A 60,948-nucleotide genomic window follows, 5' to 3' on the forward strand; every position below is an offset into this window, starting at 1 on the left:
CTTTCTTTACCCGCCTGCTGTGGGCCGTGTGCATGAGTCTGTGGCTGGGGCTAGGAGCTCTCTCTGGCTGGCTCCTCCATAGGGTGCCCGGACCCACAGGGCCCCAATCGCTCCCTGGAGCCCGGAGAGGCCAGTGCTATAGACACCAGTGCATTCTACTCACTACCAATTATTGCCATTGCCATGAACATCAGCATGGACACGTAGTGGGCACAAAGTTCCCCCACTGAATCTGCAAAGATAAATCCCAAAGAGGAATCTGCAGGACTGGGACTCTCCCTGTGGCTCAGGAGAGGCGGGTGGGGACGAGGCTGGGCACAGGCTGGCTAGCCCTTTCAAGGGAGGAGATCTGAGCAGGGTCCCTGTCGGGACCCTGCTCAGATCTCCTCCCTTGAAAGGGCTAGCCAGCCTGTGCCCAGCCTCGTCCCCACCCGCCTCTCCTGAGCCACAGGGAGAGTCCCAGTCCTGCAGATTCCTCTTTGGGATTTATCTTTGCAGATTCAGTGGGGGAACTTTGTGCCCACTACGTGTCCATGCTGGCAGCAGGTGTTTCAATGGGTAGTGCGCAGTGACACATGCCTTGGCGCACAGAACAAAATTTATTCCACGCCCAGATGGACTATTTTAGACGAAACATTGGTTGTCAGCCCGCCTGAGACATAGTCTATTCTCCTCCCCAGGAAGGGACAATGAAGGGCAGGATGAGGGGCCCTGGGATCCAACCTGGCCTGGGGTAGGCCCAGGGAAAGCCAGAGGGAGGAGGCCCCTGGCGCAGGCAGAGGAGACCCTGGATCTTGCTCAGGATGATAAGACCAAACTCCAGACTCAAAGTCCTGAGAGTCCCGGCTGGGAGAGCAGGGCTGTTACTGGCCACACAAAATGCCATTGTGGGTCTTTTTTGGGAAACTGAGGCAGGGCTACCCCATGCCACGAGGGGCACTCAGGCGGCAATGACCCTGCTGCGGTGCCCTATCACCCTATCCCTGCTTCCTGCAGTCCCACCCCTGATCCTATTGGCTAGATTCCCAGGGCGGGAGCTGCTCCCCAGTGCTCCCCTCAGTCCCACGAGGGCAGGGATCGCAGTCGGCATTTCCCTACCTGGAATTCTTCGGCAGCTTCCTCGGCGGGAATCAGGTTGTGACCTTGGCTCCCCTTGGATCTGTCATACACCACACACATGGGGATTTCATCCTCTCTGCTGAAGAGTTTGAGAGGCTCCTGGTGTTTCTCACACAGTCTCTCTGGGGCTGGTTCCTTCCCTGCCTGCAACTGGAGTTCTCTGGCCATGTCCACGAAACTCCTCAGCTTCCTGTCCGGCCTGAGGTTCCCCTGGGCAAAGGTCCGTCTGCACTGGGGGCAGGAGACGTCTGTGGTGACTCCCCCCCAGCACTGGGTGATGCAGGTTCGGCAGAAGCTGTGATCACAGTCGAGAGACACCGGATCATTGAAATACTCCAGGCAAATGGGACAGGTCACTTCATCCTGGAACTTCTTTGCTGTATTCGCAGCAGCCATGGCTTCTGGTGCAGGGGAGACCAGAGGGTTTAGTTTCTCTTTCGTCTGCCAGGGAAATGGGCGGGTTGCACTTTGTATCAGTCAGTGCCACCTGTCTGGGCGTGTTCTCCTGCTCTTTCCCTTTACAGACTCTTCCACGCCTTTACATGAAGTGTGATGAGTCCAGACTGACAGTCACTTCTCCGAAACATCTGCCAGGCACCAAACTTGGGCCTAGGCGCTCAGGGTGCATCTACACTGCACCGTTATTTCGGACTAAGCTGTTCTGGAAGATACATTCCGAAATAAGAGCATCTACACTACAGGGAAGCCTCAAAATGAGTCCGAGACAGGCTCCCCTAAAGCATTGGAAGCTCGCCTGTGCTGGGGGGGGGGGGGTGTTCTGGTTCCGTCCTGGGGCTGCCGGCCCAGAGACCAGCTGTCACCCTTGTGCTTTGCCACAGTGGCAACTGCATCTTTTCAGTGTAGTCTCCCCAGCTCTCGTGGCAGTGGGCGGTGGGGGGGGGGGGGGGGGGATGCAGGCACTGGTCTCCAATGCTGGGGGGGGGGGGGGGAGCAGGGGATAACCAGAGACTCCAGGCCCAGGGCTCTCAGGCCACTCACCCAGCCTCGCTGCAGGAGGATCTGGGGCCAGTCAGAGGGACCCTGGGAGCCCCCTTGGACCAGCCTTGGAATCCAGCTGTGGGGAGAAAAAGCAGCAAAGAGGCAGCTGGACCCTCTTCCCGCTGGGTTCTCACTGCCCCTCCTCTTCCCGCACCGCGCAGCCGCAGCCCCTGTCAGCCACCAGCACAGCCCGGGCAGGGAGGCAGGAAAGGGGCCAAGTAGCGAGTCAGACTGAGGGGGGCAGGCCAAGCTCCTCTTGCCTTGCAGGGGCCCTGCCAACAGCTTCTCTCTCGTCCGCGGCTGCTGAGGAAACCGCCCTCGAAGAGACGCGCAGGCCCTGGGGCCAGGGGGCAGCCGCTGAGGTAGCGGAGTTGGGAGAGTGCAAGGCTGCAGGTCGAAAGGTCCCTGGTTCAGTCCTGGGCTTGGGCAGATGCCTCTGTCCCTGGGGCTGAGCCCTTGGGTGGCTCCTCTATGGAGAGCACAGTTGGGCTTCCTGGAAGGGCCTTGTCTGCCCTGCTGCCTGCCTAGGAGCCAGCCAGCCCAGCCCTGCCTCCCTGCCCCTGTCTGCTTAGTCCTGGCCCTGCCTCTCTGCCCCTGTCTGCTTAGTCCCGGCCCTGCCTCTCTGCCCCCATCTGCCTAGGTCCCGGCCCTGCCTCTCTGCCCCCATCTGCCTAGGTCCCGGCCCTGCCTCTCTGCCCCCATCTGCCTAGGTGCCAGCCCTGCCTCTCTACCTCTGCTCTGCCTCAGTCAGGGCAGGAAAGAGAAGCTCCCCTTAGAGCCGCAGACAAACCAGCCCCCTGTGCATAGGGGGTGTACTGGGTGTGCCCAGACACACCCTAACGTCTCAAAAAAAAAGCGGCTTTGCATTTTAATTTAACGCATGAGATGCTCTTTTAGTTTGAAAGTACGGATTGGTGTGTGATGCAATAAGCACCAAATTGCGCACTATAGATGCTGTAGAAATGGATGGAAAGCCCGTGTTTGCTCACAGCCTGTCCTTTAGGATTGAGTATGCAATAAATGTTCGCCTTTCAAAAAAATAAAAATAAAATTCCCTGGGTGCACAGCCTAGTGCAATGTGCTGCGCACGCCTATGTCCCTAGGGAACCACTTGGCAGTGTACTGGGCCCAGCCCTCCCCTCTGCCTGCTGAGCTATCAAAAGGCTGCAGCTTTGTCCAGCGTGGCCCATCTGCAAGTGACACCCAAGTGGGTGGCATCCCAGGGGAGGAACTCACCAGCGTAGCGAGTTCTCCTCTGTGCTTCACATGCAAAGGGCCCTGGGGGAACTAGGGTTGCCAGGTGTCCGGTATTCAACCAGACAGGCCGGTTTGGGGCCTACTGCCTGGTAACAAAATCCAGAAAGTACCGGACATGTGCAATGTCCCATATTTTCTGGTTTTCCGGCTGGGCACCCGATGGAAGCCTTGCAGGGGTGGGGGTGTGGCTGGGAGGGAGGCGCGATTGGTGCTGGGAGCCTCTGGTTGTGTGTGACGCCTTGGGGCAGAGGGGAAGCCCCGTCTGTGTCCCTGAGCGCTGGTCAAGTGCATTGTGGAGCCGCAGCCAGACTTGCTCGCACTTCGCCGGGACTGTGCGTGGGACAGGCAGCGCCCTTGAATCTGCATGTGCCCCGGTCAGTCCTGCTCCCTGCCGGCCGATTCGCTCTCCCTCCCCCACTCCCCCTGACATCCTCCTGGCTGGCCAGTTCCCACCCACTTCTTGTCCCAGTTCCCACCCACTTCTTGTCCCAATTTTCCCTATTTTCCCTGGCAGGTTCCCCCGCCCGATCTCCCCCGTCCAGCCCTGCTGCACCCAACACCCGCCCCCGCCAGCCCTGTTTCCCACCAGCGGGTTCCCCTGCCCAATCTCCCCCGGCCAGTCCCGCTGCCCCCGATGACTCCCTAACTCCTCCAGCCAGCCCCGCTGTCCCCTCCCTGCCCCCCTGCCAGCCCTGCTTCCCACCGGCTGCCCCCCCTTCTCCCAGCCAGCCCTGCCTGCCTCCCGGCCGATCCCCTCACCCCCATCTGAGATCAAGTGTGTCCAGTATTTTTTTTTAACTCACCTGGTAACCCTAGGTGGAACCAGGCAGAAACATGGTGTCTCCTTCTTGGTGGCCCCCGTTTTGCCCTGGCAGGCGCTGCCCCGTCAACCACTGGCCTGTGCCTGGCCTCCCTCCGCCTCCCGGCACCACAGAAAGCCTCTTGGCGTGAGCCTGGGCATGTGAGAAGCCTCAGGCCTGTCCCCTCTCACAGGCAGGTGCCTCCGTCTTCTCTGCCCCGGGAGGCCGGCTCCTCCGGCTCCTCCTGTGCGCTGCTCGCCAGAGAGGCAGCAGTAAGTGGGGAAGAAGCCAGTCCGGCTGAAGCTCACAGGGGAGGGGGACGCCCTGTTGCCTCGGGCCCAGGGACAAGGCCTCATCTCCCACATCCCTACACTTTGTTTCCCCTCCCCTGGGGCAGGATGGGCCTTGGGACCACGTCCCTCTCAGCCCACAGGGGAAGGGGGGAGCTGAGAGAGGGCAGGGAAGCAGGGGGCCAGAGCCCCCTCCCCGCAGGCTGGCCCAGCGCAGTCTCTGCCTGCTGGAGCCTCCTCTCACCAGCGCTGGGGCCTGTTCCCTGCCGGCGGATCAGCCTGTTTCCTTTCCCAGCTGCTCTGCCCCGAATTGCTGGCTAGAGACAGGCTCCCCCGCCCAGACTGCCTAGCGGGGGCTTGAACCCCCAACCTGCATCATTAGCACCAGCTCTAGCCAGGCTCTGCAGGCAGCCTCACGGGCCTCCCTGTGGGAAAGGAGCCGGGGGCGGCCGCAGGGACAGTGTGTGGGGCACGGCCCTAAGGGCCCAGGGATCAAGGAAAGATTTAAAATATCAACTTCCAGAAAGAAAAGCACAGACAGAGCCCTGCTCTGCCAGCCCCTCCCCACATCCCAAACTGCCAATCTGAGCCCCATAGAGCCCCCTTCTGACAGCCTCTGCCCCACGTCCGACTAACTGCCAATCTGAGCCCCACAGACAGAGCCCCCCTCTGCCAGCCCCTCCCCCACGTCCCTGACTAACTGCCAGTCTGAGCCCCACAGACAGAGCCCCCCTCTGCCAACTCCTCCCCCACGTCCCTCACTAACTGCCAGTCTGAGCCCCACAGACAGAGCCCCCCTCTGCCAACTCCTCCCCCCACATTTCTGACTAACTGCCAGTCTGAGCCCCACAGACAGAGCCAGCCTCTGCCCCACGTCCCTAACTGCCAATCTGAGCCCCATAGAGCCCCCTTCTGACAGCCTCTGCCCCACGTCCGACTAACTGCCAATCTGAGCCCCATAGACAGAGCCCCCCTCTGCCAGCCCCTCCCCCACGTCCCTGACTAACTGCCAGTCTGAGCCCCACAGACAGAGCCCCCTGTCATGGCTCCTTTCCCACTCTGGCATGATAAATGCAGAAGTGGGGGCCAGCAAGTGTACCCCAAAGCCTTATCTACCAGGCTTTGGTATAAAACTTCCCCCAAAATCTTAAAAACCTAGATTTTGGAAATAGAACTTCCGCTGCCACCACCCAAATATTGATAAAAAAATCAGGGGAAAGATCATTTGGGAAATCTCACCCCTAGAATAAAAATCAGGGCACACAATTAACCACTGCCAGGTTAATAAAAAAGAAAAGAAAGATATTTTATTATTACAACAATATTCCTGTTGCCAGCATAATGACTAGATGGGAAGGTAACAAAATATACTCATGGAGAAACCCCATGGGCCTAGACCTTAGTTACAAAGAAAAGCCAAAACATCTTTTAAGCCAGTGGTCCCCAACCTGTGGAGGTTGCCAGGCGCCAGGGGGCGTGGCCGTTCGCCCGCCAGGCGCCAGGGGGCGGGGACGGGGGCGGGGCCCCCCCATAGCTGCACGCCCCCCCCATAGCTGTGCCCGGGGCCAGCGCCCCCCCTCCTCCAAGCGCTGGGGGCCGGGGCCAACGTCCCCCCCCTCCTCCAAGCGCCCGGGGCCGGCGCTCCCCCGCAAGCGCCGTGCGCCCGGGGCCGGCGCCCCCTCCCCCCCTAAGCGCCGGGGGCCGGGGTCAGCCCCCCCCTCCTCCAAGCGCCCAGGGCCGGGGCTGGCGCCCCCTCCCCCCCAAGCTCCGTGCGCCCGAGGCCGGTGCCCCCCCCCTTCTCCAAGCGGCCGGGGCCGAGGCCGGCGCCCCCCGCCCCAAGCACCGCGCGCCTGGGGCCAGGCCAGCCCCGAGCACGTGGCGGGCGCACACGAATGCCCCCGTGGGCACCATGGCGCCCGCGGGCACCGTGTTGGGGACCACGGTTTTAAGCAGTGCCAGATCTCAGATCCCGTACCCAACCCTTAAAACAATAAAGCCTAACGAAACTACCTAAACTTTACCCTACTTACAGAAAATGGACAATGGTGTCATGGAGAGAGAGAGAGACATGCTTGTCCCCCTCTGTAGCTGCAGAGGACTCACCCGGAGAGACAAAAGGAGAAAAGAAAAAACCCAAATTCCTTTGTCCCAGTTTGAAAGTCCCCTATACATCCCTACTGGTCACTCCACCTGGCTAGGTGTAGTTAACCCCTTAATCCCCAGGCTGCTGGCTAACCCTCATAATCATGACAGGGAGCACGGCCACGGTGTGTCACCTCCCGAGGGCCTGCCTGAATCCCAGGACCCCCCGGGCACAAGTGTGAGTCCAGGCACACGACCTGCCTGTTCTCTGCTCCGACATCTCACCGTGGGGCCCCTGGAGCTCAGAGCCAACCTCACGTGCTCCCCTGGGTGAACTGTTCGGCAGAGCTCAGACCAGGGGAGCCTGTGACCCTCTGCCAGTTGGCACCAAGGACGCCCTGGCTCCTAGACACGATGCACCATCTGCTGCCCCTGGCTCCCCCGTCCCTGGGCAAGGCAGAAGTGGGAATGGGGACCCTGGGTCCCTCCTGGTTGGTTTGGGAGGGCAGCAGTTTCTGGCCCCACCCAGGACAGGTGCAGGGTTCGCTGCTCCCCGTTTCATTCTTGCGTTTTCCACGTGGGCTGCCCCAGGCCCCCGGCTCAGGAGAGGGAGAGTAAAACACTTTCCCACTCAGAAAGTGACCTTGCAGGGAACCTGTTGACTCCTAATCAGAAAATCGCATTCTCCTTCCCCTCCTGCCTTCCCCCACCCCTGCCCTTGGCCCCGGCTAACCCTGATTTATTCAGCACCTCATCCTGTTCCCCTGTTCTAGAGGTTTTAGCATCGTCATAATGGAGGCAATACAAGGGGCCCCTCTGTGAGCGCAGAGAAGTGTAAAAGTGAGACCAGGGATGCGTGTGGACGAGGTGCTGATGGGTCGTTACCCAGGGTACCCTAGGGGGGAGGCGCCTGATCTTTCTGTGCGGAAGGCGATGGCCCCGTTCCTCTGGGCCAGGGTTTGGCACCTGTGACTCACTCGGGTGTTTTATTGCCCCCTCCCCTCCCTGGCTAAAGAGCAGGCGAGATATGAAGGGAACCCAGAGGAAGAGCCTTGGGGAAGGATCCAGAATCAGGGGATGTGGGGCAGAGGCTGGGGAGTCCCTAGATGTTATGGGGGGAGAGGAGAGATCTGTGGGGGTGGTTCGGGGCAGACAGCAGTGACCGGCGCCCCCCCCCCCCCGTCTCATTCAGCCCCCTGGGCGGGTCCCCTGAGGGGAGCGGAACTCTCGCCAAGGCGGGAAAATCCGGTTGGAACCGGTTCCCAACGGTCGCTCGGCTCCCTCGCTGCAGGGCCCCGGAGCCATTCCCCCTCCCCCGCCCAGTGCGGGTGCAAGTGCCCAGCCGCAGTGACAGTGTCCCCCCGGCCCGGCTCCACCCGGCTCCGCCCGGCTCCCAGCCCACTGCCCTCTGCCGCCCAGCCCCCGGGTGCGCGCTTACTGCTGCCATGGTGGAGCAGAGCGCAGTGGGGCTGGGACATGGGTGGGGGCACTGCCATGATGGGTGTGGGGGGCTGACCCTTGGTGCCGCCCTCTCCCCAGCCCCACAGCCTGGGCGGACCCAACCCAGAACAGACACAAATCTGACCCCTTCCCCCCCAGCAACAGCAGCAGGGAGGGACATTTAAAAAGGGACAAATCCGACTTGTCTTTTCTGCCCCCCTTTTTAATACTGTAAAAGCCCCTCAGAGTGGAAATGAGCGGAGCAGCAGCTTTAATACCCAGGCCAATGGCAAAGAGGCCCACGGATTTGGGGAGCAGTTTATGTTTTAATGGCACTGACACGGCAACCAGGTCAAGGTAGAAACCTGAAATGAGTGAGCAGCGTCTCCCCTTCCCTCAGGACTGGGACATTTCTCTGCCCCTTTGAGCTGCCTTCGCTTCAGCCTCGACTTCCACACGTTTCATTTCCAGGCGCCCTGTTCCGTCCCTGTCCATTTCTGGGTGTCTCTTCCACTCTCCCCCGATCCCTCTCACAGACCCACCCCCTCACGTACTCCCTTCTTTCCCCTGTGTTTATACCCTCCCCTCCCAGCCGCTGGCAGTTTTCTACCCAGGAACTTGTCCTTTTGTTTTCTTTGTTACCTCAGGTTTAGCTCCTCCTGCATCATCCCCCCATATTGTAGCCTGTCCCCAGCCCAGCATAAGTTGTCCCCTGCCCAGCTCCTCATTGGCTCCTCCTGCAGCCCCAGGCATTCTCCCCCCTTCCTGTCTCATCCCTGGGGCTACAGGAAAAGAAAGGGGGGAGTTCGGGATTATAGAGATGAGGAGCAGGGAGTTTTCCAGGGTCATAGAGACTGGACAGGCTGATTTAAAGGTCCCCACTGGGACGTCCCTCTCCACCCCCATGTCTCAGGGACTCAGGCTGAGCTGGGATCCTGACCCCACCCAGAGCCAGAGTCGGATTCCAGGGAGGGAGCCCGGTGAGAAAGTGAAACTCAAGGCCTCAGTACCAGCATCGATAAATGTCACCTGCCCCCTATCACAGTCCAGGCAAACCCAGATCCTGCTGGGGACCTGGCTCAGGGTCAGGGGGGTCACAGGGTCAGTGAGAGCCTGGAACTGATCCCCCCACTGCCCCACAGCCCAGATCCCCCCTTCAGGGCTGATGGCTCCTTTCCTCCTCCCAGACTTCCTGGCCACCCCCACAGCCTAGTGCCCCCCAGCTCCCACCACCACCTCCCCGAGGTGAAGCCCTCCCGGCCCAGCATGCAGTGACCACTGTTGAATTTCTCAGGGGTGTCGGGCAGCAGCTGCTGTGTCTCTGCCCGGCTCACGCGTTTCCCATCCTCCGACAGGATGAGGTCGCGCTGAGCCGTGGCTGGATCCAGAGTCACGTTGGCTGGGGAGAGAGAATCAGAGCGTGAGAGGCAGAGCTCGGCCCTGGGGATGGTTTGATGGCGTCAGGGACAGAATCTGCCCCAGCTGGGCAATGACTCAGGGACTCTCTTATCTCCAGGGGGCACTGGCTCTGAATGGGGAGCCGCTCTGAGGTCTCAGCCCAATGGTGGACGGAGTCACTCACCAGCAGACAGGGACGTGGCAGAGCAAAAAGTGGAGCCGGAGACACAGAATGTCTCCCTCTGAAGGGGATTAAAGACTTTGAAATGTCAGGAAGCCCCCGGCGACTCCCACTCACATTATTCACAATTATCTTTACCCTGATGCACCCTCCCTCCATTTTAAAATCTTGGTGCTTGGACACCCGTTGTCTGGTGTGGGGGCCAGCACCTTGGCCCATGACAGAATTAAACAAATCCCCAGGTAAAGTTCCGTTGCTCCTCATCTGGGCCAGCCAAAGAGAATTATCGCCCCTGATTTAAGAGTCTGAAGTTGGGATGTTGGTTTACAAAGAAAGAGCTCTCAGAGCTGAAGGAGGAGTGTGGAGGAGGGAGGAGAAAGAGAGGTAAGAAGTGAGTCCATGAAGGAGAAAGTGGAAAATATGGATTAAAACAGCAGGAAGTTGGTGTTGGAGAGAGAGAGGGAAAAGGGAGGAGAAAAGCAGAACTTGACCGATCACAGGGGGGCCTTGGTTTGAACATTTGGCTGGTCACTCTTGCGCCTCGACCTGACAATAGGACTGGGATCAAACGGGACAATAACAGCTCAGTCACTCGAGTTGGGAACTTTTCCATAATTAGCAGAGCTAGGTGTCAGGAGGGTGTGTTGTTGTGTTGATCCCTTCCTCTTCCTCCTCTGAACCACAGGGCCCCCTCTGTTGTTTGGCCCAGGAAATTACATTCCCCTTTCCACCTTGTGTTTTGCACGGTGAGAGGGAGCAGGGTCTCCTGTCGATGAAACACGTGTTGGAATTACCTGCATCACTGAGGGATCTTTTCTGCTCTGAAAGCAAAGACACAGGTGGGGATGAGAAGAAAGCCTGACCAATTCAGTACCAATAGGGTGAGTTACCACAGAAAGGGGAGCAGCAGAGAGAAGCCAAACAGAACATGCCCTTACCTAGCTCTGTGTGAAGTTTTCCTGAATGAAAAACAAAGAAAAAGTTTCCTGTAAAAGCTTCTCCTGGGTGAATTAACCTCCACTTGGCCCCCAGTCATTGATGGCCAGAAGGGGGGTGTTGTTCCAAAAAAAGCAAACATGACTCTGGGCTGCATGAACAGGTGTGTTGTGAGCAAGACACAAGGCAGTTCTTAAATATAGGAGGGTATGTCTACACTACAAAGTTAATTCGAACTAGCAGACCTCGAATTAACTTTGATAGGCGCTACACATACAAACCGCTAGAAGAGTGCTTAATTCGAACTAGGTAAACCTCATTCTACGAGGACCAACGCCTAGTTCAAATTAAGTAGTTTGAATTAAGGGCTGTGTAGCCACTTAATTCGAACTAGTGGGAGGCTAGCCCTCCCCAGCTTGCCCTGGTGGCCACTCTGGGCACCACCAGAGAAACTTTTCTGCCCCCCTCCCGGCCCCGGAGACCTTAAAGGGGCACGGGCTGGCTATGGTGCCCGTGCCAGGTGCAAGCCTGCCAGCACCCAGCCAGCAGATGCTGCACCTGGCATGGCATGAGCCAGCCACCCGCTGCCACCCAGCCCTCCACCTCTTCCCGGGACCAGGCTGGCGGCTCCCAGGAGCCTGCCCGGGGCCGCAAGAGGCGAGCGCCCGCCTGGTCTAGTGCGGAGATCGTGGACCTCATCCAGGTTTGGGGGGAAGCCTCCAACGTCCACGACCTCCGCACTAGGCACAGGAAAATGGCCATCTAGGGCAGGATAGCTGCCAGCCTGGCCACCCAGGAGCAGGTTTGCATGAAAATCAAGGTGGTCCAGTGAGACCCCCGACCCTGAGCCCTGAGCTTAGAACATAAAAACGTAACAATGGCCATACTGAGTCAGGACCAAAGGTCCATCTAGCCCCGTAGCCTGTCTGCCGACAGCGGCCAACACTAGGTACCCCGGAGGGGATGGACTGAAGACAATGACCAAGCCATTTGTCTCGTGCCATCCACCTCCAGCCTTCCACAAACAGAGGCCAGGGAAACCATTTCTACCCCCTGGCTAATACCACTCCATGGACCCAACCTCCATGACTTTATCTCACTTCTCCTTAAACTGTGTTATAGTTCTAGCCTTCACAGCCTCCTGCAGCAAGGAGTTCCACAGGTTGACTATTTGCTTTGTGAAGAAGAACTTTCTGTTATTAGTTTGAAGCCTGCTACCCATTCATTTCATTTGGTGTCCTCTAGTCCTTCTATTATGGGAACTAATGAAGAACTTTTCTTTATGCACCCTCTCCACATCACTCATGCTTTTATAGGCCTCTATCATATCCCCCCTCAGTCTCCTCTTTTCTAAGCTGAAAAGTCCCAGTCTCTTTAGCCTCTCTTCATATGGGACCTGTTCCAAACCCCTGATCATTTTAGTTGCCCTTCCCTCTCCCACCCTCTCTCTTCCCCTCTCCCACCTCCTTTTCCCAGTCTCCCCGAGTTTTGTTCAATAAAGAAAATTTCTATTTTTGAACACACGTGTCGTTTATTTTGTACATCAGGAAGGGGGGCTAGGGAGGGGTAAGTGGAAGGAGGTGAGGGAGGAATGGGGTACGAGCCCCAGATGGGGAGGACTGGGGTGGCTCCGCGGGCTCCTTGGGGTGGAAGCTCTCCTGCAGCCCCCCGATTGACACCCCCCCCAGATAGCAGCCTGCGGCAAGTGCAGCCGGGCTGATGGCCGAGTACTGTGATGTGCCGAGTGTGGGCATTCAGGGCACTCCAAGCCAGGACTGCTTTGCTGTCCCTCATCAAGTTAGACAAGTGAGCGGGGAACCCTGAGAACTTTCTGTCCGGGTTGGGGGTCGAGTCCCTTTAAGCACAGCCCTCGGCTAGCCTGAGACAGCAGCTCCACGCTCTAAGTCCTAAGCTGATGCCCTGCCGGCACTGCTTCCAGCCATCCTTAACCTCGGTTCAGAGTCCATTCAATGTGGACATGCTAGTTTAAATTAGCAAAATGCTAATTCGAACTCATTTTTAGGTCTAGATGCACTAGTTTGAATTAGCTTAATTTGAATTAACTAATTCTAATTAAGTTAGTTCGAATTAGTGCTGTAGTGTAGACATACCCGGACTGTCCCCTTCCAGGAACATGGCACTGCCTCCCCCCGCCACACACACACAAATGAACACCTTGCTTAGGGGGTTGTCAAGGGTGTCAGCTCCCCTGACTGGGGTTCAAAACCTTGGATCCTTCACAGCCGGATACTTGACTGTATGTTTTCACCACAAGGGGGGGGGACTTTTTTACACTTTGCTCCCAATATCCCATAAGGGCCTGTGTCCTAGTCTCCTGGGAATCAACCCTTGTGTTTTGGGAGAAGTTGTTTATGAACATCACAGTGAATAGGAGTTCATTCATTCATTAAAATGCAGCTTCCATTTTTTCAAGGGAGAGAATATTTGCGACACGCACACACTATCCCATGAGAACAGAGAAACACACATAAATCCACATTCACCAAGGCCACAGAGAAATCTAACAATAAACAATCCTAAGTCTCAACTACGTCTCCCAGCCGGTGAAAAACAACAGACACCTACCAGATACTGCTGGCTTCTCTGCTCACTGGTCTCCTTTAAGCTCAGCAGCTTTGCTCTCCTTTCCCTGGGTATGTCTACACTACCACCCTAGTTCGAACTAGGGTGGTAATGTAGGCAACCGGAGTTGCAAATGAAGCCAGGGATTTGAATTTCCCGGGCTTCATTTGCATGTTGCCGGGCGCCGCCATTTTTAAATGTCCGCTAGTTCAGAACGAGGAGTACAGGTAGTTCGGAATAGGAAGCCTAGTTCGAACTAGGGTGGTAGTGTAGACATACCCTCTCAGAGTCGCCACATGGGCCTGGAGTTTTTTCCTGTACAACAGAAATGAGTTAGTGGGTTTATTTTGGAGCGGTGACTGTGTTTGTAGGGGGCGTTTTCCCACCCAAGCTGCAAGACAATTCTCGGTCTCCCTGGACAGACTCGGTGGGGGAGGCGATATCTTCTACCTGTCGGTGAGAGAGCCGAGCTTTGGGGCTTTCACAGGGCTCAGCTCTGGGGAACAGACTCTTTCCTGCACCTGAACACGTGGTGGCCATGAGACTCCCTGCCCTGTCTCCATGCCACTCTGGGCCCCTTTGCACACATAGGCCCTTGCCTAGCTATGGGAGCTTCAACCACCGTGTTTTCAAAGCAGAGTTAGTAGAGCGAGCCCCAAACTGTTCCCTACCATGCCTACCACCAAATCAAGTCCAGCAGCTCCCTTAAGACCTCTGTGCTGTATCTGCTGCATGGAGCCTGCTTAAAGGATGCCTTTTGCCTTGTAACTAACACGCCTATTGCGTTGGACAAATGTTCTTTTATGCTCAGAGATTAGCTCCTGCATTCTGCAATGTGTCTTCTCTACCGTCCGCCCTTCGCTTGTTTTCTTGGAGAGAATGGAACAGTGAGCTTGAGGCCCACTCCCCTGGCTCATCCAACTATTCAGCTAGAACAGATCTGAAGGCGAAAACATAACGGAATGACATTCCATGAGCAAATGCAACCCACCCGCATGGGCAGGGTGTGTTTAAATGGGCAGAGGAGAACGATGCTGCAGAAGATGCGCAGAGCATGAGGAGAGGATAACGTGCATGGAATGTGAAACCAAGACCCAGGAGCAGATCTTGAGGCAGCAAACAGAGCGGCTGACATGCCTGGACAGGCATGGGAGGGGCCAGATTTCTCAGCAACAGTATGGTTATTGCTTGTGGTGCATGGCAGATCGGGGACAGGGTTGTGTAAAATATACAGGTCAGCACATTTAATATGCTCCTACCCTGACATAAAATTTTAGGGAGCTCACGGGAGGCTGCCACAACAATGGGAATGCTGCTTATACTGAGGTCTAACCCAGTCAATAGAGTGCAAAACCTTCCCTTTAAACGTCCAAAAGCTCTTTCTCCCACCATTCTGCATTTGCTCTGCCTATAGCTGAGCTGCTTCCTACTGATGTCCAGGCTGCCTGCGTACTGCTTCAGGGGCCACAGCAAGAAGGGGAGGCTGGGCGTCTAAGAATCACAATTGGCATTTCAATGCCTCCGATGCAAGATTTCCAGGTGGGAAGAAAATTCCACCTTGCACTTTTCTGACGAAACCAAAGTTCCTATAGATGCGCATGTCATGCTCCTTTCCTGACCATCCCATATTGATGCCGGTGAAACGGCCTTTGTGATCCAACAAAGCCCATGGCACCAGCAAGAACTACCACTTCCCAGTTATGAGCTCTTTGGGATAGTGGCCAGGTACCAAGATAGGAATGTATGTTTCATCTGCCACCCCACCACCATTAGGGAACTGCATTGCAGCAAAGCCATCCACTATGGCCTACATGTTTCCCAGAGTTACTGTCCTTCGTTGCTACTTGGATCACTGGCTGCTTGGATCACAGCAGCCTCCCACCATCTTATTCCCCCACTCTGAATTAATTTCCAGCTGACCGGTAGCTGCCTGGCCTTGCTAACTTCCACATGGCTATTACCACTCGCTTCTCAACTATCAAAGCCAGTCTCATTCTGGCACTGCTGCACTTCAGGGAAGGAAACCTCCATGAAAGTCACCTTATGCATGCACAAGTTTTGCAGCCACCGGTCGTTGTCCCATATCTGCAGTCCTGCCAGTCTCTGCTTGTCGCCTGGGTCCAGAACTGGCATTTCTCTCTATCAGAAGAATCGATTGCCGCTAGCATCTCCACTCAGGTGTTTCACTCACCTCTGTGTTCATGGCCTCCACACGTTCTTCTTGCTCTAGCGGCTCCTGGTTAGGCCCTGGACATAAGTTGTGAAGTGTTTGCAGTGATGACCATCGCTCTGTACTGCTGAACGGGATCCATGTTTGCCTTGCAATAATGTCTACCCAGATAACCCAGGGGGAAAGAGTGTGAAAAGGTTGTTTGCCGTAACAACATAAGAATGGCTTTACTAGGTCAGACCAAAGGTCCATCTAGCCCAGTAGCCTGTTTGCTGATAGTGACCAGCACCAGGTGCCCCAAAGAGGGTGGACCGAAGACAATGATCAAGCGATTTGTCTCCTGCCATCCCTCTCTAGGCATGGCCGTCGACGGAGGCATGTAGATTAGACAGATTGGCATAGGGAAATGAAGCCGTGATTAAAATAATCACGGCTTCATTTAAATTTAAATGGCTGCCTCGCTCTGCCGATCAGCTGTTTGTCGGCAGATCGGGGCAGTCTGGATGTGCCGCGGTCGACAAGGAAGCCTTTGTCGATCGGCGCAGGTATGCCTTGTGAAACCAGGTTTACCTGCACCGATCGACAAAGGCTTTCTTGTTGACCGCAGCGCGTCCAGACTGCCCCGATCTGCCAACAAAGAGCTGATCAGCGCAGTAGCCACTTAAATTTAAATGAAGCCACGATTATTTTAATCGCGGCTTCATTTCCCTTTTTTGAATAAACTAATCTACATGCCTCCGTCGACGGAGGCATGTAGTTTAGACGTACCCTAATAGATTAGTAATACATGATTTCCCTTTGCAGAACCCATGTTGACTTTTGTCCAACAAATTATGTTCTTCTACATGCCTCACAAATTTATTCTTTACTATTGTTTCGACTAATTTGCCCAGTACTGAAGTTAGACTTACCGGTCTCTTGCTATGTTTTATAATTTGGGGTATACATTTAAGTCCAAGAATTTAACTATTAGAACACATATCAACAGAAGAGCATTACACTGACTACTTCTTTGTTTCGGCTCCCACTCGCTGGCCATGTGTTGATCGCCACATGAAGCCAAACTGCACTGCAGGGCACAAACAAACTGGCCGTGGGCAGCATCCCAAGTTATTAATAAATATTTTATAAACCTTTCCCTTTTCTCTCTGCTGCCATGTCTCCTCTCCTTGCTCCATCATCTCCCCTGGTGCCTGTTGCCCCCAACTCCTCACCCTCCTCTGCTGTCCTGACTCCTGCCCTTCTCACTGCCCTGAGCCCTCCTGAGACCTGCCCCCCTCGACCAGCCCTTCTCTCCCTCCAGTGCCCACTACTGGGGGCGGGGGGAGCAGCACAGCTCTCCCCTCTGCAACCCCCTGAGAGGAGCTGCCATTGGAGCAGCTTCACCTTCTCTGCTGTGGGCAGCCCCATTAACTCCCTACAACCTCCCAGCTCCCTGCCCTGAGTCCCCCATTTCCTGCTCTGATGGCTGCATCCTTCCCCCCATTGCTTAGACCCAAAGATCTCCCAGAGCTCTTCCTTGAAACCTCCATCCCTCACCCCCTGCCCTGATCTCCCAGCACCTGCCCTGACTCCTCACTCCACTCCCTGCCCTGTATCTTGCACCCCTCCCAACCTGCCCTGAGCTCCGAACACACCCAGCTCTCTGCACTGAGCCCTCCCACACACACCTCTAACCCCCTGCCTGACTCCTGTGTCCCCCCACTAAAAGAATTAAGGACTCTGGGAACTCCGGGTACAGCTGCAGTGTTGCTATAGATGGGGCTGGGCCTACCATGCGGCAACTAAATAAATAATTATATCTGTTTGCAAAGAATTCCTGCTTGTCAGGCTCGTCTTCTTTGGAGTCTCCCCGTCTGCCGCAAGGGAATGGAGGGTTGGAGTCTGATGGGAGCTGCACGGTGCCCCACTCACTTTGGTACCGCGTTGCAGCTCATGCACGTCTCCAGCAAGTACCAGACCTCCCCCCTCCCCAACGAACTGACAGAGTCGCTGTGTCTTGCTTACTGGAGATTGGCCAGAAAGGGCTCAGGCCCCGCAATGGGATTCACTGCCCATGCAAGCGCCACCTGCTGGTTGCCTCAAGAATTGGGCACCCCCATTCACAGGGAGGGGCAGGTATCTCACAGTATTGCACGACCCAGGACCCCCACCATTCTGTGTCCCAACACCATGCTGCCTCTTCCCAACTCCCTCCACCATGATTAAGGGCAAAGCAGCAGACGCCAGACCCACAGCTGCCCTTCGATAGCTCAGCTGGCAGAGCGGAGGGCTGTCGTCGGCCTCACCACGTTATCCTTAGGTGGCTGGTTCAGCATGAAGGAAAGTGTCTTTTTCCCTCCTCCAGCTGAGGCAGAGCAAGAGAAGAAAGGCAGGGTAAGCCAGGACCTAAGGGAAGGAGCCGGGCAGGCAAGGTGCTTCCAGGGATCAGCTGAAGGAGAGGAAATGTGTGTGCCCCTGGGGAATGCCCTCTAGGAAAAGAGAGTCTGTCTAGATGGCTGGGTGGGAAGGCCTCATTCAAGTCAATGGACTATCAGGAAAAGCCCCGGTCCTGGCTGCTGTGACCAGCTCACCTGGGACTGGACCCCACCTGGGAATACCAGTGTTTGCCCATTGACAGGCCTGGAAACTAAGAGCGGAGACAAAAGTTTCTCACCCTCTGCACAAGCATTTTGAGGCAGGGGTGTGACACCATCATGGCTCCTCATTGACTCCCCGCCCAGAAGAGCCTCTTGGAATCAGTTGAGGAACAAGGCCTGGGCTGGGGGAAGAGCTGGCGCCAGGCTAGACGGGTTTCTAGCGTGCGACAGGAAGACCTGGGGGTTTCCACACGTAGCCTCATTTGCATACTTCTGGCACAACAACCCGCCAGTGTAGACACAGCCTAGGAAGGGGTCTTCTCTAGACGTCTGTGGGGAAAGGGTGGTTCAGCTCTGTCAGTGACCTGACCCAGGGGCTGGCCGAGAGGGGCTGCAGACATGGCTGTGAGGTGCAGAAACGGGACTTGTCTTCCAGCGGCTGTGAGGAACGTGCATTTGGAAGAGGATTTACATTCCATGGGTCACTGGCTCTGCAGTCATGGGGGCCTAATGAACAAGGACTCAAAACTTGTGGGTTTAAATCCAATGTGAAGTGAAAACCTGCTTTTGTTCCCCTGCCTGGTGCACAGTAAGGTGAGGACTGAAGTGTGGTGGGAGCTGCAAAGTGCTCCAGGGACTTTGTGGTCAGGCTGCCTGCTGTCTCTAGCACCTGCCAGCTCCCCCATTGGGCTGAGAGAGCTGCTGAGCCTTGTTCAGAGGAGATGGCTAGACAGCGCTCAGGCCCTGCAATGGGGTTCGCTCCCCAGGGCAGCGCCACCTGCAGGTTGCTTCAGGCTTGCTCAGCTGATGCACCCTCTACTGATGGTCTGTAGCCTGTCAGGAGACGGGCCCCAGCCCACCAAATGCAGCAGAGTTTTCTTCATGACTTGGCCGTGCCACGATCTGGGCAGCCCCCTTTCGAGGGGAGGGGCAGGTATCTCTAGCCCCAGAACCCAGCACTCTGTGTCCCAGCACAGGGCTCTCAGGTACTGCTGCCTCTTCCTAACTCCCGCCTCCGTTCTTAAGGGCAAAGCAGTGGAGACAGAGCCAACACTTGACCTTCGATAGCTCAGCTGGCAGAGCGGAGGACTGTAGCGGGGGCTCAGCAAGTTATCCTTAGGTAGCTGGTTTAATTCCGGCAGGGCAGGGGGAGGCAGGCAGGGCATGCTGGGCCCTAGGGGGAGCAGCAGGGCAGGCGAGGAGCGTCCAAGGAGCTGCTGAAGTTCTCCGCAGACCAGGGGCACAGCTGTGATGCTGTAGAGAGCCCAGCTCTAGAGGGTCAGGGGACACAGAGCCCAGCCAAGCCCTGGGACTGAAGCAGGGACCGTTAGATCTTCAGTCTAACATGGGCCCGACTGAGCTACCTCAGGCCTCCCAATACGGCTACGGGGAAAGGCCTTCTCATGGCAGAGGGAAGCCGAGTGTCACACTGAGTCCCCCAGCTGGGTTTCTAGTAGGAATCTATTCTCACTATTTCCCACTAAATACAAGGCCCTGAAGATACTGAATTTACTATTTCCCTAAACGCAGTGAAAGAGTGAAAATCGCTAGACAATAGCTATGAATTACACCGTCTGCGTGGGCGATCGAAACCCTCACACGGTCACCTCTGCTCGGTCTCACCAGTAAAGACGCAGAGACACCTCTACCTAACTTGTGTCTTTGGGTCTGGCTAGCTGAGGAGAGAGACCCCCTGTCACATTATTGGATTTTGAGGGGAGCAGCCAGATCACTGATGCACCCATAGGTGAAGGTGTTGGCCCTAAAAATGGTATAAAAGGGGGCCATGTGGGATGTTGAATAGAAGCTCACTGTCTGCTAATCCTATGGACACTAGTCATGTGATTGGATAATGTCTGTATGTGTAGTTAGGAGTCTGTAATCTGTGTAGATACTGAATATTTCTCTGCATAAGGTTGAGCAGTGGGCAGAGCCCGGCCTATGGACATGCGAATCAGCGAGACTCTGTGGGACAATGGGACTCAATGGGCCAAGGACACACCTAAAGAAGGAGTGGTGACTCATACCTAAGGGCTACCAGCAGGGAACACAGGAAGAAGCCGTGGGCCAGGTGACCTGCTGTAGCCAAGAAGAGACCAGGAAGGAGGGATAAATAGGCCATGTGGCGGACTCCATCTTGGTCTTCAGCTCAGCACTTCATCCCAGAGGCAGCAATGCAGAGATCGAAGAGCCAGAAAGACCTGTGGACCCATCCTGATCCTAGGATGCGCAACAAGGACTTTTAAACCAGCAGCTGTAACATCTCTGCTAGAGCCTGCATCAAGAACTGGGAGATTCGATGCATGTAATGTACTATCCTTTAATAACCTTACTCTCATGCTTTTCTTTATTGTAATAATAAACCTTTAGATGTTAGATGCTAAAGGATTGGCCCAGTGTGATTTGTGGGTAAGGTCCAAAGGGTAAATTGACCAGGGATCTGTGGCTGGTTTCTTGGGACCAGACAGAACTTGTTCGGGGTAGGTGGGATTGGGTGCTAGGACCCCCCACCTGTGTATGAGGCCCGGGGCCATCTGGGGCATGGATATTGCTGGAGTGTCAGAGGGGTTTTGCTCGTGAAACTTCAGGCAGGCAGCTGAAGTGCTCTGTGGGACTGGTTTGTGGCCTGTTTGGAGAGGTCACCAGTCTGGGGGCTGTAAGGAGCCCTGAATTTGAGCAATTCGCCCTGAGCAGACGCCCTCAGCTGTGCCCAGACACGGCCTGGTCTGTCACACCCCCATGTTTCTACATTCCCATGTTTAAGTCCACGTGAGACTTGCCAAAACCTCAATTTCCACCAAAATCACAAATTTCTATTGAACGCGCCAAGAACGACCCAGGGACGACAGCAGAGATCGATTTATTGATTTATTTGGACAGGCGAGCAGATGACTCATTTACAGGGACAGTTTTTACATTCAGTCTGAGTACAAAATGGCTTTGTTAACGAACACACTCGAGGGAGAAGCTCTGTGAGCCACACGCTGTGTATGCACTAGGGACGGGAACATGCATGTACTTAAGTTACACGGTTACATGCAGGGGGCAGGCAGCTCATGGTTTCCACTCCATGACTGGAGGCAGCAGCACAGGGTGGGGGGCAGGCAACTCCACTATAGCTGGTACATGCGGGGCATTGCTTAAAAACCAGCACCCCGGGTCTACTAGCTTCTACCTGCCCCCTGCTCTGAGCTGCTGCCTGTGAAAGAGGCATCCTTGCGTGGGGGAAAATGGTCCCACTACCCCGCTAGTTCGAACTAGCCGGCACGGGGTTCCCACTAGCCGGCTTTTAAAAATGGCAGAGCTGGCTTTATGCTAATGAAGCCCGGGAAATTCAAATCCCGGGCTTCATTAGCAAGTTCGGTATGCATACATTACCCCGCTAGTTCGAACTAGCGGGGTAGTGTAGACATACCCTCCGGCAGGAGCTGGTGCGTACGGGGAGCTGGCTTGAAAGCTGGCTCTCTGCATGCACCGGCCCCCACCTGCCCCCATGTGCCTCTAATGCAGAGGGAGTGCTGGGGGAGGCTGCCTGAGACCGTGCACGTTGACCGATGAGCCGAGGCTCAGGAGGTAACCGCCTCTACGTTGGCACTTTCACATCCCTAGTGCACGCACACTCTGCCCATTGTAACAGACTGGACTGGAAACGTCTCCTGTCAAGCCCCATGTGCTGCCTGTGAATCCCCGCGCAGGGCTCACAGCTGCAGAGCAGAGATTTCCCTTCCCAGCCCCAAGGCTGCCGACATGGGGTAGAGGCTCTCGGGAGGTGAGAAGGGTATGTCTACACTACCCCGCTAGTTCGAACTAGCGGGGTAATGTATGCATACCGCACTTGCTAATGAAGCCCGGGATTTGAATTTCCCGGGCTTCATTAGCATAAGCGGGGAGCCGCCATTTTTAAATCCCCGCTGCTTCGAACCCCGTGTAGCGCGGCTACACGGGGCTCGAACTAGGTAGTTCGGACTAGGGTCCTATTCCGAACTACCGGTACTCCTCGTTTCACGAGGAGTACCGGTAGTTCGGAATAGGACCCTAGTCCGAACTACCTAGTTCGAGCCCCGTGTAGCCGCGCTACACGGGGTTCGAAGCAGCGGGGATTTAAAAATGGCGGCTCCCCGCTTATGCTAATGAAGCCCGGGAAATTCAAATCCCGGGCTTCATTAGCAAGTGCGGTATGCATACATTACCCTCCTAGTTCGAACTAGGAGGGTAGTGTAGACATACCCGAAGTGAACCGGGATGTGCGGGGGCTGCTCACTGGTTCTGGGTAACCAGTGGAGCCCGGAGGAGCCCCCCGCCGCCGTGGGCAGGGGTCTGCTCAGCCCCGCGGGGCCCGACACAGGCAGGTGCTGCTCCGGCGGGGCTGGAGTAACCCTGCCTGTGTGGGAGGGGGAAGATGCTCCAGCCCGGCCTCAGGGGCTGGGGGAGCCGGTCCCGCCCGGAAGGGCTGCAGCATCCTCTGGCTGCCCATTTCATCGGTTAACCCAGCGGTTCTCAAACTTACACAGGGGTTGTGAGCAACTTAGAGGGGGGCTGCGCTATCACAACATTTGAGAACAGCTGGATTAACCCATGAAATGGGATATTCATCCCTAAAAAGCACCTCTCCCTGGCAGCCCCAAAGTGGAGCTGCCTGGCTGGGGCAATAGCGCCTCTCCCTGCTGCCCCAGTGCAGAGCTGGCACAGCCAGGGAGAGACACCTCTGCTACCCCCTCCCGCAGCCTAGATCTGCCCCCGCTGGGGGGAATAGGCCCCCACCAGCAACTCTCACGGCAGGTGCTGCCGCCATGGAGAGGTGACTCTCACCTGCCCTGAGCTTCTGCAATGAGCCAGGGCTGGGGGGAATCCTCTCTGCTCGTCAGCCTGCACCCCATACGCTCCATCCCCAGCCGCGCCCCTGAGCCTGCCGCCATCCAGAACATGTACCGCAGCCCACTGCCCATGCCCTATGCCCCCTGCCGCACCTGGACGTAAAAACTGAGAGGGAACATGTCCCCGTAGAGCCGCCCCGAGACTGGGTTTCACCAATGGACCGATGGGCCAGCAACATGAACTCACGAGCGTGCCGTGACTGTGGGTCTGTCCCCAGCGACTAGACAAACTCTCAGCTGTTACCCAGTTAGGCTGGCGAGTTGTCAGTCCGATGGGGGGCAGATGTCCCCGGCAGAGTGTCCATCTGGAAATGGGTCATAGGACCTCTCTGAGGACACCTCTGCCCGCCCTCCACCAGTCATGGTGGCCCCTGCCCTTAGGACCATCGAGGGAGGGGACTGCACCAAATGGGGGAAGTGCCGTGTTGCGGGGTCCAGCCCACAAGAGGGTCCTGTGACCCCTCCCAGGAATCTCCCCACCAGCCCCTCCAAACCAGTGAGGGTCACCCCCCTCAGGCCAGCTCAGAAGGGAAACGTGCACCAGTCAGAGCAGGTGCAGCCCGACGGGCCAGGCGCTGAGTTCTGGAAACGAGACGGGCTCCTTCCCGCAGTGGTGCGCTGGGACGTCCAGGGCGATGGTGCCGGCCGGCCGCTCAGCTCCAGAGATGGGGGCTTCTGGCCTAGGCCTTCGGGCACTAGCTGCTCTGACTGGTGCATGTTTCCCCTCTGAGCTGGCCTTGGCGGGGGGTGACCCTCCCTGGTTGGGAGAGGACGGAGGGGAGACTCCTTGGAGGGGTCCCAGGCCCCTCTTGAGGGAAGATCCTCACACCATGGCACTTCCCCTATTTGGTGCGGCCCCCCCTGCCCTCGTTGGTCCTGAGGGCAGGGGCCACCGTGACTGGTGGGGGGCGGGCAGAGGAGTCCTCAGAGGGGTCCCGTTACCCAATTCCACATGCGTCCTGGCCTGCAACTGTCTCTAATGGGTGAAATCCATTCCCGAGGCAGATCCACGGGGAGAAAACCCGCAAGAGGGTCCCAGGACCCCTTCAAGAAGTCCCCACACGGCCTCTGCCAATTGCCTCGGGTTTCACCCCTTCGCTCATCGCAGAAGGGACTCGGGCACCAATCCTGAAAAACATCTTCTTGGAGCGAGACCACCTCTTCCTCGCAGCGTCGCCGTGGGATCGCCGGGACGATGCTGCCAGCCGGCCAGTTGTTCGGCTCCAGAGATCGAGGGCTTCTGGCCTAGGTCTCCGGGCCTGGCCTGCTCTGATTGGTGCCCGTGTCTATTCTGAGATGGCCCAAAGGGGGAGTGAAACCCGCCCCTGTGGGCAGAGGGCTCTGTGGGGGTTTCTTGCAGGGGTCACAGGAGTCAGAGCACCTGAGCACAGCACTTCTGGTGCTTGGGCAAGTCCCCTCTCTCCAGGGCCACTACCCCGACTGGTAGAGCAGTGGGAGCCATGGGCAGTGAGCGAACGGCTCACATGGGACGGCAGAAACCAGCCCTGCCCCTTCTTCCCGAGGCTCCGCCCCCCCATGCCCACCAGGCTGCTGGCCCTGCCCTGCCCTCTCCTCCCCAAACTGGTGGCTGCCCAGCCCCAGATTTCTACCCTCCCACCCCAGCCCCCAGGCTGCCTGGCTCCCTGGCATCCCCACAAGCCCCAGAGCAGCCAGGCAGCCTCAGCTCCCCACCCCAGTCCCAGAGCGCTGGGCAGCCCCAGCCCCTCCCCCCACCGCGGACCCCAGAGCGCGCGCAGCCCCTGTCCCTCCCCCCACCGCGGACCCCAGAGCGCGCGCAGTCCCAGTCCCCGCAAGAGCGTGGTCCCACACTGGTGTTTGTGGGAAGGCCGATGGGCGACGAGAAGAACCCACCCAGATGGGCAGAGGCCGGGGGGAAGGCCCCGGAGATGGGTGGGTCTGATGGTGACTCGTGAGCTGTGTCCTGGGGTGACGGGCCAGACAAACGTTGGAGACCAGACCGCAGGGCTGGGGAGGGGCTCGGCTTCCTCTGGCCTGGGGGCGGAACGGCTCCTGGCCCCTGCGCGGCTGGTTCCCTGTCACGTGCAGCTCTGCCTCTTCCGCATCCTCCTGGTGTCCCAGCTGCTTGGTCTCCTGGGCAGGCCGGGCTCGTGGTGGGCTCAGCCGGTGTCTGCCAGAGGAGAAAGGGCAGGAGCACAGATGAGAAGAGCACAATTGTCAAGGGGGAGACTCTGGAGCAGGGCAGGTTCCCCCCCACCCCCTCGCTCCCCTCGTGGCTAATGCTGTGGAGTGCGCTTGGCCCCGTGCAGGGAAGGCCCCAGGCTCTATTAGGGCCTTGTCAAGCCGCCACAGCAGGGCCTGGTTTCCTCAGAGGGGAGGGTGAATCTGTCGCCCGGCTCCGAGGGGCCGACTCCTCCCTGAACTGAAGCCTGAGGAAGCCCCACGCTGGGCTGAGTTGTCCTGAGTCAGGTTCCAGCCCATGCAGGAGGCAGGAGCTGGGCTGGTGAGTCTCAGAAGAGGCATCGGCACCTCCGAGGAGAACCAGCAACTCAGTCTGCTCAGGGTCGCTTCATGGCTTGGCTCTCTCCTCTGCCTGAGAGTGGTGCCAGGCCGCCCAGGCCTCAGCCTGCTCCAGCCCTGCTCCTGCTCCAGCCTCGTCCCTAGTCCAAGCGCAGCCCGGCTCGCAGTCCAGCTAAGCTCCCAGCCCTGCTCCTAGACGGTTCCAGGCCCGCACTTGACTCCTGGCTCTGGCTCCTGCTCTTAGCTCCTCTAGGCTCGACCGCCACCACTCCAACTACTAGGCCCCACTGCCACTGCTCCAACAACTAAGCCTCCCCCCCGCCCACCCTCATCTCAGACAGACAGGAATAATTCACATTTCTGCTTTCCATGTGTCTTACCCTGCATTGGTCAGCACCGGCTTCCCTCTCCCATTGTGCTGCCCAGGACCCCGGCTTTGCGAGAGCCTCGGAACGTCTTCCCAGGTGTCTCTGGGCTGGACTGTGCTACGGGAGCTGATGTCCCTTGTGAATACCCAGCCCATGGCCCAGCCCCTGCTCCAAAGAGCTGCTCCCATCTGTTGTACGTACCGTGGCAGGATGAAGAGTCCTTCTGTGTCGGTGCCGCTCCCTAATCAAAACGCACCCCACACGAGGTTTGCCAGCTTCTGCAGCCATTTAAAATGTTCATTCAGGACGATCGCTGTGGTCCTGTCTGATCTTAAAGGCACTTCCTGGAAAGCTGAAAGAAAGAGGAAATGGGTTGGAAACCTCACAGAGCTGCTGTCACAGGTGGCTGGGAAACCTTTGCTTCCAAATGGCCTTTGCCACGGGAACACGACAGCAACCGTAACTCTGGCATTTAGGTGCAGAGCCACAAAGGGGCTTCGGCTCCTAACTTCTACCGAATCCTTTGTGCATTTGTGCCGCCTTCAGTGCTCCAGAGGTGGCAGGGAAAGGTGTTTCCTGGGGGCCGCATGGGATGGCCTAGGAGCCGAGAACCCAATTCTGGGTGAAAGTCTCTGGCCTACAACCTCTCTAGTGGAGGGGAGCAGGTGGTGGAACTTTTTGTGACAGAGGGTAAGAATCCTTCTCCTCCTGCTAATGACTAGTCATCTTCAGTTCTGGCCGGCCTCCCTTGAGAGCCTTTGTGTTCTTATCCCCATTTTACAGGTGGAGAAGGTGAGGCACAGAGTTGCTCCTGGGGGCTCAAATCTCCTGACTCCCATTCTTACATTGACCAGCAAGACCATTCTTCCCTCTTAAGTACTGTCCTCAGACAGAGACAGACACTGGGACAGCTGTGTTCAGGCATCATATTGCCCACAGATGCACAAACGCCCAGAGCTGTTTCCTTACCTTCACACAGGCGGTAGATGTCATCTGCACTCACTGTCTCCGCCAACAGGTAGACGAAATGGTGGATGGTCTCTCCTAAACAGACAAGGAATACCCCGGAGCTCAGGACTTTTCAACATCATCCCTGAAAATTGCTAAAGATTCAGCCATTCCCACAAGACAGCCCTTGGGAAATTCAATACCCGGCCCTTCGATGTAGCACGAAGCACATGGGAGAAAGCATCCGGCCCCAGAAGTCACTGAAAGGCCGATTGCAAAGGAGACTGAAATCGCATCTTGATGGTTTCGTGAAGATGTGGCCAAAAAGTTGTGGGCAGGAGAAGTTGGAAGAGACCAAATGGCAAAGTGGTTCCCTCCAGCTTGCAGTAAATGTGAATTCTGGCCCATGCAGATCCCCGCTGTCAGATTCTGGTGCTTGTCAGGCTGGGTGCATTGATTTAAATCAAGTTTCCCATTGGTATTACTTCTCTAATTGCCTCAAACACTACTGCAAATCTCCTCAGTGAAACATAGTAATTTATAGCTGGGAGTAGCATTTTACACCAGCTAAGAGAGCACCTTGTGTGTCATTCTGGTAGATAACCTGACTTCTGTTAATTTAGGAAATAGCACATGATCACCAGTGTTAAGCTGCAGACCTTGAAGCAGTATATTAGGGATGGGAAGGACTAAAGCATACACAAAAACACAATAGGGCTGATATTTTATTCAACGAACTCTTCCATGTTATATCCATGTTTCACATTTGCAGTTGCAGGAGGCTCCTGAGTTGCTGGCTGATGCTTGTCCTGAAACCCCTTTCGGTTCATGTTCATTTTTTATTAATTCAAACAGATGTGTCCCCAGAACACTAAATGTGCGGTGTCCTTACGACTTCTGCAGGGAGCTCTCCTCTTCCCCCCTCCCACTGGCATTGTGATGCAGCTCTTAAACTAAGTTTCCCAAAAAGCTAAGTTGTGCTTGGGAGACACTTAATTTTGCTGTAAGCCCACTGAAAGACGTATCGCAGGGGGGACCTTTGGGAAAGCTGAGTTCTGCCTGGCCCAGGCTCACCACCAGACAAGCAGAGAACAAAACGTATCGGATCCGGGCTATGTCTGTCTGTGCCCATGTGTCTCAGCGGGATGACAGACAATGAAAGCCCAGAACTGACAAGGAGGAAGAGATGCTGGTTAGGCTGGAGAGACTAGAGCCATTAATGCGATTGGATGAGACTGTCGGGATGGGCAGCGCATGTTTGTGATAACATCGTAACCTATTGAACTGATTGTTCAATGAAACTAGTGAAAATTCCCCCTGGTCCCAGAGAACGGAGTGGGAAGTGGAAAAAGAGCTTTGAAGGAAGAACAGGAAAAGCTCACGTGGGTTTGCTCTGCTTACCGATGAACAGGGCTGCAGAATGTCGGATGGACAGCTGGGAGCTTTCCAGATAGGCTAAGGCCTGGAACAGGAGCCTTGGGACGTTCCTCTCGTTATTCTCCATCTAGGAACAGAGCAGGGAGAAATGCTCAGTGCAGACAACGTGATCTGCCCACAGCGGGCAGGCCAGGGCTGCTGAAGCTCAGAGGGAGGGCAGGGCAAGAGCCAGTAGGAGCCCAGACGATGGAGCTGCCCCTCTCTGAAGGGCCGGATGCAGAGGGTGCCCAGCAGTCCCAGTGTCCTAACCCCACAGGGCCTGCAGGGCAGCAGGGGAGTGGAGGGCAGGAGCAGGGTGCACAGCCACTGTGCCCACCCCACAAGCAAAAGGGGCAGGACCCCACAGGAGCCCTTCTAGGAGGGGCTGCCTCTGATGTCCCTGCGTGACGAGCGGGGTGGAGAACCCCCTGGGTGCTCGGGGGTGGGGCTAGAAAGGTCTCCCTGAGCTCCCCACTCACTGCTCTGCGGGCCCAAAGAACACACCTACCAGGCACTGCCCGACGCACGGCAAGAGCTGCGAGGAGCCGTCCCAGGCCAGGCTGCAGAAGAGACTCTTCCGATTGGCCCAGCCGAGGAACATGGCGCAGCGGAAGAGGGTCACTTTGCAGCTCTGCAGCACAAGGGGAGAGAGAGGGGCTTCGCTGAGAGAGGGAGCGTCTGGGGCACGTCCCCTCCTCCCTGCTCCTTGGGCTCCTGCTCTCCCTGCCAGGGGAGGTTCCTGCCCCTTGTTCCCAAAGGGAGGCTGCTCAGAGGAGGGGCTGAGAACTGGCTGGCGAGAGCCGGACGGGATCTCCACAGCTCAGCCCTTCTGCGCAGAGACGGCAACGGCAGCGCCAGGCCGCTCTGGGACCCCAAAGGGTCTGAGCCCAGGGGCCCTCCCCTGTGGCCCCTGCACGTCCCCAGTGGCCCTGGCTGGGCAGGGGCTCTGGAGACGGGTGGGGCCCAGGGGACTCTGGCGCTTTGCTCTCTGGAAATACCGAGCTTACCAGGATCACGCTCTGCTCTTCGTCTGCCAGGTGGAGCAGGAGCGGGAGCAGGCAGCTGGTGAGTTCCTGCTGCACGGCCGGTTTGTCTGGGTCCTTCACCCCGCTCAGCATGGTGCCCAGCAGGGAAATGGCGGCTGAGCGGACACTGCCCCTCTCCTGGGAAGGACACGCGGGGGCGGGGAAGCCGGTGAGAGCCGGGCCGTGTCCCTGGCCACAGAGACTGCTCTGGGCTCCCCTCCCGGGGCCCTGGGGCCTGGCGCTCACCCCTGCCCCCTTGGGGAGCAGCAGCAGGCGGGGGAGGATCTGGGGACAGGAGGTTCGGGGGGGAGGCTGCAGCAGGGCTGGGAGCTCGGTGCTGAGGTTGGCCCAGAAGGGCTCTGCCAGGGAGGAGGCTGCGTCGGAGACTCCCCACCCATGGCAGGGGCCCCCTTGGGTGCTGCATGGCCGGCCTGAGGGGGGAAGGGGCTGGGCAGGGACATACCAGGGCGGCAGGGAGAGGAGGGAGGGGGAATGTGCTTCTCCGGGGTTCCCAGCCTTACGTGGTCAATGAGCGGGCGCAGGCTGGATGCCATGTCCTGGGAGATGGAGCCAAGCCCCTCCCCGGCGAGCAGGTAGGTGGCGTCTGCCGCCTCCGTCATGGCCTCCAGGACAGTCCTTGCGTCCGTGGCGCAGAACATGGCGATGGTCCCGGGCAGCTGGGCCCGTAACAACTGCCCCTGTGGGAATGCAGAAGGCAGCTCGCCACTGTCCTGGGACGCAGCCTGGGGCAGGGGCTGGACCCTCCCTCCCCATTGGCCAGACCCCAGGGACGGCCCAGCCCCCCAGCAGGGGAGAAAGTCCTTCTCCTGTCGCTCCGCCAGGTGCTTTGCACCCCTGGCCCTTGAGCAGAGCCTGCCCTGTCGCCTGCCGAGAGCCGCTCCAGGCCCCGCCCACTGAGCTTTGACCCCGCCCCCCGACTCCTCTGCCGTTGCCAAGTTTGGGCTTTGTTGCCCGACTCCCAACCCCCCACTTCCCTGAGTGACGACTTGAGTCTCCTTCCCCGCCCCACAGCAGCGGATTTAGGGCAGGGCGAGCGGGACGGCTGTCCCGGGCCCCGCGCTTCCCAAGGCCCCGCAAGTCAAAGGAGGGGCCCCGTGAAATTTCGCTGCCCGGGGCCCCGCAGTGCTGCCCTGGGCCCTGCAGCAGTCTCACCCACCCCTGCCTCCCCACCACCTACACTGACCATGCTCTGCCTGGGAGCAGGGACACCCCCTCGCGCCTGGTTTGCTCATTATCGCACCCCCAGGAACTGGGCACTGGGAGCACCACAGGCTTCCTCGGTCCCCTGGTGTCAGATCAGGGCTCCCCAGGGCACCACTGAGAGGCAAGTCAAAGGCAAACTCCTCAGAGACAGGGCGACTTACAGCCCACGACTGGGGCCCTCCCTCTGAGGCACCAAACCAGCCACACAGAGCACTGCTGTTCCCCACACTGGCTAGCCAGCAGTCACCCCAGCAAGCCCTGAGATGTGCCCTCACCTTCCCCGGCCAGAAGAGAACACTGGCCAGGCCTCGCAGACAGAGCCTCCGTATCGCAGGGTTGTTGTCGTGGGTCCATTCCATCAGGTGTTCCTGGAGGTCTGATTTGGTGACAGTGCTGAGGATGGAAGGACTCTGGAGAAACTGGAAAGAGAAAATCAGCGTCAGGCAAAGGAGCAGAAATCTACCTTTGGTCTGTGCCTGCCCCATCATCTTTGCCAACTGGCCACTTTCTGCTGCACAAAATCTCTGGAGTGAAGGAGCCAGTGGCTGGTGTTTGAAATGGTCCATTCCTAGAAGGGCAACTAATCCACAAGCGCCTGATGAACTCCAGGGACAGAGGACTCTCTGGGGACCGCTAAGCGTCCTGGGCAGAGCGCTGTAGCAGAGGAAAAAGAAACCCCCGGGGAAGGCGAGGAGAGAGGCACGGGCTTGGGGTGCTGGAGAAACATCTCCTCTTGTCACATGTCCCAGGGAGGTGCATCCAGCCAGGAGCAATCTCACCCTGCCCCCTCCACTCTGCCCAGTCCCGCTAGTATCTGCGTGGGCAGAGGAGCTGGCTGGCTGTGAGATTGCTGAACCGCTGGCCATGGGTCCCAGCACCTATTGGCCTAGGAGGGGTCTGAGCTGCTCTGCACAAGCCCATGTGTGCCAGGCCGCTCCGGACTCTCACCTCGGTGCAGAAAGTCAGGGCGATTTCTCTCAGCGCCTCCTCCTCCTCCCGACTCTGCACGATGGCGATGGCCTCTCTGAGAACCACAGGGACCTGTGGGTTCCGGTGCTCGACCATGGTTCTGGAAGAGCAAAGGGAAAGTCCCCGGGATTACCAAAGGGAGAGACAGTCCCTCCCCCATTGCGGGGCTGAGAGGGCCGGCTGGGGCAGAGGAGGATCTCCCGCCCAACTCCCATTGCCCAGACAGGCCGCAGGAAGAGGAAACTTGAGACTCCTACCTTGCGATCAAGCCCACCCCTCGGGAGAAGTGATGGCGGGAGGCGATCATTTCCCAGCCCTGCTGTAACTGGATAGTGGCAAATTCCTTCCAGTATCTGGGCATGGAAAAGAGGGTCTTCACGGCCTCCAGGGACGTGCTAAACTCAAAAAAAAAAAATCCTGGTGTCAGAAATCTACTGCAGCCCAACCCGCTCAAGGCCTGGGGCACAAGGCATGGTCAGCAGTAGCCAGTTTCCCCCGGGATGGACCCAGCACCCTGTCGGGGCTCACTGAGGTTTTGGCAGGTGGCGACACTGCAGCTTCTGCAGATGCTCGGTGCCCTCGCTCCCAATGGTCCAACACCTGACTCTTCGCTGGGGCCGGCACCAGGTCACTGGGCACATGGGCCAGATCCTTAGTTGGTGCGAGGGAGCAAAACTCTGCCCGTTTGCAGCAGCTGAGGTGCCTTCGGGCTCCCCGGCTCCCCCCAGGGGAGTCCACGTGGAATCAGCTTCATGGTCCTTCTTGCTCCTGCCTGCCTGTGACACAGCCCCCCTGCTGGGCCGGGCCCCAGTGCTGCCGGCCTTGCTCTCTCTGCGTGTGCTCTGGCGACCCTGCCCTGGGCTGGGGCCTTGTGGGGCCGAGACCCTAACACTTCGGCAGGTGGCGCATGGGGAGGTACCGACGTGGTCCCTGCCTGTGCTGGGAAGGAGCCGGCCTGTGGGCGGGGTCAGAGGAGCAAGCGTGACTCACAAGCACACGGGTGCCCAGCACCGCTCCCCCCAGACAGACCTGCCCAGAACTGCGCCTGGGCTCCGCAGGGGCCGTGTGTGACCTGCGGGTGCAGCAGATCAAATCTGTTCTTCCCCTTCCTTTCTGCCGTTACCTCAAGGGGCTGAGGCGGCTGGATCCCTCAGGGCTGGATTTCTGGCTGGCCGTCCAGGTCCCTGGCAGGCGCAGGTCCAGCACATGCTGCACCTGCCTGACGCAGAGGAGGAGCAAGTGGGGAAACATTTGCAAGATGGCTTCTCGGTATCCCCACAGGAAAAAGATCTCATAGAGCGTGTCCATAGCCTGGAGTCAGAACGAGACAGAAAAGTCACTGATCTGTCCCCACCTCCCATCCACTCCCATGGCATTTTGCTGTCATGCTGGTGCCGTTTCTCACATCCTTGTGGCTTATGAGGAAGGAGGGTTAGTTCCTCAGGGGGAGGGGAGATGTGATGGCCCCTGACCCGTCTTCCATTGCTAGAATGGGCGCAGAAGGGAACCTCTTGGAAAGATTAGAAGAGTCCGGCTGACATTATTCCCCATTATCTCTCTCCATGGCCTAGACCTCGCCCTTCGCCTTCCCAGGCCTGACCGGAGGGGGCGACACCATCATGAGGAGACCCAAACTTCTAGGCGCATGTACAGGGCATCCCACGATCCCTCTGCTGCCTGAGTAACTCCAGTGCCACAAGCAGCAGGGAGCCGGGGCGATGCCGGGAGGTCGATGCAGTTTCAGTCCAGAACCCACGTTGCTCCCGGCGACTGACTTTCCAGCAGCTCATGGTTTGCAGGTCCTCGTTTTCACTCCCCCATCGTGCAGGGCTGCTTGTGTGTTCTGGGCCTGTAGTAAAAACCAGGACCCCTGGGGCCAGCACTGAGGTTGACCATCTCCCTGGCTTGTGTCTGCCCCTTGTTGCCAGGCCTTGGAGGGTTGGGTCACTCCTTTGCTCTTGGAGGAAATCCCCCCAAGATCCCAAACTACTTCACCAGGGTCAATGGGAACTTCTGCCAGGTCGGGTTCGAATCCTCCTGCCCCAGTTAGAGGGACCCCGACCGTGCTGCTTCTTTGACTCTCTCAGATGCCCCGGCTTGGGGCCTGGCTTCCCTGGCTCCTCTGAGGCCACGTAGTCCTCAAGCAGGGAGACAGTTTCAGCGAGGGGCACCGGGCGGTGTCACTGCGCCCATTCCTGCCTGCCCCCGGCAGGATCCGTTTCACGGGCGCGATCACAGAAGACTCCTTGGGGGCGTTTCCCAGAGCGCTGGTAAAGCCGCTGACACTCGCTTCTTTACTTTCGGCTGGTTTGAATTGTTCTGTGTGAATCTTTTTTTTTAAGTTTTCTTTCAGGTCCCCACGTTCTGTGCTCAGAGTGGAGATCAGCCCTGGCACGTGGTGTCCCGACCCTGCACTGGGGCTGCAGAGGTGAAGCCTGGCTGCCTAGCAGAGAAGGTCGCACCCCCACAGGCGTGCTGGGCGGGCTCCAGCTGGAGGTAGCTAGAAAGGCCGGTGGAGCAGCTCAGACAGGGCTGAGGCCTACGGGAGAAGAGGTGCCGCTGGGGCTCCCAAGGAGAAGCGCAGCTGCACCCGGACGCCGTCACCAGTCATCAGGGAACCGCAGCAGAAGCCCCGGTTTGGAGGAAAGAGACGGCGCTCAGGATGGGAGAGAAGCTGGCAGGAAGCAGCCCAGGGCGGGTAGTTGAACCCCGGGTGCTTGGCGTCTTTCGGCTGGATTCCCCACCCAGCTAGTGGTGCCCCACTCCAACGCTGACAGGGTGCACTGGGACCCGGTGGAGAGGGTGGCTTGGGTCCCCCTGCCCCTCCACACCAATCCCACCAGGAGTTCTAACACACCTCTGGCTGCTAGGCCTGTGTGAAGGGAGCTGCCCTGTTGATTTGGAGCACAGGGAGTTAAGCCCTGTGTGCAGGGAGCTGCAGGGTTGATTTGGAGCATTGGGACGCACACGGGGTTGAGCTCCAAGTGAGGGGCCTCCGTGTTCGGTGGCGAGTTCGCTACGTGACAGCTCCAGTCTCACTTACGGCCAGAGACACGCTGCGGCTCCTCTCCTCCCGGTGGCTCTTCCGGAGCTTGTCCAGCAGCTGGTGCAGCACGTGCCGGGAGAGCTGTGCTTCTTCCCCCAAGGCCTTCCACAGCTCCCTGGCACCTCTGCAAGGTCACACACCGAAATCAGAGCGTCCCTGCTTGCCCCCCCTTGTGTCCCCAGGGAGAGGCTGGGAAGGCCGGCGGGAAAGGGGGCCCTTAGAGGAGACGCCCGGGGGCTGGGAGGCTGAGGCAGGTGAGTCCCTTCCATGAGCTCTTCATTTATTCCCTTCCCCAGAGGCCTCATTGCTCCTGCAGCCTGTGCCGCTGCTTCCAGTAACTGCCCTGGGGCTGCGCACAGCGTGACACCACCCAGCCCAGCCTGCACCAAAGGCTGCTCGGTGACATTTACGCTGGAGTCATGGCCCAGGGATGCTCCCCATAGCCTGGTCCTGCCCCTCTGGTGGAGCTGGCGGGAAGGGGGGTGACCCACAGAAATCAGGAGCCTGCTGCAACTCTCCAGGACCTGTCACGTCTGCACTCTGGGCAGGGAAGGGGGAGGGGCCGGTTCCCAAGGGGCTGGGCCTGGGCATCTCCTCTCAGGAGGCAGGGACAGCCCCGTGCCCAGCAGGGAGCTGGCTCCATCCCTGTGGCCTTTCCCGCGCTCTGCCATGGAGGAGGAGGGGAGGGGCAATCAGGGGCTGAGGTGATAACAGCCTCTCCCTACCTGTCCCATGGCGGCGCGTGGGCCACACAGGCTGGAACCACGTCCCGGGGGTGGGCGCGAGCCAGCAGGGCGATGGTTCCCAGCGCGGCTCTTCTGGCTCTGGGGTCCTCGACGTCGTCCAGCCAGGTGAAAATCTCTCCCACGACGTCTCCCACCTGGAGGCAGCCAGAAAGCTGAGGGGGGGATTGCTCAAGAGCGGCCTCCTGCCAGGTCACCCCTCCTGGCAGACGGCGCTTGGAGAAGGGCAGGAACGTCCCCAAGTCAATGAGCCGCTCTTGGTCCCAGGTCCCCGTGTGTCATGCGGGTAGAATTCCTGCCTCCCCACAGGGCGATGGAGCTCAACTGATCAGGGCAGTGACTGATGCTCACACCTCCTAGGAAGGGGCTGTAGAAATGGACTCGGGCAGAGCCCTCCCTGGGCCAGTCTAATTCCCGGGGGGGCACCGGAGCCGGTGGGGCCGGGCAGCAGGATCACACGTCAGAGGCACCGGGGCAAAGGGCAAAGCCAAATGGTTCCTGCTGCACCGGTGGGTCACACAAGGGCCCTGCAGGGCACGTGAGGAAACCCCGTCCGCTCCGGGAGCCCAGCGTGGCGGCCCCTCGGCAGACTCTGTCAGTGCCGCGCTCCAGGGCTGGGCGGTGACCCACCTGCCGTGGGGCTGGGCTGGCCCCAGGGACGTGTCCGAGCTCCAGCGCTCAGAGCTCTGGAAACACCTGCCCACCCCAGCACCGAATGGAAAGGGGCTGAGCCGACCTGCCAGACCGGGACCCTGTGCCCCAGGGCCGGTTTCCTCAGAGCCAGTTCTCCCAGCCCCTCTCCCCACACGCCCCTGCCCCTCGCCGGGCGTCTCTTACTCGCTCCATGCGGGCGCTGTGCTGGGACACGGTGGCTCTCAGCGCCTCCTCCGCCGCCTGAAAGCTCTCCAGGGCGGGGGCCGTCAGAGCCTTCATGGCTGCCAGCAGCAGGGCTGTGGGCTGGGCTGAGGCAGGGGGCTCCCCGAGGGTCTGCAATGAACAGGGGCAGAGCCTGTAGGGACTGAGCATTTCCACTGGGCAGCTGCCCTGGGACACTCGCTCCCTGGGGGCTGGCAGGGCCTAGAGAGCATGGAGGAGCCTGCTGAGACCTTTGATTGAGCAGCCTCGCCCGGTGCCAGGCGAGGGTTTGGAGTGCTCTTGCAGAGCCCTACTTCCACCCTCGGCGTGATGCTCCCACAAAGCCCCCATATTACAAGGCTTTGCTCCAGGGAGCTGGTCACACGTAGGAGTGTTTCCTTTTGGTCCCTGAGCCGGAGGGGGGGGGTGGGCGTTCTCCTCTGAGAGACACCGGCTCCGGCACATAGACACTCGCCCCGCAGGGGATGCTTCCCATTGGCTCAGTCACAAGCCTCATTACCATAGTCATGTGGGAGCTGCTCTGTGCTAATGGGATGGGCCGGCGGTCTGGTTCCTCCTCCTCTTCGCTCTCTTCTGCCCCGTTGGGCGTCTTCTGGGAGAGCTCGTTCTCCACCCCTGGAGCAGAGGAGACGCGCTGGTTTGAATGTGTTACCCCTGGGCGACAGCAGGACACGGGGCCCAGAGCCCTGACGTGACTCGCCCAGGGTCACACAGCAAGGTGCTTGCAGGGCCGAGCAGAGAGCGCCGCTCCCATGACTCTCAGCTGGGGGCTCTCCCCACTGGGCTTCCTCTCCCCTAGGGGCAGAGTCTCTCCCACGGTGCGTTCTCCTCTCCCCGGCCCTCACCCCCTTCCTGCAGTGATGGGAACAGGCCTCATTTCCCGCGTGACGCCCCAGGAAGTGATGGCCCAGCCCAGCCCAGTTCCCAGTTGAGAGCTGTTGCGATCTTTGGACGGGGTGACCCCTGGTCCCTTTTTAACGGTTCTGTTCCCTCCTCTCCAGCAGCTGCTGCTGGCGCAGGGGGTTGGAGCTGCCCCTCGGCTCCCATCCAAGGTTCCCTGGAAGCTGCGTGCGAATCCCTTTCCTGATTGGCTGGGGAAGGACATGGGGCACTCGCTGTCTTGTGGTGGAGGAGGGTGTCCTGCCTCCAGCCTCCACCCCGGTCCCCCCACCCCTCCCAGCCCCCTGCAGGGTCTGTACTGGCTGGGGGAGCAAATCAGGGAGCCAGGACGTACTTGAGGGATCATGTGACCCAGACCATGCTGAAGGGGAGGAGGGATCAATTGTGCTGCATTGGCTGCCACCGCCCACATGGGAAAAGCTGGGGAGGTTACAGGCGCCTTCAGATCAGGCCAACTTCTCTACTTTGCTCCAAGTCTTCCCCCGCCCGGTGAACTGCTAACAGGGCAGCAGCCTCCCTCGCACCCTCCTCCTCCCCTGCCTCCCGTTGGGGAATTGACCCAGCAGGGATCCTGTTTTCTCCCGTTACACTCCCCTGATGATCATTCAGTTCTGTTTATTCTCTGCCTGCTCCTTTGCCCCTGCTCTCCCCAATTCTCACCCAATATATTTTCTTCCACACCCACGGCCTATTGAAAATACATATTTATACCCACGGGTTTGGGTCCACACACCACACACCACCGCGATATTGGTGTTGCACATGAGAAAATTCAGTCGGCCCAAGGTTGGAAAATCTTAGCGGGAACACTGCTCCTACCCCCTTGTCTGACAGCCGGTGAGAGGGGACCTGGCTCCGTGGCCACCAGAGCCCTCCGGGAACAGGGGCTGCAGGGGAGCCCTCATGGCACAGCACGTAGTTACCCCCTGTTCACACACAGCCCCTCGCTGCTCCTCTTTCTACACCCTGAGCTACCCCCTCCCTGCCCGAGCTCCTGTTTCAAACTTTTGGAGCTGAGCAGCCCCCTCCCCTGCTTGAGTCAAAATTTGTACTGTGGCTCCCCAAGCCATTTCCAGGAGAGGCTGGGTGGCCTGCTGGGGAGATTGAAGGGGGGTGGGGACTGGCTTGAGCCTTCTGGGCCCAACTCCCAAAATAGAGGATCCAGGCAGAAAAAAAGGTGACTGGAGCTATAACACGGGGCTGGGAGGTGTATAACTGGTAAGAAAGGAAACATTATTAATCAAAATCAAAATAATTAAGCAAAAGGGCCGGGGGGGGGGGGGGGCGTTGGGGTTAGGATTCACCCCTCTGCTGCTCCAGCCCGATTGGGAGCGGAGGGAGACAAGAAAGGACCAGAGTTCAAGGATTCCTATGGGCCAGTTTACCTCTTTTCCGTACCCGCGATAAGAGATTTGTATGACCTGCCCTAGCTTTTGGGGTGAGGCCAAGATGAGGGGCTTGGTGTGCGGGAGGTGACTGCCAGGGCATGGGATAAGGATAGTGGCGCAGGAGGGAGTAAGGGTGGAAGTGTGGGTGGGGGGTAGGGTGCTGGAGCGGCCTGGGAGTTTGGGTGCTGGAGGCACTGAGGTCTGAACAGGAGGGAAGGTGCAGGAGCCGGCTGGGGTAGGGTATCTGGAAGGGAGGGAGGTGCTGGACTAGGCTGGGGATGCCAGACCCCCAGAGAGCTGTGCCCTGCCATTGTCTGTTCTTCCCACTTCAGGGAGGGACTTGCCCCCCTCTGCCAGAGCGTCTGGCACTCGATGGATTCCAGCCTCTGAGGAGCCCATCGCTGTCCCATGAGACGGCCCTAACGCTCAAGGCTTGTACAGTGACTGGGGTCAGTGTCCCTCACATGCTCCCCTCTCACCGGGTGGGTTGTATCCTCACCTGTGAGATCCAGCTGGTTTTTGTCTGGGCTCTCCGGTGGTTTCTCCTCCTCTGGCTCCTCCTGCTTCTCCGCTGAGTTCTTCTTCCTCTTCTTCCTCTTCTTCAGGGAGAAGTGTGTCCACCGCCTGGGAGAGGAAGCTCTTCTCTCCTCCTCAGCCTCTGCCAGGGAGCTGCCACACTGGCTACAGGCACAGAGTCTTCTTATGCCTGACAGGATCTTCCAGGAGCCTCTGGTTCTCTTGGGCTCCTCTGGCAAGGCCTGATCCTGCGGGCTGAGGCCGACGCATGCCTCGGCTGCTGCAGGTTGGACCACCACCCGGAGCACTCGGCTGTGTCTGTGCTCCCTTGAGGTGAGTCTTCCAAAGAAGGAACACAGCCTGGAAGAAAAAGAAGGAGCCAATGGGTTTTTCAGTCCTGGAAAGGCAAGACATTAATCTGCCAGGATTCAGATACAAGAGCACTCTATTGAAACCATCCGCTTCTCTAAGAGCCAGAACTGGTCCATAGAACCCAGTCAAAGGTGAAGACACATGGGGCTGTGGGTGACAGGAATTCTTGTGGGGAATTTCTAGGGCCTGTGTGGTGCAGGAGCTCAGACTCGGGGAGCAGGGCTGTGCCTTCTGGCCTTACAGCCTGGGACTCTAGGGGCTGATGACCCTCAAGCTATAGAAGTGGCTGAAGTTCATCCTCCATTTGCTCTTAACGGGCTTTGGGCCTGCAGTCGCCGTCCTACTGGTGGAAGGGAAGCTGTTGCTAGTGGTGGGTTCAGTGGGGGTAGGAGACTGAGCCTGGCATCTCTCTGCTGTCCCCAGGGCTGGTTGTGGGGCCCGGGTGGCATGGTGGCTTCTGAGCTGCTCCCAGGGAGGGGCCATGTGGGTTAACTAAGTTAACATTACTGCTACTCTAAACTGTACAGGATTTGGATTTGTTATTTTGGGAAGTTGACAAAGAGGCAGAAGAAACTGGCCTATCTAACTGGAATTATTTTGGATTCTAGCTGTGATTCACTGGGTAGTGCCTTTCTGGGCTTCAGCAGATGAAATCCAGATAGTTACTATCTTTTAGAAGCTACCACAGCAAATAGTAATTGTTCAGTGAAATCAGATGTATTATAGATTGTTCTTAAGCACTTCTGAATCTCACTGGGCCTCAGAAACTGATCCTTTTGGAGTCAGTTTTGCTTTGTACAGACTTGCAACATGCTTTTGTGAAATCCTCCTGAGTGTTTTCTACTTGATTTGCCTTTGGTGGCAAAACTCAATGAGCTATTTCCTTCTTTTCAGTCTGGTGTTTTGTATCATGTGCTACTGACCCTTCCACTATCGCTCCAGAGAACTGTTATGTTGTTTTGAATAAGGGAAAGAAGGAATCACCCCTGAGGCACCCATCTGTTGCCCTGACATGTCATCTGGGGAGGTATGCCGCCTGCCAGGGGCCCATATCCCAGACATTACGGAGGCATTGCTGAGGAATATCCAACCTCCTGACTATTACCCCCTGCTTCTCATCTATGTGGGCCCTAATGACACTGCAAGGTGTGACCTTGAGAGGAGCAAGGGTGACTACGGGGCTGTGGGAGCACAAGTGAAGGAGTCTGGTGCACAGGTGGTGTTCTCCTTAGTCCTTCCTGTCAATTTTCGGGGCCCAGGCAGAGACAGGTACATCATGGAGGTGAGTGCCTGGCAGTAAAGATGGTGCCACCAAGAGGGCTTTGGCCTCCTTGACCACAGGACGCTGTCCCAAGAAGAAGGACTGCTGAGCAGATATGGGGTTCACATTTCGAGGAAGGGGAAGAGAGTATTTGGTCACAGAGTGGCAAACCTAGTGAGAAGGGCTTTAAACTAGTTTTGATGGGGACAGGTGGCCAAAGCCCACAGGCAAATGAAAAACATGGAGACCTGGGAGATGGGTTGGAAATGGGTGAGAGCATGGGCTATAATAGCAGGGAGAAAGGAGGGACAAGGCAGAAGTGAGGGGGCAAAATCCAATCGGTATCTTAGATGCCGGTGTACAAAGGCAAGGAGGACGGGGAATAGGCAGGAAGAACTTGAAGTGCTAATAAAGAAACACAAGGATGACACAGTTGGTATCACAGAGACTTGGTGGGATAATACACACAATTGGAATATTGATACCGAAGGGTACAGCTTGCCCAGGACTGACAGGCAGGGATAAAAGGGAGGAGGTGTTGCCTTATCCATTAAGAATGTACACGGGGCTGAGGTGGAGATAGGCATAGGAGACAGACTTGTTAAGAGTGTCTGGGTTAGGTAAAAAGAGGTAAAAAGAGGGGTGATGTCATGCTAGGGGTCCACTCCAGCCCACCAACCCAGGCAGAAGAGGGGACTGGACTTCAGAAAAGCAGACTTGGCTCCCTCAGGGAAGTGATGGGCAGGATTCCCTGAGGTGCTAACTTGAAGCAGAAAGGAGTCCAGGAGAGCTGGCAGGATTTTAAAGAAGCCTTATTGAAGGCACAAGACCAAAGCATCCCGATGCACAGTAACAAAAGCAAATATGGTGGACAACCAGATGGGCTTAGCAGGGAAATCCTTCGTGATCTTAAACACAAACAGGAAGTTTATAAGAAGTGGAAACTTGGGGAGATGACTTGGGAGGAGTCTAAATATACTTGAGAATGCCAGGGAGTCGTCCTGAAGGAAAAAGCACAATTGGATTTGTAGCTAGCAAGGGATGTGACGGGTAACTAGAAAGGTTTCTACAGGCATGTGTCACGTTCCTGGATTTTGAGGGGAGCAGCCAGATCACTGCTGCACCCATGGGGATGTGTTTGCCCCAAAAGTGGTATAAAGGGGGCCATGTGAGGTGTTGAATAGAAGTTTACTGTCTGCTAATCTTATGTACGCTAGTCATGTGATTATACAATGTCTGTGTGTGAAATTATAAGCATGTACAGTAAACTTCTGATAATCCGATACCTTTAGGACCCAGGGGATGCCGGATTATCAGCTATACCGGACTATTGGAAGGGGGGGCTATGAGAGGTCGGATGGGGGGAGATGCCACCCCACACCCATCTTAGCCCCCCCCTTCCAATGGTCCGGCTCTGCTCCAGGCATCCCCGATTCAGCTGCTGCTCGTCAGTTTCAGCAGCAGCTGAATTGGGACCCCTGCAGCAGAGCAGCCTGGGTGCTGCCGGGTTGGTCGGGTAGCGCCGCCCCTTGGCGCTGCGAGACCAACCCGGCAGCACCCCAGCTGCTCTGGGGGATGCCTGGGGCAGAGCAGCTGGGGTGCTGCCGGTTGGTCCCGCAGCCCCAAGGGGCAGCGCTATGGGACCTACCGGGCAGCACTCCAACTGCTCTGCCCCCAGCTTCCCCGATTCAGCCGCTGGTCAGTTTCAGCAGCATCTGAATCAGGAAAGCCGGGGGCAGACCAGTTCCAATGGTCCAGCTGCCCGGAGCACTTCCGGGTTCCTGATGGTGCTGGACCATCAGGAGTGCCGGACCATCAGATGCCGGACCAATGGAGTTTTACTGTACTTTGTATGGATACTGAATATTTCTCTGAATGTGCTTGAGCATTGGGCAGAGCCTGGCCTATGGACATGCTAATTAGCGAGGCTGTGTGGAACAATGGCACTCAATAGGCCAAGAATACACCTCAAGAATGAGGCCTGACACCTAAGGGCTGCCAGCAGGGAACACAGGGATATTGTGCCAGGTGAGCTGCTGCAGCCAAGAAGAGCCCAGGAAGGAGGTATATAAATATGCCATGTGGTCCACTCCATCTTGGTACTCAGCTCAGCACTTCATCCCAGAGGCAGCAGTGCAGGGATTGAAGAGCCAGAAAGAACTGTGGACCCGTCCTGGTCCTAGGATGTGCAACAAGGACTTCTAATCTCTGCTAGAGCCTGCATCGAAAACTGGGAGATTCGATGCACGGAACGTATGATACTTTAGCAACCTCACTCTCATGCTTTTCTTTCTGGTAGCAATAAACCTTTAGAAGTTAGATGCTAAAGGATTGGCCCAGCGTGATTTGTGGGTAAGGTCCAGAGGGTAAATTGACCAGGGATCTGTGGCTGGTTTATTGGAACCGGACAGAACTTGCTCAGGGTAGGTGGGATTGGGTTCTAAGACCCCTCACCTGTGTATGAGGCCCGGGGCCATGTGGGGCACGGATATCGCTGGGGTGTCGGAGGAGTTTTGCTCGTGAGGCTTCAGGCAGGCTGCTGAAGTGCTCTGTGGGACTGGTTTGTGGCCTGTTTGGGAAGGTCTCCAGTCTGGGGGCTGTAAGGAGCACCGAATTTGAGCAATTCACCCTGAGCAGATGCCTTCAGCTGTGCCCAGACATGGCCCGGTCCGTCACAGCATGTTAGCAATTAGAAGGTGCTCAGAGATGGCGTGGGGCACTTACTGCATGAGGGAGGTAACCTAATGACAGGTGATGTGGGAAAAGCTGAAGTACTCAATGCTTTCTTTGCCTCTGTCTTCCCAAAGAAAGTCAGCTCATAGATTATTGCACTAGGCAAGACAGTATGGGAAGGAGCTGGGCAGCCCTCCGTGGAAAATGAACAGGTTAAGAAATATTTAGAAAAGCTAAAAATACACAAATCTATGGATCTGGATTTAACACATCCGAGGATACTGAGGGAGTTGGCAAATGTCATTGCAGAACTGGCCATTATTTTTGAAAACTCAGAGATTTGAAGCGATCCTGGATGACTGGAAAAAAGGAAATGCAGTGTCTATCTTTTAAAAGGGGAAAAGGACAATCCAGTGAACTACAGACCAGTCTGCCTTATCTCAGTCCCCAGAAAAAGCATGGCGGGCATCCTCAAAGAATCCATTTTGAAGTACTTAAAAAAGAGGAAAGTGATCAGGAATAGTCAACATGAATTCCCAAAGGGCAAGTCGTGCGTCACCAATCTGATTAGCTTCTATGATGAGGTAACTGGCTCCGTGGACATGGGGAAGTCAGTGGATGTGATATACCTTGACTTACCAAAACTTTTCATTTGATCTCCCACAATATTCTTGCCAGCAGTTAAGGAAGTATGGATTGAACATATGGACTGTAATGTGGATATAAAGTGAGCTAGATTGTCGGGCCCAATAGCTAGTGATAAATTGCTTGATGTCTGGATGGCGATCAATTTCAAGAGGAAAGCCCCAAGCATTGGTTCTAGGGCCGGATTTTTTCAACATCTTTATTAATGACTTGGATGTGGGGATGGATTGCAAGTTTGCAGATGACACTAAGCTAGGAGGAGAGATAGATACACTAGAGGACAGGGATAGGGTCCAGATTGACCTACACAAATTGGAAGATTGGGCCAAAACAAATCTAATGAGGTTCAACAAGGATGACTGTAGAGTCCTTCACTTGGGACAGAAGAATCCAGAGCACTGTTACAGGCTGGGGACCGACTGGCTAAGTAGCAGTTTGGCAGAAAAGGACCTGGGCATTACAGTGGATGAGAAGCTGCGTATGAGTTAACAATTTGCTCTTGGAGCCAAGAGGCTAATGGCCTCTTAGGGAGCATTAGGAGGAGCATTGCCAGCAGATCTAGAAAAGCGATTACAGGCAGTCCCCGGGTTACGTACAAGATAGGGACTGTAGGTTTGTTCTTAAGTTGAATCTGTATGTAAGTCGGAACTGGCGTCCAGATTCAGCCGCCAGTTCTGACTTACATACAGATTCAACTAAAGAACCCCAAGCGTCCCCAAGTCAGCTGCTGCTGAAACTGATCAGCAGCTGAATCAGGAAGCCCGAGGCAGAGCAGCTGCGGTGCTACCGGGTTGGTCCAGTAGTGCCCAGAGCGGCGCTGCGGGATCAACCGGCAGCACCCCAGCTGCTCTGCCCCAGGGTCCACAAGCCTCAGAAGCGCGGTACCCCGCCATGGCTGCGGCTTTGCTCCCGGTGCCCCTGGTCTGCTGGAGACGGTCCCCAGCAGACCAGGGGCACCCGGAGCAGCTTTTCTCTCCCCGGAGGTCGAGGTGGCGGGACCGCTGAGCTCTGGGTGGTCCCGCCGCCTGCGAGCTCCGAGGCGAGAAAGCCCCATTCGTAAGTGCGGATCCGACGTAAGTCAGATCCGCGTAACTCGGGGACTGCCTGTATTCCTCTTTATTCGACCCTGGTGAGGCCACATCTGGAGTATTGCATCCAGTTCTGTGTCACCCACTACAGAAAGGATGTGGACACATTGGAGAGGATCCAGCCAAGGGCAACCAAAATGATGAGGGGGCTGGAGCACATGGCCTATGAGGAGAGACTGAGGGATTTGGGCTTATTTAGTCTACAGAAGAGAAGAGTGAGGGGGGATTTGGTAGCAGCCTGCAACTTCCTGTAGAGAGATTCCAAAGTGGATGGAGAGAGGCTGTTCTCGGTAGTGATGGAAGACTGAACAAGGAGCAATGGTCTCAAGTTACAGCGGGGCCGGTCTACGTTGGCTATTAGGAAAAACTATTTTACTAGGAGAGTTGTGAAGCACTGGAATCCGTTACCTCGGGAGGGGGTGGAATCTCCATCCCTAGAGCTTTGTAAGCCCTGGTTTGACAAAGCCCTGGCTGGGATGATTGAGTTGGGGTTGCTCCTGTATTGGGCAGTGGGCTGGACTCAATAACCTCCTAAAGTCTCTTCCAGCCCTAGGATTCGATGATTCTAGGTGGATGAGGCTGTTTTAAAAGAATTCACGAAAACATCCCAAAGCACAGGATTTGGTGGTGATGGGGGACTTCAACGATCCATACACATGTTGGGAGATTAACACAGCAAGGCACAGATTAGCCAATACATTCCTGGACTGCATTGGAGACAATTTTTTATTTCAGAAGGCTGAGAAAGCTGCTCTAGATTTGATTTCAACAAATAGAGAGGAACTGGTTGAAATTTGAAAGTGGAAGGCAGCTTGGGTGATAGAGATCATGAAATCATAGAGGTCCCGATTCTAAGGTAGAAGAGAGAAAAGCAAAATAGAGACAATGGATTTCAGGAAGGCAGATTTTAGTAATCTCGGAGAGGTGGTATGTAAGTTTCACATGGGAAGCAAGATGAAGAGGAAAAAGAGCGGAAGACAACTGGCAGTTTGTCCAAGGGACATTATTAGGGCCCAAAAGCAAACTATTCCACTGAGCAGGAAAGATGGAAAGTACAGGAAGAAACCACCTTGGCTTCACCAGGAGCTCTTACACGATCCAGAAATTAAAAAGGAGTTGTATAAAAGGTAGAAACTAGGTCAAATAAAAAAGGATGAATACAAGAAAACAACACATCTAGGCAGGGCCACATGAGAAAGGCGAATGCACAAAACTAATTCAGTCTAGCTAGAGACAGAAAGGGTAACAAAAAGAGATTTTACAAATATGTGAGAAGCAAGAGGAAGACAAAGGTCAGGGTAGGCCCATTGCTCAGTGAGGAGGGAGAAACAATAACAGGAAACCTGGAAATGACAGAGGTGATTACTGACACTTTGTTTCAGTTTTCACCAACAAGTTTGATGACCACGAGATGCCTAGGGTAGTGGATGCTAGTGGGAATGGGGAAGGTTTAGAAGTTAAACTAAAAAACAAAAGAAATGAAAAATTAGTAAGAAAAATTAAATGTCTTCAGGTCACCAGGGATGGATGAAACATCCTAGAATGCTCAAGGAGTTGATAGAGGAGATATCTGAGCCTTTAGCTATCGTCTTTGAAAGGTCATGAAGGTTGGGAGAGATACCAGAAGACTGGAAATGGGCAAATACAGTGTCTATCTATAAAAGGGAAAATAGGAACAACCCAAGAAAGTAGAGACCACTCGGCTTAACTTCTATGCCAGGAAATATAATGGAGCATATAACAGTCATTTGTAAATGAAGGCAAAGAGCATCAACCAACACAGCGGGAAACCCTAAGAAATGCTGCCCCACGCTCAAAGGAGAATGGCTGAATGAAAGAGATGAAGCAGAATCTCAATGATCTAAAGGCAAGATCTGTGTACAGAGGAGAGACATGTTCCTGTACAGTGCTGATGTGGACTTGACCTTCTAAACTTGTGCTAAGGCTACAATATCCAGCTTCTTCTCCCCAGGACACAAATGGGAATGGAGAGGCCGTTGAACTACAAGAGGACGATTTTGCATGCCAAAGTCGTGAATCTGCTGTACATATTCTTAGGAGCAGAAATTCTCATCCCCTGGGATTTGACCTGTGAAGTATGCTCTTAGAAACCTCGAATGAGAAACAGAAGAGACTGGAACTGAAGGAAAGAAAACATTTAAAGCCAGAAGAAATAAAAATTCTCATGGATAATTTTCTGCTTCCAATACAAATGAACAGCTCCACATGGGAACGCACCAGCATGTACAAGCTGGCACAGAAAAAACTCTGCTTTTGAGGTTTTGGAGTCAATTGACATCATTGTCCATTCAGAATTGTGACAGCTATTCACCTGTCTTCCTACCATACGCTTATTACTGATGAAAGCGCAGCGATTCCTGTCACCAACTTGCTTATCATTTGCTTCAAGTTCAGAGGTGTAGCATGGGCAGGGCAGGGCAGAAGACTGTGTTTGGTGGAATTAGTCAATGATCTGCTTGTAATGCACAAGCTGTTACCGCTGCTGTCTAAGCCTCTGACAGCCTGAATAAGCGGGCTGTGATGAAACAGTGATGTTCACTTCAGTCATACTAGGGAAAAACAATGGTGTTGCCACACAACTCAAGCAGGGCATCCCATATTTAACAGCACAACCCTGCGTGGCACATCGAGAAGACCTGGGTTTAGCGGATGCGTGGAACCAAGTGCCAATGCTGAAGAAAGGAGAGACCCTTTTTAAGACCGTTTATAGGGTCTTTTGCAGCTCCTCAGTCCAAGGAGGACAATTTGAGGAAAGAGCAAATGTCACAGAAAATGAGACTGTATTGTTGAAACCTCTAACTGAAGTACGGTGGCTATCTAGACATTTGGCTGTGTAATTATGAGCCCCTTCTTAAATATTTGGAACAAGAAATCTGAGAAAATAATGACCCATTAACAAAGTGCTGCCTGAATAAGATCTCTGACACTAATTGCCACGTCACTGCAGCTGTATTATATGATGTTTCATGCAAATTAGCAGAACTGACCAGACGCTGGCAGAAGTGAAGCTTTAACAACAAATGAAGCTGTAAAATTAGCAAGGGCTCAGATCCACAGGATGAGAGGGCAGGATCTCGGTAAAACAGTCTCTTGGAGCAACAGTGTGAAAAATCAAACCAAATCAAGCACAACCGATGAACATTCAGCAGTGAACCTGTTCTATGTTTCATCTCCCTGCTGTGTAAGCCTCTGCATAAGAGGTTTCCAGAGAATGGACTAAATGAACGGGCAGCTTTGCCTCACTTTCCACACATCAATTCAGGGATGAATTTGGCACTGAAATCATTAGCAAGCGAGCTAACAAATACAGAACAATTTGGGGCAGTAGTCAAGTGAAATCATCAGCCGAAAGACCACAGAGGAGGAGAAGGAGTTCATTGCAAACCAGAACAAGGGTTACAAATAAATCATTGCAGAGACATAATGAAGCAAAGCTCATGACAAATTTGCAGGAAATGGGGACTTTATGGTGACAGAATGTAGGACAATGTGTGACGGCGCATTGGGGGTCCCCCGTCTCCTGCACCCCAAAATGGCACAAGCAGACTGCACCAGCCGGTGGAATAGAGGAAGTTTATTGCCTCTCCAGGATACAGCACAGCACAGATGTAATCTGGTCACAGAGCTGGGCTAGGATGCCTCAGGCCCCCTTGAGATGGGGGAGACTGGGCCCCTAAACTCCAGCCCCTTTCCCTAGGCTGTCTCCTCCATGCTCCCAGACAGCCAGCAACTAACTAACTCCCTTCCAGCCCTGCCCCCCAGCCAGGGCAGCGTTCCACCTTCCTTTGTTCCTCTCCATGGGGGGTGTCTGGCCACTGGTTTGCATAGTGACTCATCCTGTTTTGCTGGGTCGTGGTACCCACGGCAGCCAGTGGGGGTTACCCCAGAGCCAGCAGCATAGAAACCAGCCAGGTACCCCCACTACGTCACACAATGCAATGCAGTGTCACAACTAGTGGATACACGGGCAACATTTCAAACTTCCAGTGCTGTCTGTGAGCCTGGCTTTAGTTTTCTCTAGAATATCCAAACTATCTCTGCAGAAACTTTTGTCATTTTGGTCTTAAGTGTGCCTCGGTGATCACTTACACACACTCCCACACCCCGCACAGTGATCGATATCTGTCACACACACACAGTGATCACATACACACATACTCTACAAGCCACAGTGATCTCACAAGCATACTGACATACACACACATTGCAGGACACCATGATCTCTCTCTCTCACTCACTCACTCACACATACACACACACAGCCCGTGCCTATAGGCATACTAGGCAGCTGCCTAAGGTGCCAACTTGCATGGAGCGCCAAATTCTAAACTCTGCCCCTTCCATTTCCCATTCCCTTTGCTGTGCCTTACCTGGAGCATGGCTTCCCTGCGGCCAGGAGGGGGAAAGTCCTGGGAGTGGGAGTGCACGGGTGGGGTGGGGGTGTTTCCCCTGTGCCGTGGAAGGGTGGAGGAGGAGGAGGAACGCGTGGGGGCGGGGGGTTCCCCTGGGCCGCAGAAAGGGTCATCCCCAGGGGAGAAGGGATGCGGGGGGGTCGGTCCCGGGGGAGGAGGAACATGGGGGGTTTCTCTCTGGGGGGGGGGGGATCTTGGGAGGAGGCGAGTGCAGGGGACTCTGTCCCCCGGCTGGCACCCTGTTCCTTCTCCCCAGCCCCCAGGTCCCAAACTCCATCCCCAGGCCTGCAGCCACCAGCCCCAGCACTCCAACTCCATCCCCAAACCCCCAACCCCAACCTCCAGGCCCCCAGCCACAGAACTCCATCCCCAACCCCCCTCTCCCCAGCACAGAACCAAAACCCTCAGTCAATATCTGCCTTTGGGGTGGGGGGGCGCCTACTGCATTGATCTCCTAGGGCGCCAGTTGGTGGCAGTTAGTCTAGGGCAGCCCCCCCAGACACACACACTCTGCAGGCCACAGGGGTATCACTCACACACCCAGAACTCACGGTGAGCTCTCTCTCTCTCTCTCTCTCTCTCACACACACATATACACACACACACACGTGCACATGCCTGCAGGAGCTGCTGCAGGAGCTGGTGGGGGCGGTCGGCACGTGCTCATGAGGGTCCAATTGAAAATCACGTGACAGACAGACAAGAACTGTGATTAGTGCTCTTCTACATACAGCAAATAAATGAAGTGATTTTTTGTGTTAAAACTAAATGATTTAGTTTTTGTTTCACAAGTTACAACAACAGAGACTCTAACACTTTTGCCCGTAGAAAGTTTTTTTCATGTGCATCAAGCCAAGAGACATAATCTTTAATTTCAAGCATAAACTGTAGCACATTTTTCATTTAATATGTCAGTACAAATGATAACAGATTTTGTCTGCTATGCCAAGAAATAGCAGTTTTGTGTTATGCCTCAGAGGAACAGGACACCTGTAAGATACCAAATGGTTGCTGAAAACAACGTATTTGATTTCATAGTAAACAAACATTTAAAGTCAGGCACCTTGCCAACGATCCCTTGTTGTAGTATTCTTTCTTCCATAACATTTTAAATATATCTAAGGTATTTGTTAGTAACTGCTGGTGCCACAGTGGCACAAATCCAAACAAGCGCACACGATCTCATTCTTGGTGCACAAGACAAAACTCGTGGATGGAGAATCTTAGAGGGATCACTGGTCCCATCTATTTTCTATGATTCTCAGCTGGGCTTTCTCTCAAACCTCACAGCTTTGTGCTCAGAATATTGGGACTCTGGCTACAGATAGGGGCCAAGCTGAAAATGAGGAACCCTCTGTTCCCATCAAACCCAGTAAAAGGAATAAAAGATTGTTAAGTAGCGGGGTGGAAGCACTGGAAGGACAGAGTATCAGCTGCAAATGTGTTTAATTCCTGTCAAGTATTTCAAAATCTGGATTTTGTTAGCAGGGGGAAAAGAACCAGTGAGCATTCAATGAAGAGATTTACACACTATTTAGAACATCGAATCAGAACTGAGGTCACCAAAAAATTACAAAGAAAACACACCGAGACTCGTGACAAAATGAGGTAGCAGTTTATTTCAACCCGTTACCTGAAATGGAATGTCAGAGGGAATTTACACAGATATTTTATAGGCTGGAGGGAGTACAGGAGAATTCATATGGGGCTTTGAGTTTCTGAGAGAAGCACCCACATGAGAGCTTGGGACTGGCTATGGAGCTGTAGCACTTTCAATATAATTCAAATAGCACTTTGTTATTCTAATTCTGTACATTCTGAGCTGGATGTTGTCTGAACACATCGATATTGGACAATCATTACTTGACACCAAACATTTCTCTACCCATCCTGAAGGCAGGGGATGCCTTAGGGGCACCTCCAAGAGGAATAAGCTCCATGGAGAAATAAACCCAAATTCTACTCGTGTTTTGCTACGTTCCCTTTAAGTAAGAAACATGGAAATTCACCCCCACTGGTCGGCAGGGAGGGAAAATCATCCCCATCTGCCTCAGGAGCACGGGAAAGGCTGAAGCAGAAGGAGAAGGGAAGATGCCCCGAGTCAAATCAAAACGGAGTGTTGGGAACTGACTGTTGCAGCCCCTGTCCCCACCCGTCCTAGGCCGAGGAGGCACCAATCTCCAAGGTGGGCTCTCGGGGGCAGGGAAAGACTCCAGGAATTACCTTCTGTACAGACTCATCCTCTCTCACGCCCGCGGGGACAGCGGCTTCCTGAGGTTCTTGACAGAGGCTCAGTTCACGTCTCTCAGATCCTTGGGCACCAGCCGTTGCCAACCAGTTGGACTGGAGGCAGGACAAGAATGCTGCAGCCACATTCTTTGTTGTTGTCACGCATGACATCACAATACACTCAGGCCTCCATACAGAGACACCCCCTGCCCAGGTAACTCATCCCATCGCACGGCCAGGCAGGGGGCAGTGCTAACACCCACAGCTGGTTCATACTGGAAAGCTACTGGGAAGGAAGGCAGGAGGCAGAACCTTCCCTTGACCTAGCTCTGTCCCTTCTCCTCCATGCGTGCTGGGTACCAGCGGGTGACAACAGAAATTCACAGAGGTGGGGGGCTGTGATTTTTGCTAAGCTGGCTGCTGTTTGCGCCGGGCTCTCTGCTTTTCGGGGAACATGCTTTATACACTTCAATCATCACTTTACTTTGCCGTAGACAGGGGGAAATGCAGGTCTTTACTCCAGGTGGAACTTAAACCCATGATCTCCAGGTCCGGTGACCCCAGGCAGGAATGAGGCAGGAAGCGAGTCAAGCTGAGGGAAGCCGGCAAAACTCATCTTACCTCACAGGGCCCCTTGCAACAGCTTCTTCCTTGTGTGCTACGGTGGAGAGACTCCCCCCAGTCACCTGAGGTGGTGACCAAAGCACCTGGGAAGCTCCTGCTGAGGTAGCTCAGTTGGGCCCATGTTAGAAGAGCAAAAGGCCCCTGCTTAAGTCCCAGGGCTTGGCTGGGCTCTTTCTCCCCTGACCCTCTAGGGCTGGGCTCTTTACAGCATCACAGCTGTGCCCCTGGCCTGCTGAGAATTCCTGCCCTTCAGCAGCTCCCTGGGAGCACCTGGCCTGCCCTGCTGCTCCCCCTAGGGCCCAGCATGCCCTGCCTTCCTTCCCCTGCCCTGCCTCAGCCGGGGAGGGGAAAGAAACTCTCCTTCAAGCCGAACCAGCCACGTCAGGATAACTTGCTGTGACCCCACTACCGCTCTCCACGCTGCCAGCTGAGCTATGAAGGGCAGCTGCTGGTGTTGTCTCTGCTGCTTTGCCCTTAATAATGGAGAAGAGAGTTAGGCAGCAGGTGCAGAATCCAATAGCCTGGACTGGGACCCAGAGTGGCGGGGGGCCTGGGGTTTTCAGTATTGTGAGATACCTGCCCCTCCCCGCGAAATAACTATATTGTGCCACGGCCGAGTCATAAAGAAGACACTGAAAGATCCCTTCTCCCTCGGAGCTTTGCCAGAAAATGGATAAGAGGGATAAGGGATCTTTCGGAAAAGGCTTTATTTTCCGAAAGATCCGCGTCTAGACTGGCGCTTTTTTCCGGCAAAGCTCCGAGCCGGAAAAAAGCTGCAGCCATTTTTATGCTAATGAAGCGGGGGAGATTTAAATCCCCGCTTCATTTGCAATTGCGATATGTCTAATTTGCATCCCTTTTACGAAAAAGGGATGCAGTCTAGACACAGCCGTTCTGCTTCTTCCTCTTTCGATTCTTCTGCTGCTGCTTCTTTGCTCCTTCCGCTGCTCTGCCTTCTTCTTCTCCTGCTGCTGCTCTTCTTCTGATGCTCATGCTACTTCTTCTGCTGCTTCTTCCACTGTGTCTGCTTCTTGTTCTTCTGCTGTTTCTTTTCTTCTGTTGCTGCATGTTTTTCTTCTTCTGCTGCTGCTGTTTGTTCTGTTGTTTCTTTTGTTGATTCTTCTGCTGCTGCTTTTGCTCCTCCTTCCTTTGTTATTACTACTTATTCTGCTGCTAGTTTTCTTCTTCTGCCGTGGCTTCTTCTGCTGAGTTTCTTCTACTGCTGTAGCTGCTACCACCTATTTCTTCTGCTCTTTTCCTGTGCTGCTGTTTCTCCTTCTTCTGCTATTTCTTCTTCTCCTCCTGCCACATTTCTCCTGCTACTTCTCCCAATGTTTCTGCTGCTGCTTCATCAGCTTCTGTTCCTGCACCTTTCCCTGCCCCAACTTCTTTTCAGGTTGCTTCTTCTGTTTCTTATTCCGCTGCAACTTCTACTGCTGCTGCTTTTCTGTTGCTGCCACTGCTTCTTCTTATATTTCTCCTGCTGCTTCATCTGCTTCTGCTCCTCCATCCTTTTTGTTGCTTCTTCTAGTATTGCTACTGCTGCTGCCAAGGGCGGATATAGGGCAGGGCGAACTGGGCGGCTGCCCCGGGCCCCGCGCTTCAAAAAGCCCCGCGCATGCGCCGTGGCGCCACCGCGCATGCGCATGGCGTCACTGCGCATGCGCTGTGGCAAAGGGGGGGCCCCGCGAAATTATGCTGCCTGGGGCCCCGCAAAACAGTCATCTGCCCCTGGCTGCTGCCACTTTTGCCTCAATCTGTTGCTGTCTCTTCTGCTGCTGCTGCTGCTGCTGCTGCTGATTCTGTGGCTGTTTCTTTCCTGTTTCTGCTTCCTTTCAATCTGTTACTGATTCTTCTGCTACTGATGCTTTTTCTGTTCCTTCTTCTGCTTTTTCTCCTGCTGCTGCTACTTTTCTTCTTGTGCCACTGCTGCTTCTTTTAATTCTTCTTCTTCTTCTGCTACTACGTCCTGTTTCTTCTACTATTCTTTTTCTACTACTTCTTCTGCCCCTACTTTTTTCATGCTTCTTCTTCTTTTGTTTGTGCTACTGCAGCTTCTTTTCCTGTTGTTCCTCTTTCTGCTGTACCTTCTGTTGTTGTTACTTCTTCTGCTTCTTCCTCTTTTGATTCTTCTGCTGATGCTACTTCTGCTCCTTCGCCGCCTTCTGCTGCTGCTGTTTCTGCTGCTGCTCCTGTTCTTCTTTTGCTGCTGGTTTTACTGCTCTCAGGCTTGTCTACGCTGAGAGGTTTTTGCAACAGAGAGTATGCTAATGAGGGACTGATGTTTTTTGCGCAAGGGGGTGTTTGCACAAAAAGAAGCAGGGTAGTCGTTTCTGTTTTGCTCAAAACTTCCTTTTTGCACAAGATCCTTATGCCTCTCCGGCTCTTGTGCAAAAGGGCTTTATGGTGAAAAACGGAAGTGGCTACGCTGTTCCTTTTTGCGCAAAAACCCCTTGTGCAAAAAGCATCAGCACGAAATATGCTAATGACATCACAACTCATGCTAATGAGTCATTAGCATACTCTCTGCTGCAAAAACTTGCAGCCTAGACTCAGCCTCACTCGATAAGGAGCAGCTAGAGCTCATGACTCAGAGATGCTCCCCATAGCCTGGTCCTACCCCTGTAGTGCAGCTGGCTCCTCAGGGGCTGGGCCTGGGCATCTCCTCTCAGGAGGCAGGGACAGCCCCGTGCCCAGCAGGGAGCTGGTTCCATCCCTGTGGCCGGCCGGGCCCTTGCCCTGCTCTGCCCTGGCCGGAGGAGAGGAGGGGAAATCAGGGGCTGAGGTTATAAGAGAGCATCTCCCTCCCTCCCATTTAACAACAGCAGAGTGGGAAGGGCTTCCAAAGGATGTCACAGAACTAGTTTCAGAGGGGCAGCCCTGCGAGTCTGTAACTTTAAAAGACAAGGACTTGTCCTGTAGAACCTTAGGGTGTGTCTACACAGCTCCCTGAACTCAAAATAAGAGATGTGCCAAAGATACAAAGATGCTAATTCCCTTGCCCATTACAATGATAGCTCCCCACTCATCAGCCCCTGATTAGTCTTTCATTAATAGCTATTCCCTCCCTTCCTCACCCTCACCCCACCTTCTGTACTTAATCTAATTTGTCAGGTTAATAATGTGTTCACTTTTTTTCATTCTATTCCTTTGGTGTATATGGTAATGCCAACTGTCTTCCAGAATATGATCTGAGGAAGTGGGTCTGGCCCCAAGACAGTGAACACAGAGAACCACCAACCTTAGCAAAACATCTCATTGGGTCTGACGTACTGGCTCAGACTTGCACAAGGACAAGGACCTGAGACTCCTCCCCATCAATGCCCCTGTCCTGCCAATCAGGGGAGAGACTGAGGGAGGGCGGTGGAACATTCTCACCAAAGAGCCCAAAGCATGGCCCACATCATGGGGGCGATCCCAGTCAGAGCACTATTTCTGCCCCACCTATCTGGTTTGACTCCCGGGAGACCAGCTCTTCATGTGGGGTGTAGAGCAGAAGAGGACAAAAGAGACAAGAAAAGAAGAGAAATGCGGGCGGGACAGAGGGAAAGAGAAACCAAACAGGAGAAACCCCCACGGCCCCAGTGGTTCTAAGGGACAAAGCCCCAGTTGGGGAAAAAAATTCCGACCCTTTCACCCAGTGTTCCGTGCCTAGAATCCAGCCGGGACCAGGTGGATCAGACTGAGCAGCTCCCACCCCCTCAGAGGCTCTTACCTTCTCCACAGGGATGTCTGGGCTGTAGGCAAATCAGGAGAAGGAGGAGGAAGCTCGACAGAGGTTCCTCCAGGCGCTCACGTGCAGAGAGACATCGCGAGACAGAGACTTGCCTTAGCAAATGCCACAGGGGTCTGCGAGGTCATCCCGGCCTTGCCCCTCTTGTGCCTGGCTGACGTCAGCATCTCTCAGTGAGGTCACCACCTCCCCACCATTTTTGCCTAATATGGAGAGGGCCTGCCAAAGGCCTGTGTGATGTCACGGCCGCCCCCTCCCCCCATGCTGCAGGGCGAGTGTCCTTCCTCTGGCCACCCCTTGGGATGTTTGAGCCATTCCCTGTGCTCCCCCACTCAATGCCTGTTCCTCCTAGGAAGTCAGCCGGCTGCACAGTCGCACCTCAGAAGTGTCACATTATTGGATTGTGAGGGGAGCAGCCGGGTCACTGCTGCACCCATGGGGGGGTGTTCGCCCCAAACGTGGTACAAAGGGGGCCATATGAGGGGGCAAACAAAAGCTTGCTTTCTCCTGATTCTGTATCTGCTCTTCACATATCTGTATAATGTCTGTGTGTGTAGTTAGGAATCTGTAATCTGTGTGGAGACTGGAAGTCTCTCTGAATGTGGTTGAGCAGTGGGCAGAGCTCGGCCTATGGACATGCTGATTAGTGAGGCCCTGTGGGACAATAGCACTCAATGGACCAAGGACATGCCTTGGGAATGGTGACCAACACCTAAGGGCTACCAGCAGGGAACACAGTCATAAGCCACTGGCCAGGTGACCTGTTGCAGCCAAGAAGAGACCAGGAAGGATGTATAAAGAGGCCATGTGGTGGACTCCATTTTGGTAATCAGCTCAGCACTTCATCCCAGAGGCAGCAGTGCAGGGATCGAAGAGCTGGAAAGAACTGAGGACCCGTCTTAACCTAGGGTGTACAACAAGGACTTCCAAGCCAGCAGCTATAACAACTCTGCTAGAGCCTGCATCGAGAGCTGGGAGATGCAATGCATGTAGTGTATGATACTTTAGCACCCTTACTCTCATGCTTTTCTTTCTGTTAGCAATAAATCTTTAGATGTTAGATGCTAAAGGATTGGCTCAGTGTGATTTGTGGGTAAGGTCCAGACGGTAAATTGACCAGGGATCTGTGGCTGGTTTCTTGGAACCGGACAGAACTTGTTCGGGGTAGGTGGGATTGGGTTCTAGGACCCCTCACCTGAATATGAGGCCCAGGGCCAGCTGGGGCATGGATATTGCAGGGGTGTTGGAGGGTTTTGCTCATGAGGCTTCAGGCAAGCAGCTGAAGCGCTCTGTGGGACTGATTTGCAGCCTGTTTGGGAAGGTCTCCAGTCTGGGGTCTGTAAGGAGCCCCAAAGTTGAGCAATTCGCCCTGAATGGACACCTTCAACTGTGCCCAGGCCGGTCCAGTATGTCACACCCCCCTTCCTGAGACATCTGTCCGTTTTCAAGCTCCTGCTGAACCTGAATTCCCTCCCAGAGTTTACATCTCTCATCCCTTCCCACACCCAAATCCCCCATTCCCACCTCAGAGCCCGCACCTCCTGTCTCAACCCAGGGAGAGTGCGTAAGGGCTGGGGACAGCAAGTGATGGAGAGGAGGGGAATGGAGAGGATGGGGCCTCAGGGAAGGGATGGGTGCTTGGGGAAGGTGGTGGGTGCTTGGAGTAGATCTTGGCTTGTCCTGACATTGAAGAAGGGATCTTGGGTGTAAAAAGGTTGGAGAGAACTGATAATGAAACTGAGAGGCTCATTGAATCCCTTGACTCTGGGAGCTGGGGCTGAAAAGCAAATGACAAAGTTCACAGGATGCATGAGAAAAAGATGACAAATGGCCATACAGTGTGCAGGGGGCCAATGTGAGAAGTAAATGCTCCCGTTCCAGTCACAGGCCTCAGGAGGCAGAAGGTGATTCCAAACACACCTAGAATAGCTGAAATTCAAAGCTGGTTCCGGGAAGAATTTCATGTTGAAAAAAGGCCGTTTTTTTCCCAGCCGGGTCTCCTCCTGCCTGCCCCAGGAAAGCCAAGTTCAGACACTGGGGCGATGTGTTTAGTAGCTGAGAAGCTGTTTAACGGGCTGTGATGCTTCAGGTGCAGGAGCAGTGATCTACTGTCCCCCCCAACTCCTCAGCCAGTTTTCATCTCTGTCCGTGTCAGGTGGTGGGTGCCAGGTAAATGCTGCGGCTGCTTTGTCCAGTGCCAATGGGATTATTTCACTCGGACATCATCAGTGGTGCCAGGGAAGGAGAATCACTTAGGGTATGTCTACACTACAAAGTTAGTTCGAACTAACGGACGTTAGTTCGAACTAACTTTAATAGGCGCTACACTAGCGCTCCGCTAGTTTGAATTTGAATCGAACTAGCGGAGCGCTTAGTTCGAACTAGGTAAACCTCATTTTACGAGGATTAAGCCTAGTTCGAACTAGCTAGTTCAAATTAAGGGGTGTGTAGACCCTTAATTCGAACTAGTGGGAGGCTAGCCCTCCCCAGGTTTCCCTGGTGGCCACTCTGGCCAACACCAGGGAAACTCTATGCCCCTCTCCCGGCCCCGGACCCCTTAAAGGGGCACGGGCTGGCTACGGTGCCCGTGCCAGGTGCAAGCCTGCCAGCACCCAGCCAGCAGACCCTGCACCTGGCACGGCACAGAGCCACCCACCCGATGTCCCCCAGCCCACCCCCTCTTCCCGGGACCAGGCTGGCGGCTCCCGGGAGCTTGCCCTGGACCGCAAGAGGCGGGCACCTTCCTGGGCTAGTGCGGACATCGTGGACCTCGTCAACGATCTCCGCACTAGGCACAGGAAAGTGGCCATCTAGGGCAGGAGAGCTGCCAGCCTGGCCACCCAAGAGCAGGTGTGCATGAAAATCAAGGGGGTCCACTGAGACCCCCGACCCTGAGCCCTGAGCTTACAATGGCTGTCCTGGGTCAGACCAAAGGTCCATCTAGCCCAGTAGCCTGTCTGCCGACAGCGGCCAACACTAGGGACCCTGGAGGGGATGGACCGAAGACAGTGACCAAGCCATTTGTCTCGTGCCATCCCTCTCCAGCCTTCCACAAACTTTGGGCAGGGACATCACTCCTACCCCCTGGCTAAGACTACTCCATGGACCCAACCTCCATGACTTGATCTCACCTTCCTTTAAACTCTGTTCTAGTTGTAGCCTTCACAGCCTCCTGCAGCAAGGAGTTCCACAGGTTAACTATTTGCTTTGTCAAGAAGAACAACAACTTTCTCTTACTAGTTTCAAGCCTGCTACCCATTCCTTTCCTTTGGTGTCCTCTAGTCCTTCTTTATGGGAACTCAGGAAGAACTTTTCTGAATGCACCCTCTCCACCCAACCCCTGCTTTTAGAGACCTCTATCCAGTCCCCCCTCCGTCTCCTCTTTTCTAAGCTGAACAGTCCCAGTCTCTGTATCCTTTCTTCATATGGGACCTGTTCCCAACCCCTGATCATGTTAGTTGCCCTCCCCTCTCCCAGCCTTTCTCTTCCCCTCTCCCACCTCCTTTTCCCAGTCTCCCCCAGTTTTGTTCAATAAAGACAGAGTCAATGTTGGAAGAAACATTTTTATTTGTACATCAATAAGAAGGGGGGCTAGGGAAGGGTAAGTGGAAGGAGGTGACGGAGGAATGGGGTACGAGCCCCCGATGGGGAGGACTGGGCTGGCTCTGCGGGCTTCTGGGGGTGGAAGATCTCCTGCAGCCCCCCAATTGCCCCCTCTCCGCAGATGGCAGCCTGCAAAACGCTAATTCGAACTAGTTTTTTAGTCTGGATCCGTTAGTTCGAATTAACTGATTCGAACTAAGTTAGTTCGAACTAACGTTGTAGTGTAGACGTACCCTGCCTTACTAACTAAAAGATGCTGCACTCACACACTCCATGGATGAGGCTCAGGTTCAGAGATGACTCGGTCACTGCAGAGGGGCTGCTCTCTTCTGGCAGGGATCCTCTTCAGGCAGGAATCAGGCTGCTTCAATCCTGGAATTTCCCCTCACCACAAAGGGGTGCCGGGCTCAAGGTGCAGGCCACACAACTGCACCAAAATTCAAGCTATAATCTCCTAGCCCAGCACTCAGACACTCGCACAGCAGGCAGCAGCCCCGAACCAGCAGACAGGGCAGAGCTGACCATGGTGGCTGGTCTCACCCAGGGAGCGGGAGAGCCAGCTCTGCCTCGCTGGGGAAGCCTCCCAGCAAACTCCACAAACTGGGAATCAACAGTGGAGACATAACACCCAGCTGAGGGATCCTGCCTTCCGGTCCCTAGAGGCTAGTTCTCAGGGGGAACCCTGCATGCAGGCCTGGGGTTCACTAGCTCCCACACAGCCAGCTTCCCCTTCCCTAGGGGCTGGCTCCAGACTCGCCAGCCAATGGCTCCTCCTTCCCCTCCTGAACTCCCTGGGAGGGGCGTCTCACTCCCTATGGGTTGCCGGGCAGACTCTGTCCCTGGTAGGGAGGGGGAGCCAAGGCAACCCCCCTGCGCCTGTCCCTGAGCTGCCAGCAGACAGAGCCCCAGGAATCTAGGTCATCTCCTTGGGGTTACAGACACATATAGGCTGTGTCTACATTGGCACCCTTTTCTGGAAAAGGGATGCTAATGAGACACTTCCGAATTGCAAATGCCGCAGGGATTTAAATTTTCCCCGTGGCATTTGCATGAACATGGCTGCCGCTTTTTTCCTGCTTGGGGCTTTGCCGGAAAAAAGCGCCAGTCTAGACGGGATCTTTCGGAAAATAAAGCTGGATGGGGAGCAGCCTCTGGGGTGCCAGGGCCAGGACACCAGCCTAGCAGAGGATGGGTGGGAGGTGGCAGTGACATCACAAAGGGCCTATTGTATGACCACAGCCTATTGGGGGACAGTGATGACCTCACAAAGAGTCTCTGGCAACAAGCACTCAGGACAGAGGTGCACGGCCGGGGCAAACGCCGAGTTTCCTGCGGCTTGGCAGCAGCACGGCCCCTTCTCAGGGTCTCTGCAGGGGCCGGATGGAGAAGTGGGACCGAGGGGCGGGGGCAGGAGCCTCGTCGACATTTTCTCCTTTCCTGCAGCTGGTCCTGTCGTCCCAGGTGACAAGGTAGAAGCCTCGGAAAGGTTTGGAGCCTGCTCAGTCTGGTTCCCCTTTGCCCCATTCCCTCTCTCTGTCTCGCCTTCTCCTGCGTCTTTTCCCCTTTCCCTGCCCCACCAAGCAGGAGGAGGTGTTGGGGAGTTGGGACAGTGGGAAGCCTCACACAGAACTCAGACTGGCAGAGTTCTCGGAGCAGGTGAC

General features: G+C 55.5%; 4 protein-coding genes across 5 annotated transcripts in view; all 4 read right to left on the reverse strand.

Annotated features, from left to right (window-relative positions):
* LOC142823246 (zinc finger protein RFP-like) overlaps nucleotides 1–1,553 on the reverse strand; it is a 10,501-nt gene extending 8,948 nt beyond the window's left edge. The window contains exon 1 of the mRNA XM_075914043.1: nucleotides 1,099–1,553. Coding sequence (XP_075770158.1) covers nucleotides 1,099–1,515 — 417 coding nt within the window. The 5' untranslated portion in view covers nucleotides 1,516–1,553. The remainder of the gene's footprint in view (nucleotides 1–1,098) is intronic.
* A 22,904-nt stretch (nucleotides 1,554–24,457) lies between these two features.
* LOC142823266 (maestro heat-like repeat family member 5) lies at nucleotides 24,458–28,565 on the reverse strand. Its single transcript, XM_075914132.1, has 5 exons — nucleotides 28,448–28,565; nucleotides 27,925–28,027; nucleotides 26,545–26,619; nucleotides 25,777–25,927; nucleotides 24,458–24,857 (listed from the first exon to the last, which is right to left on the reverse strand). The coding sequence occupies exons 1-4, from the start codon at nucleotides 28,538–28,540 to the stop codon at nucleotides 25,821–25,823; spliced, it is 378 nt and encodes a 125-aa protein (XP_075770247.1). The 5' UTR covers nucleotides 28,541–28,565; the 3' UTR covers nucleotides 24,458–24,857; nucleotides 25,777–25,820.
* A 1,903-nt stretch (nucleotides 28,566–30,468) lies between these two features.
* On the reverse strand, nucleotides 30,469–36,040 carry LOC142823257 (maestro heat-like repeat family member 5). Of its 2 annotated transcripts, XR_012898530.1 has the most exons (6): nucleotides 35,784–36,040; nucleotides 34,929–35,083; nucleotides 34,201–34,327; nucleotides 32,281–32,468; nucleotides 31,137–31,552; nucleotides 30,469–30,607 (listed from the first exon to the last, which is right to left on the reverse strand). XR_012898530.1 is itself a non-coding variant. In XM_075914109.1 (5 exons), the coding sequence occupies exons 1-5, from the start codon at nucleotides 35,970–35,972 to the stop codon at nucleotides 31,411–31,413; spliced, it is 801 nt and encodes a 266-aa protein (XP_075770224.1). In that variant the 5' UTR covers nucleotides 35,973–36,040; the 3' UTR covers nucleotides 31,103–31,410. The 2 variants fall into 2 exon arrangements, 1 of the variants encoding a protein (XP_075770224.1); XM_075914109.1 differs by lacking the exon at nucleotides 30,469–30,607 and having other exon boundaries at nucleotides 31,103–31,552.
* Nucleotides 36,041–36,180: 140 nt separating this feature from the next.
* LOC142823083 (uncharacterized) lies at nucleotides 36,181–51,867 on the reverse strand. Its single transcript, XM_075913373.1, has 3 exons — nucleotides 51,812–51,867; nucleotides 38,610–38,986; nucleotides 36,181–36,437 (listed from the first exon to the last, which is right to left on the reverse strand). Exons 1-3 carry the CDS (start codon nucleotides 51,865–51,867, stop codon nucleotides 36,181–36,183), a joined length of 690 nt encoding a protein of 229 aa, XP_075769488.1.
* Between the last annotated feature and the right edge of the window lie 9,081 nt (nucleotides 51,868–60,948).

Source organism: Pelodiscus sinensis, chromosome 32 (genome assembly GCF_049634645.1).
Source record: "Pelodiscus sinensis isolate JC-2024 chromosome 32, ASM4963464v1, whole genome shotgun sequence".
Lineage (NCBI taxonomy): Eukaryota > Metazoa > Chordata > Testudines > Trionychidae > Pelodiscus > Pelodiscus sinensis.

Excerpts from the sequence above, each read along its gene's own strand:
- LOC142823266 (XM_075914132.1), bottom strand. The coding sequence starts at position 28,540 with ATGTTCCTCGGCTGGGCCAATCGGAAGAGTCTCTTCTGCAGCCTGGCC. Across the intron at positions 26,620-27,924 it reads TTCTGCAGCCCTGTTCATCG|GAGAGACCATCCACCATTTC; the intron begins GTAAGCAGAGCA and ends TTGTCTGTTTAG. Across the intron at positions 25,928-26,544 it reads CATCTACCGCCTGTGTGAAG|CTTTCCAGGAAGTGCCTTTA; the intron begins GTAAGGAAACAG and ends TCTTTCTTTCAG.
- LOC142823257 (XM_075914109.1), bottom strand. The coding sequence starts at position 35,972 with ATGCTCAGTCCCTACAGGCTCTGCCCCTGTTCATTGCAGACCCTCGGG. Across the intron at positions 35,084-35,783 it reads ACAGCGCCCGCATGGAGCGA|GTGGGAGACGTCGTGGGAGA; the intron begins GTAAGAGACGCC and ends GGCTGCCTCCAG. Across the intron at positions 34,328-34,928 it reads CACGCGCCGCCATGGGACAG|AGGTGCCAGGGAGCTGTGGA; the intron begins GTAGGGAGAGGC and ends GTGACCTTGCAG.
- LOC142823083 (XM_075913373.1), bottom strand. The coding sequence starts at position 51,867 with ATGGGTTTAAGTTCCACCTGGAGTAAAGACCTGCATTTCCCCCTGTCT. Across the intron at positions 38,987-51,811 it reads TTCCCCCTGTCTACGGCAAA|GCTGTGTTCCTTCTTTGGAA; the intron begins GTAAAGTGATGA and ends TTTTTCTTCCAG. Across the intron at positions 36,438-38,609 it reads AAACCAGCTGGATCTCACAG|GGGTGGAGAACGAGCTCTCC; the intron begins GTGAGGATACAA and ends CCTCTGCTCCAG.